At 54.0% G+C, this 60,948-nt stretch overlaps 1 protein-coding gene and 1 long non-coding RNA gene across 2 annotated transcripts; both read left to right on the top strand.

Annotated features, from left to right (window-relative positions):
• The first annotated feature begins 217 nt into the window (after positions 1–217).
• LOC119508925 (zinc finger protein 135-like) lies at positions 218–51,845 on the top strand. The gene is made up of 12 exons (XM_037802632.1): positions 218–325; positions 3,799–3,835; positions 5,516–5,759; positions 5,841–6,026; positions 6,251–6,539; positions 6,682–6,808; positions 9,483–9,560; positions 11,286–11,447; positions 17,539–17,661; positions 25,086–25,890; positions 45,173–45,185; positions 50,303–51,845. The coding sequence occupies exons 1-12, from the start codon at positions 218–220 to the stop codon at positions 51,047–51,049; spliced, it is 2,919 nt and encodes a 972-aa protein (XP_037658560.1). The 3' UTR covers positions 51,050–51,845.
• On the top strand, positions 36,265–43,368 carry LOC119509386. The gene is made up of 3 exons (XR_005211686.1): positions 36,265–37,376; positions 39,199–39,316; positions 40,733–43,368. It is a non-coding gene; the product is annotated as an uncharacterized LOC119509386 (long non-coding RNA).
• Positions 51,846–60,948: the final 9,103 nt, after the last annotated feature.

The raw sequence follows: 60,948 nt of genomic DNA, 5'->3' as shown, positions 1-60,948 counted from the left end.
CGAAGGAAAGCAAAGGCTTTGAAAGTCAAGAAGGCAGTACTGAAAGGTGTCCTCCATGGCCACAGATAATAGAGAGGATCCACCCTTCACCCACATTTTGGTGGCCCAAGATGCTGTGTCTCAGAAGGTAGCCCATATATCCTTGGGAGAGCACTTCCAGGAGAAAGAAGCTTGACCACTGTGCTATACCAAGTTCCCCCTGACCACTGAGTCAGCCATGAAGACTAAAGACAGCAACACATCTGTGTTCACTGTGGATGTCAAGGCCAACAAGCACCGGACCAGAGAGGCTGTGAAGATGCTCCATGACATTGACAAGGCCAAGGTCAGCACTGTATCAGTCCTGATGGAGACAAGAAGGAATATGCTTGACTGGCTCCTGACGATGATGCTTTGGGTGTTACCAACAAAATTGGGATCATCTAAACAAGTCCAGCTGGCAAATTCTAAGTTTTTGACCATTAAAAAAAAAAAACACACACAACAAAACAAACACCAACAACTAAGTGGCATTCCTTTGGTTTACTAACCTGAGATACACACTATTTTTCCATCCCAATCTGGTTGAAATGTGCATGTAAAACACCATTGCTTACAATATAGATGAACCTTGGAAACATTGTGTTAAGTGAAAGAAACCAGACACAAAAAGCCACACATCGTATAATTCTAACTACAACAAATAGAAGCCAACAGTGAAAGAATAAATCAAATGTAGGGAAGGCCCATGTCCACTAGGTGTCACCAAGTTTCTAAAAGAAAAAAGGAATTTTACAGTAACCAATCAAATATTTTTGTTTTAAGTTTCTGCAGTCACCCTATGTAACCTTCCTCTCTTCTTTGTCTTGAGGGAGCTTCTTTTTCAGGTGCGGTTTGGATGCTGCTCTGATTCATGAATCATAAACTGCTCAAATAAACTCCCATAAATAATACCTTGTCTAATATTAAAAAAAATAGAATATGACTTAATTAAAGTTACTCTAAACAAGGGCTATAAATTCTCTGTAACTGAGACAAGGGGGAGCTCTCTGATCTCATGTCCAGCTGCGTCTGGAGGAGTGGGGGTTCCCAGGCTTGCTAGTGTATCAATGATGTTTACATTGTAAACTTGTTCCTTTTACCTTAAGTGCTCCTTTAGTAACAATGTGTTGAAGTTGAATTCTTGTCTCCAGGGTTCTTTACTTTTAAACTACTGTCTGTCCCTATACTCTTAATTGAGTGGGAAGTCACTTGATGAAGCACAAACCCACTGAATTGCAGCATGATAAGGCTCAGGCATTTTCTAACGGAGATCACAGTCTTGAAGAGTTAAGAGAGGAACCAGTGACACTCGCCTGTGCGGCTGCTGCAGCAGCTCACCCATTTCTCCACTGCTCTCTGGCTCTCCTCTGAAGCCAGACTCCCCATCGCAGCAGAGCTGATCTTAAACGCATACTAGATCTCCTCACCCCCTTGCTCAGGACCGTAAGTGGCTCCCATTCCACCTACAGGGAAATCCAGGCTCCCGGTCATGGCTTCAAGGCTGTTTGGCCCAACGGATCAAACCCATCTTGTTCCTTTCTCCCCTTCCCTCCCACACTCCGGCTTGCCTGGTCTTCTTTCCAGTTCTCAGTGACACTCTTTCATGCCTCAGGAAATTTGTAGATTTTTTGGGACTTTCTAAATATAGAATCATGTCTTCTACAAATAAAGTTTCACCTCTTCCTTTCCAATCTGATGTCTTTTATTAATTAATTAATTGTTTTATTTTGCCTAATTGCTCTAGCTAGAACTTCTAGCACAATGTTAAATAGCAATGGCGACAGCGGCCATCCTTGTCTTGTTCCAGATTTTAGAGGGAGAAGCTTTCAGTCTTTCACCATTGCGGATGATATTAGCTGTGAAGTTTTCATACATGCCCTTTATCATGTTGAGGAAGTTTCCTTCTATTCCTAGCTTTTGAAGTATTTTTCTCAAGAAGGGGTGCTGGATTTTGTCAAATGCCTTTTCTGCATCAATTGAGATGAACATGTGGTATTCCCCTTGGATTTGTTAATGCGGTGTGTTACATTAATTGATTTACTTGTGTTGAACCACCTTTGCATACCTGAAATAAAACTTACTTGGTCATGGTGTATAATTCTTTTAAAGGGCTGTTAGATTTGTTTTGCTAGTATTTTGTTGAGGATTTTTATATCTATATTCATTAGAGAGATTGGTTTGTCATTTTCTTCTCTTGTAGTATCTTTGTCTGACCTTGGCATTAGGGTGATGTTGGCTTCATTGAATGAATTCAGTAGTATTCCCTCCTATTCAGTTTTTTGGAAGAGTTTGAGCAGGATTGGTGTTAATTCTTCTTGGAATAATTGGTAGAATTCATCTGTGAAGCCATCTGGTCCTGGGCTTCTCTTTTTGGGAGGTTTTTGGTGCCTGACTCAATCTCTTTTCCTGTGATTGGTTGGTTGAGGCCTCAGGACCTTGCACGTCCGTCTTCCTTCTGTTTGGAATGCTCTTGCTCCCAGATTGCTTTCTTTCTCTCTCTCTCTCTTCCTCTTAGAGAGGTCTTCTTGGACCACCCTGTGTAGTTATCCTCCCTTTTTTCTTTCTCCCACCCTTGTTTGTTCTCTCTCTCCACACAGTGGAACATGAGCTCGTCTTGTCCCGCAGCTCGTGGCAGAAGACCTGGCCCCTGTGGCTGCTCTGTGGACATGTGCTGCATATGGATGAGCATGTAGATGGGCAGGGGGGAGGAGGGACGAATTCTCACAGAGCGAACAGCGTGTTCTCTCAATCTCTGGCAGGAACTGTCAGGAAACCACGGCCTAGAAAGGGGGAGTTTATGTAGCCAAAATCACACAATGGGACGGGCCAGCGCTGGGACTTGAACCCAGGTCTTTCAGACACCACAGCTGTGCCCTTTACCGCCATGCCACCCTCTGTAGGATGGAGCCTTGGCCCTTCTTATCAAGTAACTCTCCCCCTTTATGTTTTTAAACTTTCCTATTTGGGCAACTAGAGCTCGATTCACCCTTGTCCACAACCCAAGTCCTTGGTTCAAGGTGTGGGTGGGGACTGCTCTGGGATTGCTCTTTCAGCCAACATCATATTCCTCTGTTTCTCTTCATTTGAAAGTTTGGTTTCTCCCATTTAGATCATTAAACCTTCTGGAGTTCTTGTCGATATGTGGTGTGACGTAGGGAGCTAACTTAATTTTTTTTCCATAAGGAAAGTCAATTGTCCCACATGATTTATTGACTGGTCTGTCTTTTCCCCACCAATTCGTACCGACCACCAAGCTTCCACACAGGCAGGTGGACCTTAGTCCTGGGCCTTTGATCTGCTGGTCTGTTCCCCATGAGTCCTATGTGGTTTAAAACTGAAGTGCCTTAACATTTTGTAGGACAGGTCTATCCTTTTATTTTTTTCCTCCCTCAACAAAAATTGTATTCCTGTAGATTTGTCGCTCCATGTGAAGGTCATAATTAGCATAATACATTTTGTAAGAACTCCTGCTGGGATTTTGATTTGCATTACATTAAATGTAAACATTGATTTGGGGGAAAATCAGCCTTGTTACCATATTGAATGCTATCAGTTTATGCTACTTAATGTATTTATGTCTTTGTAGTCTTCAATGACGATTTGTACTTTTTTCCATAAAAACCTTGCTTGCACTTTTTTTAAGGTTTTATTTTGAGGTTCATAATAGATTTTCATTAGATTCTTTTTCTAATATCTCCCAGTTGGTTATCAACAGCAAAGTGTTCTCTTCCCAATATTTGTGTCTTTATCTCTAATTTCTCTTTCTTGTCTTCATAGACTAGTGAGACCCTCTACTATGATGTTGGAAAGGGCTGTGAGCTCATATTGTTCCACATTTTGCACTTTCCCATCTTCATTTATTCAGTAACTATTTATTGAGCATCTAATATGTTCCAGGCCCTATGCTAGGAACTAACAGGGAGAAAGGGAGTGAAGCAGGAAGATGGAGAGAGAGAGAACACTTCTTGCAAAATACAAGATTTAAAAGTGTTTTAAATCCTATCCTGGCATCTCTAATGATAAGGGTGACATATAAGGTGATGATATTTCTTGAATTCTTCTTATACACCAGGTACTTTACATACAGTAGTTCATTTAATTCCTAAAACAATCTTCAGCAGTAATATCTTTATTCCCATCTATAGATGAGGGCAGGGACTAGAATTTGAATCCAGGGCTCTTTTGCTTCAACAGACCAGGCTTGTTGCTGGCACAACAATGATATATTTAGTTGCATACATTAAATCAGCATACCTTGTATTTCCTCAAAACCCCTTCCATGCCACTGTTCCAGCCCCCTTTGTGGGTTTCTTCCCCTTTTGTGACACCCATTGCCCTTTGCCCTGGACTTCTATATACCAGCTGGAGTTAAGAATACATCCCAAACTTTCTCAGACCTGTTGGCCTTCCTTCTCCTGGGGATGATGGGTGGTTGCCAGGTGTTCCTGGAGTGGGCAGATGTGCCTATAAAGGGACAGAACCGAGGCATTCCTTTCTGGTGACAGAACAGTTCTGTATTTTGTTACAAGAATCTGTACATGTGACAGAATGCCATATGCCTTTATTCAAAGGCATATGCCCCACCACCTCCACCCCCCAAAAAACCACCAAACCTGAGTTCCTGCAAACCCTGTGAAATCTGACTACAGTCTGCAAAACCACCAATATTTTCCTAGTGATGTTTCCAGCTTGGGGCTATTGCAAATAAAGCTGCTATGAACATTTGTGCACAGGTTTTTGCATGAACATTTGTTTTTATTTCTCTGGGATAAATGTCAAGAGTGCAATTGCTGGATTGTATTGTACCTGTATGTTCAAGTTTTTAAGAAGCTGCCGGCTATTTTCCAGAGTGGCTGCATGATCTTACATTCCCAGTTGCTCCACATCCTTGCCAACACTTGGGGTTTGTTAGTCTATTTTATTTTAGCCATTTTAACAGGTGTGTTGTGACATCTCGCTGTGATCTTAATTTGCGTTTCCCTAGTGACATCGAACAACTTTCCATGTTCTTAATTGTCGTCCATGCGTCCTCTTTGGTTAATTGCTTGTTCAGGTCTTTTGCCAATTTTCTACCTGAATTGTTCGTTCTTGTACTGTTCAGTTCAGAGTTTTTAAAATATATTTTGGACACGAGTCGTTTGATATTTAGTCTGCAAATATTTTCCCCCAAAACCTTCCAATCCGTAAATGTTGGCAAACGATTCAAGTTTTTATTGAACAAAACAAAACACCGTGAGGCAAATAAACTATGTCTGAGCTGCACAGACTTCCAGGTCGTCTTCTTGGGGGGTAAGGGGTGGGCTTTGGTCTGGATTAACTTTAGAATCATTGTGTGAATTTCCAAGAAAGATACTGGGTTTCTTTAAATTTTATGCATATTTCGGTTAAACGTCTGAGTCCTGTGCAGAAACTTTCCACAGAACCCCGTTGACGGTTCCCAGGCTGATATTTAAACCCTCGCTGATCGGCCTCTGCCTCCCCGCGGCAAACGCAGGCTGGCCCCGCCCCTGCCCGCGCCCCGCCCCGCCCACCGGGCCGACCACGCCCCTGCCCGCGCCCCGCTCCGCCCACCGGGCTGACCACGCCCCTGCCCGCGCCCCGCCCCCCCCACCCGGCTGGCCCCGCCCCGGCTACCTTCTGCCTTCCCGCTTCACTGGTCCCGGGCTGTCAGGTCGGCAGAGGCCGCTCGAACCCCGCAGTAGAGAGCCCTTCCGCAGCCCGGGGACGCGGGCCCTGCCGTGCCCCCAGCCGCTGCCCCTCCCGGAGGCCCGCGGGTCTTCCCTGGAGGGCTGGCCGGGGTGACAGGCGCCGTCCTCCAGCTCACAGGGGAGACGCTGTCCCCGAGGCAAGGGACACGTGTCCTTCCAGGAGCTGCCGGCCTTGGAGGGCGTGGCCGTGCGCGGAGGGATGAGTTGTGTCCCCAAAAAGGACACGTTCATCCCGATCCCTGGCCCTGTGGATGTGACCTTGCTTGGAGACGGGTCTCCACAGCTGTACCTGGTTCGGTGAGGTCACACCCCGTGGGGGCCCTCGTGCCCTATTGCTCGTGTCCTTATAGGGAGGACATTTGAACCCAGAAACAGACCCGGGGCAGACGGCCTTGGAAGGCAGAGGCAGAGGCTGGAGTGCCCGGCCACCAGACGCCGGAGGAGGCCGGGGAGGAGCCGGGAAGGGGCCTCCCAAGGGAGCCGGCCCTGTCGAGGCCAGGACTCAACCTCCCGGCCTCCAGAACCGCAGAGAACAAGTTTTGCGGTGCTGTCTTGCAGCAGCCCTGCAGAACTAGGATGCTCTGTGCCCTGGAGGGAGAATCGGGGTGCTTGGCCCCTGCTCGGAGAGGCATTGCTGAGCTGCAGGAGCCCGGCCCCCCTGGGGTGGGAAGACCCCCTTCCTGGTGCTCCGGAGCCGGCCAGGGTGGTCAGGAGCCCGCTCAAGCAGACATGCCAAGGCTACGCAGGGACCCCCGGGAGACAGACATGACGGGGCCACAGCAGAGCCGTGAACCCAGGTCCGGGCCTCTGGTTTGGTGCCCTCACCCGGCAGGTGTACGTGGAAGCCGGCCGTTTGCTGGCACTGAGGCCACGGCCGGGCTCCTCCCAGCCTGGATGCACGTGTTCCATTTTCTTCCCCTCAAGGAGGATATGCCGACTCTAAACTCGGCAGAATCGCCCCGCTGGAGCAAGTGCAGGCCTCACTGGTCGTGAATACGCCGGCCCGGAGATCGAGGAGTGCCCCAGAGAGGCCGTCAAGGTGAATGGCGGCCAGGGCCACCCAAGGAAGGGCCAACTGTGTGAGGACTTGGGGTTCAGCAGGGCCGCCGCGGGAGGCAGGGATGCGGGAGCAAGCTCTGGGCCGAGGGCCACAGCCCACCCTGCTGCACATCAGTGTGGGCCCCACAGAAGGACTGTACGTTGCTCCACTCTTCCTGGGGGCCTGAAAACTCTTTTTCACCAGGACCTAACTGGTCCTGGGTGGCCCTGAATTTCAGAGGAGCTTTGGGCCTCCCTTCCCTTTGCTCTCTCCAGGCACCTTTTCTTGGCTGCTGGACTTGCTCCACCTCCTTTCCCAGCTCCTGTCCTGGCCGCCCCCTCAGCCTCTGGTCACCCACAAGGCTGGTCCCGCACCCTGGATCCCTCTCTCTGACACTGGATTGCCCTCTCGGGGTGTCTGTCCTCTTCCCACTCAGCCATGATTGGCTGGCTTCTCTCTCCTGCCTCAGCTCTCCCTGCCCTGCAACCAGACATCTTCTCCTCCTTGAGAAGATTCTCTGGCTCTCTGGGTCCCTCCTTCCCTGTCTCAAGCTCTCCAGTGGGGGTCCCCAGGCTGCAGCTCCTGTCTTGCCATTTCTTGCCTCCCTGCCTCCCCAGGCTTGGGGGTCCTTGCAGGCAGGCATTCATCCCTGCTTGATGGGCTCAGAGAATTCTTCTCCAGTGGTTTGTCTCTCCTCGACAAGGAGTGACAATTTTCTCTTTCTCAGGTCATAAAAACAGGACTGAGGAAGAAGCTCTGGATGAACATCAGGACATTCAGGAAGAAGGATACTTCTTACAGCAGATAAGGCCCTAAAGTTTGGGGATGTTTGGATGACAGGGCAGTTTAGAGGGGCATTTGAGACATCCCAAAGAAGGAAAACAGAGAATCCACTTTCTAGCAAGTTCCCCAGCAAGTGTTGCCATCCATAAGAAAACATCCAGAGGAAAGAACACCATGTTCAGGATAATTTTGGTAGAACTTTTAAATGGAATTTAAAACCCATCATAAGAAGAGAATTCCAAGAGGTAAAAAAGAAACTTGCTGTGATCTATGCAACTAGAGATCTGCCCAGCATTTAGCCCTTACTGTGCACTGAGGAATCCATGCTGGAGAAAAGGCCTATAAGTGTACCAAGCAGGGGAAAACCTTTTGTAGAAAATCATGTCACAAAGCATCAGAGAGTTCACACTGGGGAAAAACCCTGTGAACACAATACATGTGGAAAGGCCTTAGTTGCAGTTCAGACACAATCAAACACTGCGGAGTTCATACTGGAGGGAAGCCCTGTGAATGTAAGGAATGTGGGAAACTCTTCAGCCACAGTTCACACTTTATTCAACACCAGAGAGTTCACACTGGAGAGAAGCCCTGTGAAGTGGAAGACTTCAGTCAGAACTCCATTTGCCATGGACACTGGAGAGTTCACACCAAAGAGCAAGAAGCCCTGAGGACCGTGGGGAGCACTCTTGTCACTGAGCATTAGAAGTTACACTGAGAAACCCTCTGATTGTCCTGACTGTGGGAAAACCTTCAGCTACATCCCAGGTTTTCCTCAGCATCAGACGGTTTACACAGGAGAGAGGCCTTCACTGTGAATGTAGTGAGTGTGGGCTGGGGGGCCTTCAGACGCCCTCTGTCCTCCTCCAGAATCTGAGTACTCACCCTGGAGAGTCACTCTTGGGAGAAAGGGCCTTTAACTGGTGCTTCCCCCTCACCCACCATCAGAAGGCCCGTGCAGGAGAGAAGCCCGGCCAGGCAGCATCTCCTGCCAGTCACCCCTCACCAGCACTGTCCCCACCTCGGTGTTTAAAGGGGATGGCTGCTGGGAAAGGAGAACTCTGTGGACGCCCTTAGCCTGTTTGGAACGGTCCCTCACTCCAGCACATGTAAATTCTTGAGGAGTTGGTTCTCTGCATCTATATGGTGTCTAGCTCAGTGTCACGATGCACAGGGGGTCAGGTGTCCTGTTGATCCAAAGATTAAACAGATGGTCAGAAATCCTTGAGGATGGTGACTTCCATTTCAGCATGATGAATGGGCCCCTCTCCAGCAGCCCCAGGCTAACGAAAGTTTCACATCTCTCGCTACCCCTGGGAGAGGACGGCTTGTTGGCTGGGGTCACAGAAAGGCGGGTGTGAGCGGGGTTCACCTGCAGGCCAGGAGCAGAAGCTGGAGGGCCGGGTACACACTCCTTGAGCTCTCCTAAGGCCCCGTGGCTGGTGCTGCTCCTTCAGTGTCCATCCCCAAAAAGGACCTGATCAACTTCACCCTCTAAACTCACTCCTTATTAAAGAAATAACTCTGACAGGTGACTGGATCCAGGGAGACCAGGGGTGGTGGCTGCTTTCCACCACGGCCCCGCTGACTCTGGTCACCTCCCTTTCGAGCCCTGGGTACTGTCAGCCTCCCTGCTCTGGCCCTGAAGCTGGCGGTCGCCCCAGCCTCAGGCACGGCCGGGATTAAGGAAAGGGGGTGAGGTCCCGGAGCTCACGGGGCTGGCGGGCTGCAGGAGGGGGCCCTGCGCGCCCAGGGGCAGTGGGGAAGGAGAGGCAGGGGCGGGCAGGGCGCGGGGATCGGAGGCGGGGTCCGGGTAAGGGCCTCGGGATGGCAGAGCCCGGGGCGCCAGGCTTGGCGGGGGGGGAGACCTTCCGCCGCAGCCACCGAGCGGCGCGGTCCTCCGAGCGCCTAGAGCGTCCCGGAAGCGCTCGCAGGGGCGGGGTCGGGGTCGGGCGGGGCGCGGCGCTCACTTCCGGCCGGCGCGCGCGGGCGGCCGCCTCCGGGCGCGGAAGGTGAGTGGGCGCGGGGCCCGGCGGCGGGGGCGGCATTCTCGGGCGCCCGAGGCTTCCCGGCTCGCGGTCGTGAGGGCTTTCCCGCGAAAGCGGCCTGTGCAGCCGCGCGGCCCGGAGCCGCTCCGACCCCTGCGGAGCCGCCCCCCGCTCTGACCTTGGTCTCGGGCGCTGGGCGCAGGCGAGGGGTGCTGGGGGCGCGGCAGCAGGAGGGGCCGCCAAGCCCTGGCTCTGGGGGGTCGAGGGGTTTCCGTTTGCGGGGCGCCTTGGCCGGCCTGCGCCTCCCCCCACTCGCCCAGAGTCCCCGTGACGGCAGCTTGTTGCTGTCCCCGCCTTGCAGAAGGGAAACTGAGGCCCGGAGAAGCCCCTGGCCTGAGGTCTCCCGGCGGAGGGGTGAGCTGCGCCCTGCGCCCGAGCTGTCCGAGATGCCGCCCTTTCCCGCGGGGCGACCCCCACCTCCGCCAGCCAGTGCACTGGCTTTTCCCAGACCGGGCCCCCCGTGCATTAACTGTGCCTTAAGATGTCACTGATTGAGGCTGTACTCTTTCTTATCCCAAGTCTTTGCAATGCCAATATAAGGGAGATCTCGCCAGCATGAAATATTACTCACTCAAATCTCTTGGCTAAGGTGATTTTGTATTTGTTAATGGTTCTTCAAAGCAGCTTCATAAGAATGTTAAGATACCTGTAAATTTGCAGTGGAAAAAGTTGTGAACTTTTTTATTCACAATAAAACCTCACAGGACTAGTAAGAAATCCCTGTGAAAAGCCATTGATAGTGGCTAGGATTGGATGGTACAGCTTCTGGTAAAAACACAAATGTAGTATTTCGTCTCCATGTAGTAAAAAATATACTTGTACAATGTTTCATACTTGTATTTCACGGTATTAAAACAATGAAGTTTAAAAAAAAAAAAAAGATGTTGCTGAGGTGGTAGGGGGCCCAAATGTCACGCCTGCACCACCCCCCCCCCATGCATCCACCTTACCAGGCTGGCCTTGACCCTCCCCACCTGCGGGAATGAGGTCTGCCGGGGTGGACACCCTCCCCCCTTTCTTGGAGCAGTTCCCTTTGCAGCCCTTGCCGAATGTCCTTCTTGCCACCTTTCTCTTTACACTCCAGAATGGAATTCTTACTTTATCACAGTATGGAAGGAAAATTTAAAAACCTCTTTCCACATTGGACTCAGGCCATCCCTGCAAACCGAATAAGGAAAAGTGTCTTTGACCCCGAGTGAGTCTGCCGCCCGAGTGGGATGCCTGCGGCGGGAGCCTGGGGGCTCGCCGGGTAGAGGAAGTTCTTTCTCCAGAAATGTCTCCCTCTGCCCTCCAGGAAAAGCCTCCCTCAGGTTCAATCCAGAGCCTTTCTGGCTGAGGCAGCCCTGTTTCAGGTTTCCTCCCTCCCAGGGCCAGCGGCCCTCGGCTGTGGTGCAGGAAGTTCTTCTGGAGGAGCCAGGGTGCTTTTCTTGGTGGCTGGGGCCATAGCCGGGAGGACGCTCCGGGTCACTCGCTGTGCTCGGTACACAGCCCAAAATGCCCCTCACCGAGGGGACAGACCGGTCCTGGCCACCTGTGGCCCAGACCCCACGCACCCCAAGGCTTCACTGCCTTCCCCCTGGCGGGCCTCGACTCCCCAGCTGCGTGGATGAGCCCCTTCCCGCCTGCGCTGCTTGGAGCCGGCCGGCTGCCCCACTGCCTTCATCCTGCCCTGGTTCTCATTTTCCCCAGGTCCCAGGTGCGCACACCTCCAGGAGGCCTCAGGGAAGATGGCGGCCCTGGGGGACGACCAGGAGCCCCCTCCTGCAGTGTCCCCTGTCAGTGTTTCGTCACCAGGGATGCCTCCTGGAGCCCACCACGAGGCCCTGCTCCACCTCCACGATCGTCCACATGGTACTGCCCCTGAGGCTCGTGCCCCCTCCCAGACTCCCCACCGCTGCCCCCTGCACCCCACCATGTGCCTTCCTCACACCCCTGGCCACCAGAGGGGCCACCAAATGCTGCTCCCCAGGATGCGGGTCCTGCACCCTCAGGCCAGGCCCCAGGAGGGGCAGGGTGGGTGCACGCTGACCCTCAGGCCTCCGCCGCTGCTCTTCCTTCTGGGCTGGGGGTGGGGGCGGGAAGGGAAGTATGACCCAAGTGAGTGGCCTCCCCTCTCTGAGCCTTTGTTTCTGAGCCAGGAAAACAGGAAGTTCCCAGAGCTCCTGCCAGCCTGCTTTGGGCTGTGGTCCCGAGGGACCTCGGGGAGGAAGCCGTGGCCTCTCCACCCTGCCTTGGTCTCCTGTCGGGCTGGGAGGTGGTGCAAGCGAGGGCGTTGGGAGCCAGGGGTTTCCATCCCGCAGCAGGCCTGGCCTTGCCGCCTCACGGCCGAGCTGGGGGCAGCAGGGTGAGGACCCCAGCGCCATGCACTGCAGCCAGCGCCAGGCCCAGGAGCAGGAGGCCGTGCTGCAGGGCTTCTGCCCCCAGGGGGTCTCACTCGGGGGCGAGTGCCGTGCTGAGCCCTGAGAAGCAGCCACGCTGCACCACGGCCTGAGTGGCCTTGTCATGTTGGCTCTTGGTGGCAGCCCTGTTGGGCGACAGTCACCCAGTCACGGAGGAGGCAGGTGAGACCCAGGCAGCTTACGGAGCTTGCACCGGGTCACACAGCTGGGAGTGAATGGGTCCCTCCGGATCAGTTCCTGTGCCTTGCCCGGCTCCAGGGACTTGCCTCCACACTGGCGCCAGCGCCTGCACAGCGCTGTCTGTGGGCCCTAGCACACAGGGTGGACTGCGGCTCAGACTAGATGTGCTGTGGGGAGGGCGTGTGGGTGGAGCTGGCACTGCTTGGAGGGGCCCAGGCGTCCCCAGGCACCTACTCTGTGCCAGGGGCTGCAGGAGGAGGAGCAGCTGGGCCCTGCCCTGGGGCAGCCGCCCCTCCTTCCCTACCAGCTGCCACCCCAGGCCCTTTGCTCAGTGGGAATTGCCAAGCAGGCCATGGCTGTACCTCAGTTTCTCACGTGACCCTTCCCGAGGGGGCCCTGGAGGTCTGGGAGGAGCACGTGGAGGCAGCGGAATCAAGGCCAGGCCCAGCGGACCTGAGCTGCGCCCTTGACCTCCTCCGGCGGACAGAGCCTGGCTCCTAGGGAAGGGGCATCGTCTTGGGGCAGCGTGGGGAACCGCGTGGAGCAGCACAGGGGGCACAGGTTCCCCGCGATGGCCATGCACCCCGCCTGGGCCCCAGGCTCCCGGCAGGCAGGCTCGGGTCAGGTCCCGGGACCAGTCTGCGTGTGTGCCCCCGGCTGTCCGGAACCGCCTACGTGCCAGCTCTGCCTGGGGTGGGGGCTGCCTTCAGGGAGGCAGGCTGCTGATGGGGGCGGGGGGTGGCCTCCTTTTCCTTGCCCAGCTGGGGGCCCCATCACACAAAGTCAGTTTGGGGGTGGGGGCACCTGCCTCAATGCCCAAGCAGCCCATGAGAGCAAAGACCACCCTCTGGTGTCTCAACCTCTCTTCTCTGCCAAGGCCTCGGCAGTGCTCTGGGGTCTGCTGGTCTGTAGTAGGAGAGACCCCAGCTTTGGGAACCATGTCCAGGGCCCTCCAGCAAGCTAGGGGCTGAGGCAGCCTCCCCAGAGCCCCCAGCTCCCAGGCCTGGATCCCGGGGACTTCCTGGCTCCACCTCACAGGTGGGCGTTCTAGGGTGCAGTTTCCCAGCCTCTGGCTGGGCCTGGAGCTGGATGCCAGGGCTGTGGGGCTGTGGGGGAGCAGGCAAGCCCTTGGAGGATGGGGAGAGGCAGGGAGACGCGTGAGCGGGTGGCATGGCGAAGTGGGGAATCGGGCTGTGCAGCTCGGGCTCAAAGGCCACCGCCTGCCCCGGGCAGCTCTGTCCTGGGTGGGGGTATGGGGTGACCCTTTTCTTCTGTTCTGGGACCTCTCTGCCTCTCCCAGAGATGCCGATCAGGAGCCCATGCTGAGATTGGGGCATTTGTGGGGCCCCAGCTGCCTGGGGGACTCTTGTGCCCCAAGGCTGCCCCCCAGAGCTGGTGCCTCTGGAGAGTCCCGGAAGGTTTGTTGTGCTCTGTGGGTGGTGGTCTGTGGGCAAGTGGGGGTGGGGAGGGCTGGAACACCCCAGGCCGGCAGGGATCCACCCAGCATCTTCCCGGATGGGTTGTCCAGCCCTGGCACCTGAGCCCTGACCTCCAGGTGCCCCTGGCCGTCCCCTCCCAGGCCCGTGGCTCGCTCCTCCTCCCCACAGTCCAGGCCCAGGCCCAGCACCTTCCAGGCTGTCTCCCAGATGAGGGAGGCCCCTTCCAGCCAGGCAAGTGCCTGCCACTCTCCCATCCCCACTTACCTGCTCAGCCTCCTTGCCCTCCACATGTATGCCCAGCAGCTGGGCACCCCTGCTGCTTCTCCTGCCACCCCGGAGCCTCTGGCCTGGGGCCCTCCACAACCACCTGGGGAACTCCCGGTGTGGTGGGGGGGCTGGCCCTCTGTGGAAGCAGGGACACCCGAGCAGTGGGGGGCGCTTCAGGGCAGAGTGGGGTGGAGGGTCATCACACTGAGGCTAGAGCAGGCTCTTCCCCCCGGGTGGACCCCCGCCCTGGGGCCTGGCCACCCTGCAGGGCTTTAGCAGGGGCGGAGGCAGCCGGGACCCGCACTCCAGGGCATTGCCCTAGCGGCCTGGAGACCACCCCTGATGCCCAAGCCCCGTTGGCCTCTGACTGGCATCTGGGGTGCACCTGCCGCCCGCACCCCACCCGGAACAGGGCTTTGGTGCGTGTTGCGTCCCTGGCTGTGCTGTGGTCCGTGTGAAGGCGCAGACCTGGGAATGAGGAGGGGGTCGGGGCTCAGGGCCCTCCCCCCACTGCTCCCCCTCCTGGCCCTGCATTTGAGCACCCACCGAACGTGTCAGGTCCTGGGTGGCCACATGGCTCTCACATGGGCCGTTCCAGTGACGTGGGGTCCCCAGAGGACTGCAGGCGACCTGGGGTCACAGCCCAGAGAGCTCCAGCTGCACCCCACATGGGGGAGGGGTGTCCCACAGCATGTGCGCCTCCTGAATGTCCCAGTCCTTCCCTGTCCCCAGCAGAATTGGCCCTACAAAGCCCCACACCCCACAGGCCTTGAGCTCCTGGATGCTCATGCTGTGTCCCCTGCTCAGGGCAGCCAGCCGGGGGGGGCGCAGAGGGGGCGGAGTGGGTGCCTGGCCTCACAACACACGGGCTGGGTGGCCCAGCAGGGGCAGAGGTTGCCAGGCAGGTCCCTGCCCACCCTGGGCACGGGGCCAGCACCTGACCTCCCGAGGCCGTTTCCTCATTCGGGGAGAGTCCCACAGAGGGGCTGCAGGTGTCAGTGGGGGCAGGCCCAGAACCCCCAGTGCGGCCCCCAGGAGAGTGCCTGGAGCTCTCCCCCCAGCCCGCCCTGCCTGCCTGAGCCCACCTCCCCATCCGCACCCCACAGCAGGGGTGGGTGCAGACACGGCTCTGCCCAGAGCCCGGAGCCTCCCCAGCCGGCGAAGGGTGCATTTACCCTGCCCCAGAGGCACCGAGACCCTGGGCTGGGCTGGGTGCTCCCACCCCTGTCCCGCTGTGGCCAGAGAGCAGATAAAAGGAGGACAGCCTGGCGGGAGGCTGTGCGCCTTGGAGTGGCCTTGAAGGAGCAGGAGCCGGCAGCCGGGGCGGGCGGCTGTGAGGTGTGCATGGGTATTAGGTGTGCACAGCTGCGCTCGGCTCAGGAGGGGCGGCTCGTGGGGTTCGGCACCCGGTTTCCCAGGCCTGAGGGAGTACTGAGGAAATAGGTCCTAGAAGGCTGGGTATCCTGTCCCAGGAAGGCATGCTGGTCTTGGTCTCACCAGCAGCCACCTCGGGGCAGGTGCAAGGGCCCCTAGCGCCTTCGAATGCACGGCGTTCTTGTGCCCTCCACGTTGTTCTCCTCTATATGTGTACCCCAGCTCCCCCCAACTTAACATCTACGTGATGCTGGGCCTCTGCACCATCTCCCTTCCCCCGGGTGTCCCGACAGTGTCCCCCTTCCAGGAGTGGTGAGTGGATGCCCAGGGCCACCCAGCGGCCAGCTCAGAGCTCTCCCACCAAAGGCAGCTTCTTGGTGGAAGTTTAGCTGAGCATGGCCTCCAAGGAGGACGAGCTGCCCTCCAGTGTCAGTGTTCGTCTCTTTACTCCTCAAACCTGTGATCCCCGTTAGAAGAGGCCTGAGCCTCATCAGGTCTGATTCAGTGGGTTTGTGCTTCATCAAGTGACCTCCCACTCAATCACGAGTCTAGGGACAGACAATAGTTTAAAAGCAAGGAGCACTCAAGACAAGAATTCACCTTTAACACATTGTTACTAAAGGAGCACTTAAGGTAAAAGGAACAAGTTTACAATGTAAAAATTAATTGATTCATTACCAAGCCTGGGAGCCCCCACTCCTCCAGACGCAGCTGGACATGAGATCAGAGAGCTCCCCCTTGTCTCAGGTACAGAGAATTTGTAGACCTTGATTTAGATAAATTTTAAGTCATATTTTTACATTAAATGATGCTTCATGAACACGAATGTCTCTCAAAGTGAAGCATCAAAATCCATGAGTGGTTCAAGATCAGAGAAGGGTATCCACATTATCAGAGACTTAGCCTTGAATGCCCGTAAAACTCTAGTGATATTTTTACTAATTTAGCTATGATTTCTGTAAGAGCAACGTAACATACTTTTACTTGTATAAAGAACTAAAAATTAGAAAAGAGATTACTATTACTTGTCTGTAACTTGTTAATATAGTTTTTTTTAAATTTTATTCTACTGATTAGTTTTGCCATTACATCATATTGATAAACATACATTTGATTGGACTGTATTCAACCTTGCTCCATTATTTACAACTTCTTTATGACTGAAGTAACAGCTGCAGCCATCCTGTTCTCACAGAGGATCAGGTGATTGCATGTTATCTGTATCTAAGAAGGGTAAGACTTTCTGCTTTCTTTGTTTTTAACTGTTTAGCTTCTCCTTCAGTATAATCTTCTAATATGGGACTTGAAGGATATGACTCATCTGTCCCAGTTATTACAATGAGGCCTTTCCACCTTTTATCATTTGGAAATTGTAAAGTCCCGTTAAATGTGCTTCTGTGTCAGAAGGAATAACTGGTTCTTCTCCATCAGAACAGAAAGCACCAGGTGGTCTGTGAGAGCAGCGTGGAGAGAAGGCAGTGTCCTCACTGTCAGGTTCCTCAGTAGAGATGTTACCCTGCGATTACAGCCCCGAGTTGTGCACACCCCAGGGTGGGCCCACAGCGGGCCTCGGGGGGCTTTGGGGCACAGGCTGCTGGGGAGCTGGCTGCCAAGTTGGCAATGGCCAGTGGTGGCGGAGGCTCACCCCTCTGCGGGCATGCCTGGGTCTCCGTGGTGGGGCCTGGGGCCGAGTCACAGCGGGAGCCTGGAGGGGCTGGGACAGGGAAGGCCCCCCAGGTCCTCAGGGCCCCAGGGCACGGTGTGTGTGGGGGGTGGTGGCTGTGGCTGAGGGGCAGGGTCACGGTTCCAGGGCGGTGTTAATAGTTTGGGGGGGGGGGGGCTGGAAGCCAAATAGGGAGCTAAGGGGGGTCCAGAGGGAGAATGACCCGGGCTTGGCAGTGGGACCGGAGCAGGGCACTGACAGGGCAGAGCTGGGAGCACGGGCCAGGGAAAGGGGCCGATCCTTGGCCACCCTGAGTTTTTGTCCCTGCCTAATGGGCTGAAGGAGGTGAGCACCCAGAGCTGGGCCTTTGGGAAGGCTTCCTGGAGGAGGTGGCTCCTGAGCTGCTGGGGAGGAAAGTGAGGGGCGCCCCTGCAGGGAGCCCTAGGCAGCCACACCGAGGTGGGGCCCCGTGCCGGCTGGGGCAGGGGCCACCTGGCTGGCTGCAGAGGGCCAGGGCTGGAGGGTGAGGGGTTTGCCGAGGGGCAGGCAGTCTGCTTTGGGGGGGATGGAGGAGCAGAGGTGGGCAACAGGAGATGATCCACAATCCCCCATCCCCCCAGGCTCCCCCAGCTCCAGCCCCAGCCCTGAGGGCTTGTCCCAGCCGCAGAGGGAAGAGGAGCTCCCGGACCTGGGTCTCCAGGACGTCCGGGAGGTGGAGATTGGGAGGGACACGTGCTGGCCCGGTGAGTGGAGGGGACCTGGGGGGCTGGAGGACCTGCTGGGCCGGGGGGCTGGGGCCTGGCACACACACACCTCTACCTGGAGTGGCTGGGAGCCCGCTGTGTACCCAGCCTCCGGGCACCCCCTCTGCCAGGACCCCTTCTCTGTCCCCCAATCTGAACTCACTCCCCCTCCCTGTCCCCGTTTCCATCCCAGTGTCATCTCAGACAGGTCCTGGGCTGTGACTGCAGCCCAGTGGGACCCCCCTGGGCCCCAGACCCCCCAGCCCCCACCCCCACGGCTCCTGCAGCCCCTTCACTGGACGGTCCCAGCGGGAACTCGCCTCCCCCTCCTGGCTGGGGTCTCTGACTGATGGCAGCCCCACCCCCACCCCCTTCCTCCACTGCCTGGCTGGGGGCCTTAGTCCCAGCCCTCGCCCCCCTGCCCCTGCCTCTGACTCGACGCCCTCGGGATGTGTGCCCAGGTCAGCTCTCAGCCAGTTCTGGGAGGGTTTCACCATGCTGAGCTCCCCAGCTGCGCTTGGAGACCCCGGGGGCGGGTCGGAGGTTGTGCCGGGAGGTTCCTGGTGCTCTCGGGGCAGCACCCGTAGGGAGGGAAGTGGGGGGCGCAGAGTTCTGGAACTGGCATGGCCCGCAGAGCTGTCCCCTCCCAGGCGCTCCCACGCCATCGGGTGCACGGCTCCTGGGGAGGGGTGGCTCCAAGCAAGGCTGTCCCTTCCTAAGAGGTTTCTCCACAGCACTGTTGGCGCTTTCAGTTGCACAGTCCCTCCTGGTGGGGGCTGCCTGCGTGTCGTGGGATGTTTAGCAGCCCTCACCGCCCCCACTGGGTGCTGTAGTGACCCCTCCCCACTTGTCTCCAGCCAGTGCCAAGAGTCTCCTGGGGGCCAACTCCCCTCCCTCCTCCACCTCTGAGCCTGTGGCCTGGAGCAGTGGAGCAGTGCCCGGGAGAGGCTGGAGGGAGCCGGGCACCCCCACGGCACCCGCTATAGCCCGCTTCCTGGCCCTGGCCGCTCAGCCCCACTAGGATTCTGTGTGGTCTCTTTTCTCTGGCAACGTGTGAGAGGAAGGCCAGTGGGTAGACCGCAGACCTCAGTGTTTCCCTCCAGCACCCCTCCTGGGCTCCCCCCAGCACAACTGCCAAGCCAGGTGGCTAATCTGGTTGCCCCAAGACTCTCAGCCCTGAGCCCCTACCTCCGTGCCCTCGTGCCCTTCCCAGGCAGAGCTCCTTGGCCATTTGCCCACAGAGTCGGTCACGGCACAGGAGATGCCCGCCTTGGTCTCCTGGTGCCAGCAAGCACCTTCCTGCTGGTCAAGCCGGCAGCTCTGCCAGCCTGGCAGCCCCCCCTCCCCTGCTGCTCCTGGCATAAGGCAGCCGTGGCTTAAGCTCAGTGGTTGTCTTGCTGTGTCCCTGGTGGACGCGCCCCACAGGAGCAGGCCCACTAGGTGTGCAGGCGCAAAGCTTGTCTTCCCCATTGCCACTGCGCTGGGAGAGACGGCACACAGGCCACTTCTCTCCCCGGGTCCCAGATCCGTGCTTCCTGGGGACACAGCAGCAGACAGTCATACAGTGTTTGTTGATTTGGGGGTGCACGCTGTGTCCCAGATGGGGGCGCATGCACCCACCACTGCCCCGCCTTTGCCATCACCCGGGTCCCTGGGTCTAATGGAATTTCACACGGGGTCCCCTGTTGCATCTCAAACCCCTGCAGGCCCCGGGCTGCTGCAGCCTGAGGAAGTGCAGGAAGGGGCCCTCCGCCAGGTGCAGTCACCTTGCTGCCACATGTTCGTGGTCTCTATGAAGGACGGTGCTAGTAGGGGTCCCTGTCAGCTGTGTAGCAGCAGCCAGACGAGCCTGGGGAGTGGGCTGTGCTGTGGCACCCATGCGCACCTCCATCCCCACCCCACCGTGCTCCCTCCATGCCACCTGGCATCGTCAGGGCCACAGGATGCGGTGAAGGGGCACCTGGCCATGTGGGGGAGTGGGTGTGGTGATAGCCACCTGGTGTCATCAGAGGCACAGGCACAGTGACAGGCCACCTTGGGATCATCAGGGCCACGGGATGCGGTGAAGGGTCACTTGGCGACCTGGGGGAGTGGGTGTGGTGACAGGCCACTTGGCATCGTCAGGGCCATGGGATGTGGTGACGAGTCACTTTGTGACTAGTTAGTGGGTGTGGTGATGGGCCACCTGGTGTCATGGGGGTGGGCAGGGTTACAGCCACTGTACTGGGGTGCTTGGTGCCTCTTCCAGGATGGACAGCGTCACACTTCATGCCACCCCCCACAGGTCCACACGCACCCCTGCCCTTCCCTCCTTTCCCTCATTTTCAGTCTTTCTTTTTCCAGACCCCTGCCCTCACCACTAAGCCATTTGCACTTTCCCCTGGTCTTGTGCATGTTCTTTTTTTTAACTTCTGTATTTTGAAATAATTTGAAACTTAAGAGATAGTTGCAAAACTAATTCAGACCCCACACAGTGAACGCCAATATCCCACCCCAGGTACTCAGATCCACCAATTTAACATTTTGCTGCCTTGTGTCTTTTTCTTTTCCTTCCTTCCCCCTCCCTCCCTCCCTTCCTTCCATCTATCATCTGAATATTTGGGAGCAGGTTACACATGCCACACCCCTTGGACACAGTACTTCTTGCAGATTTCCTACAGACAAGCATGCTCACTTATGTAATCACCTTAAGTGCAGTTATCAAGTTCAGCAGATTAAACGCTGACATAAAGCTTACAGTCTATATTCCAATTTTGTCTTATGTCCCAGTTATGTCCTTTGGGGCCTTTCCTCCTGCATTCTTGGATCCCATCCAGTATCATGTACTGCATTTAATTGTCTTTATCTCTTTACTGTCTCTTCTTTTGTTTTTCTTTGTGGAAACATAGAGAACATAAAATCAACCCCTTCCAAGCATACTACTCAGCACGACTAATCACATTCACGTGTGTGGCGGGACCCTCACCACCGTCCATTCACCCCAAACAAACCCTACGCTCATTTGCATGAACTCCCCACTGTCCCCGCCTCCCACCCTGGTACCCTGTACTCTGTCTGGATGAGTTTGCATGTTCTCTGATATTCTGTGGTTACCACAGGGCTTAAATTTAACATCCAGTCTATAACAATCTCATTCGCTTTGATATCAACTTACTGTCAATACTATTCACAAGCTATGTTTCTATACCCCTCTGTCCCGCCCCCTTTATGTAGTTCTTGTCACAGAGTACATATTAATACATTGAGTCACAAACCACTGACTTACTACGTTTTAAGCATTTGCCTTTTAGATCCTTTAGACAGTAAAAAGTGGAGTTACAAATCAAAAATATACTAGTACTGGCATTTATATTTACCCACATCATTACCCTCACTGGAGATTTTTATTTCTTCATGTGGCTTCGATCTATTATCTAGTGTCCTTTCCTTTCAACCTACAGAACTCCCTGTAGCATTTCTTGTATGGCCAGCCTAGTGGTGACCAAGTCCCTCAGCTTTTGTTTGTCTGGGGATGTCTTAATCTATCCCTCATTTTTGAAAGACAGTTTGCTGGATATAGAATTCTTGGTTGGCAATTTTGGGCCACTTTAAATATGTCTTCCTTCTGCCTTTTTGCCTCTGTGGTTTCTGATGAGAAATTGGCACTTAATCTTACTGAGACTCCCTTGCACGTGACGTGCTGCTTCTCTCTCGCGACTTTCAGAATTCTCGCTTATAATCAGACTTTTGACAGTTTGATTATGACATGTTGAGATGTAAATCTATTTGGGTTTATCCTCTTTGGAGCTCATTGAGATCTTGGATGTGTATAGTCATGTCTGGCTAAATTGGGGGAGATTTCAGCTCTCATTTCTTTGAATATTCTCTCTGTCCTTCTTTCTTCTCCTTCGGGGCTCCCACTGTGCATATATTGGTGTGCTTGATGGTGTCCCACACGTTCCTCAGGCTCTGTTCACTTTTCTTCATTCTTTCCTCTTTCTGCTTCTCAGACTGGGTGATTGCAATTGTCTTATCTTCAAGTTCACTGATTATTTCTTCTGCCAGCTCCAATGTGCTGTTGAAGCCCTATAGGGAATTTTAAATTTCTCTCACTATAATCTTTGGCCCTTTTTGGTTCCTTTTCATAATTTTCATCTGTCTATTGGTATTGTCTTTGTGTTCACCTGTCATTTTCCTCATTTCCTTTAGTTCTTTGTCCATATTTTCTTTTAGCTCTTTTAAAGTCTTTGTCTGGAATGTCCCAGGTCTGATCCTCTTCACTGATGGTTTCTAACACTTTAATCTTCTCTTTTGCCTGGGCCATCACTTCCTGTTTCTTTGTATGTTTTGTCATTCTGTTGAAACCTGGGCATTTTGATATTTTAACATGTTATCACTGGAATTTGGACTCCGGGACATCTGTTCCTTAAGCTTGAATCCAGCTGGCGTTATCCAGGAGCTAACAGGAAAAAAAGAAAAGAAAACACCATTCCCAACTTTTACAGATTGACCTGTGGGAGCAGGCTTACCCATACAGTGAGTTTAGAGAATAGCCAAAACGTTGGGGCCTTCTCGTCCTTTCTACGCGTGCACGTATGGCCTGGTGGTAGGGAATTCCCCCATTTGCACTGATTCTCGAATTTCCCTCTTCTCTGTGAAACAGTTTCCTCATGGTCCTGGGTCTCCAGGGTCAGCACTCTCTTGCCCCAGGCAGCACGACTCGACTGCTGTCCCACAGTGTTCTGTAGGAGAGCTCTGTGAGTCACCTACACACAGGCCAAGTTCTGGAACAGCAACTCCTTTAGGCCACCACCAGACAGACTGGGCCAGACGTACCTGCTCCCAGTGTGTGCTCAGGCTCACTCTGCTCCCTCCAAACCTGAGACCAGGGATGCGTGGGGGAAGGGTGGGGGCGGGACCATCTGGGGCTCAGGGAGACTCGCCCACTTTTCTGCCCTGCCTGGCCTGGGGCTCCTCGGTGTAGTTGGCCCACGCACCCAGACCACTGACATGCGGCCCCCAGCCTTCATGTACCCTCGTTCCTGCCCTGCGAGCCTGAGTCTTAGCCTCCAACGCACTTCCTGCTTCTTGCTGTCAATAGAGGACCAATGGGATGTTCTACGGAAGGGTATGGATGGCCGAGCTCCCTGTGGGGCTGTATTAGACTGAGGCTTGGAGGGTTCACAAGGTCTGATCATGAGAGTCAGACCCTGTGCTGCTCCTTCTGGTCGGGAGGGAGAAGGAACGCCTTGCCCACTCGGGGACCACCGGCCCTGTGCCCAGCACCATCCAGCCCACAGAACAAGGAGCCCCCACGGAGCTCCTCATGGCGCCAAGCCTCTCTCCAGCCCCATGGATCTTCCAGCCTTAACAGCACGTCCACACCCACATCCCCCAAGTCTTTGGCCTCGCCTCCACCGTCTGCCCCAGCCACCTGGCATTTCTGCTTTATGCAGTGGCCGGGTTAGCACCTTTCTCTCGGGAAATAAGTTCTTATCCTTACCTGCTTGCCCTTGGATTCCACACCTTCAGGGGCCCTCCCATGAGTCCCCTCCCAGCCCCTGGGAGGACAGCTGGGCAGGCCCATGGGGCCCTCTGGGCAGCCCCTCTCTCCCTCACTGACACCACTTCCCTGACCAGCTCGTGTGTGATTTGCTCTGGGTCCTTGGTCCAGTGTCCAGGAGGGACTGGGGGGGCCAAACCTCTACATCTCTTCCAACAAGGGGCATTGGTTATTAGTGGGTTGTGCTCAGGACAGTCCAGAAGGCTCAGGGCTCAGCTCAGTGTCCCCAGCTCGCAGCCAGGGTCTCAGCCTGCAGTTGGGGCCTCATCAATGGCCCAAAAAACTGCTGGGCTCTGGAACCCCTCCACGGCACAGCTCTGCAGCCTCACAATGAAGCCCCAAGCCTTCTGGGGCTCCGCCAGGGGCACCTGTGGCTTCCTCACTTGGCCTTTTGCTGTGGGCACTAACGTGTGGTGGCTCTCAGTGGCTCCCTTGTGGCCACTGCTCCCTGAAGGAACACCATCACAGTGTGTCCCGGCCACCAGATGCCCGAGGCAGCCTGTGGGGCCCCCATGATGGCCTGCATGCCCTGGACACCTGCTGGCCAGGGTCCCATGTGTGCTCTCAGCACAACTCCTTGAAGGGGGCAGCAGGGGTGGGGGCAGGGAGCAGTGGGTTGCAATGCAAATGCCACAGGTCTCAGCTGCCTCCCCAGGGAGCTCTGGAGCTGGCATGGCCTGCAGGGCTGTCCCCATTGAGGCACAGGCCAGCCTTGAACTCCAGCCGTTGGATGTGCTTGCGTGGGAGGGGCCCAGCCTCTGGCGAGGTGGCCTCCAACAGCCAGCCCTGCTGGAAAGGAACAAGCATCTCCCTCCTGAAGGAGCCCTGCGGCCCCCGGGGCATCCTCTGGAGCAGGAGGAAGTCACCCATCTGTTATGTGGACGAGCGGGGTCTGCTCTGCCCCTGGGCAGGCCGGCCACCTGCTGCTCGCTGCCCCCTCAGCCTGTGTTGAGCTCTAAGGTTCCAGCTTCTCCTCAGCCCTCAGTGTCAACCCTGCAGTCCTGGAGGGCAATGGCCACACAGGCCTCGTTGGCACCGCATCTCCAGAGCCCATCACAGGGTCCGGCACATGGGCGTGGGATATACCCACAGGTGCAGGGCCGCTGTGACTGCTGCAGGCACATCCAGCAGTTCAGACTCTGTCCTGTACACAGTCCTTCCAGAGACCCCACGTCCCTCAGCCACTGCTCATTTCTCCCTTTGCAGCCAGCATCCGGCTGAGCCACCCACCCCACCTGCTCTCATCCTGGTCACCAAGGGCCTTGCAGCGAGTTGGGATCTCAGCCCTCACCTGGCTCGGATGCGGTGACAGTGACCCTCGCTGCTTTCTGGAACCCGCTCCTTCCTTGATTTCTGGGTTCCTGTGCTCCAGCCCTGGACTGCCACCCCTCATGTGCATGTGACTGCCATTTCCAAGTCTCCACTGGGGTTTGTGGGCACTTGTGGCTCTGCCGGTCCTGGTGCCCCCACACCTGCCCCCCCCCCATGCGGGTAGCAGTTCTGTACTTGCAGGGGCTCAGGCCTCAACCTCTGTTCCCCTGATACCCACAGCCGAACCACAGGGTGGCCCAGGCCTTCTCCTTGGGGGTGCACTGCATCAGTCTTCCCCACCTCTGCCTCTGTGTGCTGGGACATGGCGGCAGCCTCTCCCGGGTCCTCCCCACTGCCTGCCCAGGCCCACATGCAGGCCCCAGGGGCTCCCTCCGCTCTAGACCCGGGTCTCTGGGTTCCCAGAGAGGACCCCTGCCCCCAGGGGTGCTTCCCTTTCTCCCTCTACGCGGGTCAGCCGGGGACGGAGGCTCTGGGGCCCTGCCGCCTGGAGGGCGCCCGCGGGTGCCTTTTGACGGGGAGGGGGCTGCTAGCGGCCTCTCTCTCCTCCCAGCAGGTTCCGAGTCTGAGCCCGAGTCAGCGCCGTCGTCCCCGCACCCGGACGCGCCTGAGGACGGGGAGGCGCTGAGAAGCCTCCTGCGGGACATTCCCCGGAGACCGCAGCGCGGGGACAGCCTCGGGCCGGAGGCCGGCTTGGCGCCCGGGGCCGCAGCCCGAGCCCCGCGGCGGGGCGGCTGGCGCGTGGGGAGCGCGGGCAGCCCGCGGGGAGCCAAGCCCCACCGCTGCGAGGCCTGCGGCAAGAGCTTCAAGTACAACTCGCTGCTGCTGAAGCACCAGCGCATCCACACGGGCGAGAAGCCCTACGCCTGCCACGAGTGCGGCAAGGCCTTCCGCGGCTGGTCCGGCTTCATCCAGCACCGGCGCGCGCACACCGGCGAGCGGCCCTACGAGTGCGGCGAGTGCGGCCGCGCCTTCAGCCACAGCTCGCACTTCACGCAGCACCTGCGCACGCACAACGGCGAGAAGCCCTACAAGTGCGGCGAGTGCGGCCAGGCCTTCAGCCAGAGCTCCAACCTGGTGCGCCACCAGCGGCTGCACACGGGCGAGCGGCCCTACACCTGCAGCCAGTGCGGCAAGGCCTTCATCTGGAGCTCCGTGCTCATCGAGCACCAGCGCATCCACACCGGCGAGAAGCCCTACGAGTGCGCCCAGTGCGGCAAGGCCTTCCGCGGCCGCTCCCACTTCTTCCGGCATCTGCGGACCCACACGGGCGAGAAGCCCTTCGCCTGCGGCGCCTGCGGCAAGGCCTTTGGCCAGAGCTCCCAGCTCATCCAGCACCAGCGCATCCACTACCGGGAGTAGCCGGCCTGGGCTCGGCCCAGTACCACGCGGAGGATTCCGGAGGTTAGGGCCCCTGCCTCCCGACCACCGCCCTGCACTGCATGCCGAGTGTCCCCAATAAATCCTCTTGATGGAAGGAAGTGGGTGCTGGCTCCCGCCTGCGCAGCCCCCTTCCACCCCGAGGGCCTGCTCCGGGAGAGGAGAGACCCTGCTCCTCCATTAGGACCCGCCATGCCGGAGCCACGTGCAACCCCCCACCCCAAGGCAGGTCCTCGGGAGCAGCTGGAAGGGGATGAGGCTTGGGGGTGTCCCGACGCACCTAGAGCCTTACTGGGGAGTGGTCGGCCTGCCTGACAGACTTGGTAAGGCCTGTGCCTTACTGTTGCCCACCTCTTCCTGTTGCCCAGTGCAGGCCTGGGCAGGCTGCCCGCCCTACTCTGGCAAGTGCTCCCTCGCAATACAGTTCTCAGATATGTGGAAGGCCCCTGTTTTAGTCCGTTCCGCTTTCACCAGCTCTTTCCCACACCTAGATCTCACGTCTGCCATGTGTGCCTTGTGCCTGCTTGCGTCTCTGCGGGTCCTGTGGCTGCCCTGAGGGCATCAGGCTGAATGGGAGGCGCCACCTGCTCAGTGAAGGTTGGGGGTGGGTTCCTTATGTCTTGACAGGTGGGACTGCAGCAGGGGCAGCTGCATCATGGTTTTGGCGAGCTGCAGGCGCGCTGTGGCTGCCTGTCAGTGGTGCAGTCCAGCTGAACCTCTGCCAGTAGCTGCCTGACTCCCCACCTAGGGGATGCTGGGCTGGGTGGGGATGGCCCTGAGTGAGATGTGCCAGCAGGGGGGCCAGGGAGACCATGACTGGGGCCTTCTCCCTGGCCACCTGTGCCCTGTCTCCTCCTGCCTGGGCAGCTCTGGGACACACGTGTGCCAGGGAAGTGCAGTCCTGCACAGCAGAGCTCCAGGCAGGGAGGCCCAACCTGGTGGCCACCAGGGGCTTCAGGGAAGGCCCCCGAGGGAAATGATGCCTGAGCCGACGTCCAAGATGACTAGGAGTTTGCAGAGAGGGTGGGAACTGTTTCCTCAGCCACAGAAACTGTGTCTGCTCAAAGAATTGAAGGTTCAAAAGGAGCCCCCAGGGGGGCGGGAGTAGCTGATGGGGCAGGTGGTGGTTGCAGAAGCTGAAGGCCATGCTCCACCAGACCGCTGCATGCCTGACATCTCCTTTGAGCCCTGGCAGCCGTGAGGGGTGCAGGGAGGGGTGGGGCGGATCCGGGTCCTCTGCACCAAGGGAGGGATGGACCCCTGAGGCCCGGGCCCGGCGGACCGCGACCCCTCACCCTGGACCGCGGAGTTGCCCGCCGAGGGTGGGGAAGCTGCCTGGGGCCTCCGGCTGCTCACTCTTCTCTGCCTGGGGCTCCTTGTACCCCAGGCTTGGGGTCTGCCACTCCTGATTCCAGCCCTGGCCCCACGGGCAAGGCACCCTCCCTGGCGGAGCCCGGGCCCAGGACCTCCAGTTCCAGCCACTCAGAGGTCGAGATAATGACCCAGAGAGGCCTTTGCTCGCTGCCAGGCACACAGCAGAGCCCGTAAAGGGGTCTCCAGGCAGAGATGTCTACCGGTCAGGACAGCTGAAGTGGACAGCTTAGCAGAGGGCTGCCTGGGGGCGGGGCGGTCCCTTTGAGCTTGAGGTGCGGCGTGGGAAGCCTGTTAGCTGCAGGGTCAGAGCCCGGGAAGTGATTCCTGGTGTCAGGATCTGTTGGGGACAGCATCTGGTTTGGGCCCCAGAAGGAAATGAAGGCCCTAGAGTGGTTTTGAGCCCTAAATGGTGGGGTCATCAGAGGCTGCTTCCGGGAGCCACGGTTCAAGGAAAGGGCCGAGGGGGCTGACTCAGTCGTGGTCTCAGGCTTTGTGTGGTGCTGAGCCAGTTGCAGGTGCCTGTGGATTCGCAAATAAAGGACAAAAACACTCCTTGAGAGTCACAGAAACTGCATCAAGAGAAGCCCTAGGGCAGTGACCGTGGCAAAGAACTTATGCCCTCAAACACCAGAGCTCCCACTCAGGGAGGAAGCAGGAAGGTGCCACCACTCTTCTGTGATGCTGGCTCCAGAATGAGGTCAGGAGATCACCAAAGCCACTGCTGAGGGTTCACCCCAAAGCAGGCCTATGGGAGAAGGAGGATTCTGCCAGCCAGAGGATTTGCTTGGGGCCATGGGCTCAGAAAGCTGGTATGTTTGTTTGGGCTGTTTCCTAAAACAACTTCTGAGGCCTTGTGTGTAGAGAGGTAATGAAACAGTGCAGTGTCACAACAGATCTCAACATGCAATCTGTATGTATGCAGATCTGCTGGGGGGAATGGCTTCTGGTGGTAGAGAATGAGAACAGAGGCCCTTTCAGCCTCCATTCCTAAAAGGTTTGAATGAGACCCATCTCCTGTAGGAGACCCCACCAAGAAGTCCAATAGAGATTTCCGCCGCAGGGTCTTCTAAGACCCCAGATACTTTTCTGTCCATTTTTCACAGCCACAGTCCTCCCTGTTAGAAATTTCAGTGCACAGTCACAGAGAGCACAGAGACCAGTTAACTTTAGACAGGAAAGTTTATTCAATCATCACCATGGTGGAGATCGGAAGGAAAGCTTCAGCCCTCCTGTGGGAGAGGGAGAGCTGGATTTATACTTTGCTTTCAGGGGCAGTCAGTTGGTAAAGATGGATGGGTTTAGCTGATGAGTCAAGTGGTGATTGGCCTCAAGGGTTGATCTTGGTGAGTATTGAGAAGGAATATCACTGAGCCAATGGAAAAGTGAGTTGTGGTTTTTTTGTCCTTCTAAGGATTGGAATGTATATAACTGGGGAAGGAGGTTTAACAGGATACAGTGTCTGCAGTGTGTTACTCTGGCCACCAGGAAGTTTTGCACAAAACGGCTTGTCCGTGAAGGCCCATATTTGGAGTGGAATTTTCCAGCACTCCCCTTTGCTCGTGCTGTCTCTCTTAGTTGAAAAGGCCTCTCTTGAGGCCTCTCTGCCTTTTGTTTACCACGATCTTGTTTCATAGGATCTTATTTTATGGGAGTCAAGAAATCTATGCTCAGGAAAGCTCACAAGGGACGTCCCGGTTACGTCACTGGGGGATCTTGCTGAAAAACAGATTCCCAGGCCCCATCCCAGGAGATACAGATTCCGACGGCCTAGAATAGAGCCAGGAATTTGGATTTCACTCAAGCACCCCAAGTGATGATAATAGGTTTTGGAATCTCTGGTCTCATCCAACCCCTCAAAGCAGGAGCTTCTGCGTAGCCTCCTTCACATGTGGCTGTCCAGGCCCTACTCAGAGGCAGCTTGAACTGTTGGAGAGCCTCTGCCCTTCACCTCCAAGTACCCAGTCCCAGCTCAGCCGTCAGAAGGGCCTTTGGCTACCTCGAAGGCAGTGGTCATGCCCGATGTCCATCTCCCATGCCCCGCTCCTTCAGCTGTTCAGCGGTCCTGGACTTATCTTGGTGTTGGATGGTGATGTTCTCACCCCAGTCCAAGCCACCATCTGCCATCTCTCCTAGACTGCTCCAGCAGCCCCACAACTAAGACACCCCATTTCCTCTTCCCACCCGTAGTGTGATTCCACGCCAATAACCAGAGACATCTTTTACAAACATAAATTGGATCATGTCATTCTCTGGCTTAAATCCCTCCGATGGCTTCCCAAGGCCTTCAGGGCCCCATACGCCTGGTCCCCCTCGCTGGTTCTCATCAGTTTCTGCCGCACCCTGAGCTGGGAGGGGCGTCCCTTGTCCCATCCAACCCAGCACCTCGGACAGCGCCAGGCCTGCGAGTCGGTCCTCCCGGCTTCCTAGAGCGCCCGGAAGTGCCCGCGGCGCGGGCGGTGCGCTTCCGGCCCCGGCTAGGTCTGCGGCGGGTGGGTGGCCCGGGCCGGGCTGGTGGTGCGGTGCTGCGGGCCGGGTGGCCCGGACTGCGACCCCCGGCCCCGTTTCCGACCCGCTCCCCGGCCCTGGCGCCCCTCCTGCTGCCCTCTGGCCTCTCCCCCGGGGTAACCCCCGTCGGACGTCGGATCCAGCGGGGCGGCGCGGCCTCCAAGAGCCTGTGTCCCGGCCCCTCGGGGCGCCCCGCCTCCCCCCAGCGCCAGTCTCCACCGGGACCTGCATCCCGGAGCCGCTGGGTGGCCGGCGCGCTCCGGTGCTCAGGGTCAGGCCTTCTGTCTCCAGGCGGTCAGCTGAAGGACGGAAACCGAGACAGGGCTGAGCGTCCCTGTGTGAGGGGCACATCCCGCGATGCCGGGACAGGCCTTGTAAGTCCGAACCATGACGACGTTTGTCTTCTCCCGGCACCGCTGAGAGCTGCTGGGAGGTTGGCCAGAGTTTTGGTTGTTGCGACCAGAAAGCGAAATACCTTCCAGACGTTGCCTGGACCCTGTTCCATTTATCTGTCAGTTACCTGCTTGCCCCCTGGACCGGTGGGCCCCGGGGAGAACACCTGGGCTCTAACCACCGCTCCATCCCCACCTAGCTGCGATTGCGGTTTCTTCAGGACGAGTCCACGGATCACTGAGAAGCGTTCACCCCAAGCCCTGGCAGCCCTGGCACCTGCTCTGACCTCACCCTCTTCTTCTGCCGAGGGCACATGGTCAGGCTCTCTTCTTCGGGAGTCCGGGAGCCAAGGACCCGGTGCTCCTGCAAGCTCTGTTCTTGGCCCCTCCGGCCACAGCCAACTTCTCCCATTGCCCACTGTCAACTCCCGGTCCCCTCACTGGCGGGCGCGGGGCAGTCAAGGGCCTGGACCTCAGGGAAGGGGGTTGAGGTCACGTTCCTACGGAAAACAGGCTTTTAAGAGATTTCTTTTTCTTAAATAGTATTTGGGAGTTTTTTTTCATTACAAGTCATTGGTTCTTTTAAAAATTTTTTTGAAGGTGTAGGAAAAATAGAAGAAACAAAAGATGCCTCATTGGCAATGACAGTGAACCTTTGCATGTTTTCGGCCACTCCTTTAGTCTCTGTGTGGCGATTTACTGTTTGTTGTTGCCTTATAAGCAGATTGATCTGATGCTTTACTTCTCCCCTAAAATAATTCCCTTGTCCTGAACACCCCAGACCTGAGGGAGCAGTGCTAAGCCCCACACACCTTCCTTCATTCCTCCCCGTGTGGGGGGACACCAGCATCCCGAGTTACAGGCGGAAGCCAAGGCTCAGAGAGGACCCACCCACGGCCACAAATTGAACCCAGATCACTCTGGTTCAGAAACCGCGCTCTCCCACCAATACTGCCCTCCCCACCTACCCCACCCCGCAGCGTGCTGTGACCGCCCAGGTGGGGCTCGGAGGAGCAAAGCGGTTTGCAGAGCCTTCCGGACTCTGTTCCACATTCGTGGAGTGCCCTGATGAGCTCTTTTACTCCCTCTGGAGAAGCCATCACATCTGTCCCCACCGTGGCCCAAGGGGAGTGTGGCCCGTTGGTCCATGCTCAGTTAGCTGGCTCCGGGAGTCGCTGCCAGGAGCGCACATGGCACAGACCAGCACAGTTGTTCTCTGCAGAGGGCCTTGCAGAGCGTCAGGACCAGGCTGGCGGGCTCGGCAGCTGCACCCACCCCTGTGTTTCATAAATTCTCTAATTCAGTCCCCAGGTGTGTGGGGTGTCTCTGTCCTGGGTGAGCCAACAGTGACGCACAGTGTTGGGAGCCTGGAGGGGACGGTTGTCAGAGCTCACGGGCTGCTCCCCTCCTGCCAGGAGCTTGAGTGATTCCTTGGTTCTCAGGCAGGTGAAGTCCTTTTCCAAACTACACAGCGAGCAATGCCCGTGCCGGCCCCTGACCCTGGTGGCCTGTCCGGGCTCGGGCCTCCCCTCTGCCTCGCCGTGTCCGTGTGTGCAGGGCTCCTGCGCGGCTGCTGACATGGGCCTTCACGGCAGCCCAGCGGGAAGAGGTGACCAGCGTCTGGGTGAAGGGAAAGTGGGCAGCGTGCGGCCTGTAGAGGGAGGGGCAGACTGCGTCCTGGACCCAGTGGGACCCTGGGTCAGCCCCTGCCCGGGGAAAGGGCTGCCACGGTGACAGAGGGGCATGCTGCGTTTAAGTTCCTGCGAGCTCTGGAACTCTCCATTGCCCGTACACTCGAAGGACAGCTCAGGCAGATGTAAGAGTCTTGGGGCGTGTTTTGGTTTGGGGGTTTTCTCCTTGCAGAGCTTCACTGAGCCTACCTCGGGGTCACCCAGCACTGACTCGCCGCGGAGAAGCCCACAGCCTCTCCCCAAAATGTGCCTTTCAGTCCGGAGCCCTCATCACTCTTTCCTCGTCCCTGAGCTTGAGTAGCTTCACAGAGATACGTGCTGGTGCTGATCATTTTATATTGTTTTTTTCTGGGATATGGTGTTTTTATTTTTGTTTTCTTATTAGGACATAACAGCTCCATCTGCTCTTTGTCTTCATCTTACATCCTCACTGGAGTTTGACAAGTAAGAAAAGGGAACCCTACTCGCTTATCTTGGACCCAAAGTCCTGACTTCTTTTCAGGAAAAGTGAGTTGATTCCAGACATTAAGGCTATGGCTTAGTGGCATCAGCACAGTGAGGGTGCGAGAGACAGACCCAGAGGCCCCGCTATAGGACCTGTTTTCTTCTCCTTATTTCAAGTTGTGATAATATCTGTGCCACATAACATTCCCATTTCAACCACTTTCCAGGATACTATTCAGGGTGATGCTTACATTCAGTGTTGTGCCATCAGCTCCGGGACGTCTTTTCTAACACTTGGGCAGATGCCCACCGGTGCCCCGGGTGTGAGCTGACCCGCCCGGGGGCTCGCCTCGGCCACGGCCCTGGGAACAGGCCACATGTCCTCCGGCTTCATGTAGTCGCTTCTCTCCGTCTTCCTCTCCCGTGCATTCAGGAAACTGGAGCCCTCCTCACCCGCATCTTGGCCTCCTTCCTCCAGTCCCGTCACCCCTGCTGGGGCAGCCGTGCAGGGACCAGCCCTTCCTGCTCTTCCTTAAGCTTCTCAGTCCAGGGACTGGAGACGGAGGTTAAAAAGGGTCCACTTGCAGTGTCGGAGGCGGGGGGCTGGGTTTCCCGGTCCGAGCTCCCCCCGCTGCCCCTTCCAGACCTTGTCACCCTCCCTTTGACCCGTCACTGCGTCCCTGTGGCTCCCCCGGGCCCTGCCTGTGGTCCTGCCAGCCGCCTCGCCTCTGGCCTGCCCTGTCCCCCACACACTCTGACCCCTGCATCGCTGCCCAGCCCCCTTCCGCCCAGCACCCTGGACAGCGGGTCTCGTCTCCTCTTTTCCTGCCCTCCCCGAGCCGGGTTCTCTGGTCCAGCCTGGCCATGGCTGCCTCCTCCCCCTCTGCTTTCAGACCTGCAGGATGGAGCTGGGAGAGGAGCTGGTTCCCGAGCAGGAGACCCTGGAAGAGGCAGACCCCAGACAGCCGCAAGGGAAACGCCTCCCAGGCCGGGGCGGGGGACCAGGGACCATCATGTCCTGCAGAGGGGACCCGTGGCCACGGGGCTGACTGGGCCGGGAGGCCTCGGCCAGGGACTCCGGGGAGGGATGGAGCGGGGTGCCGGAGCCCAGAGGCGCAGCCCGGCCACCCCGAGCCTAGAGGCCCAGCAAATGTCACCCAGGCAGGGGGCGTCAGAAACCCCTTTGGCAAGAAAGCCGGCGGGTGTGACCCGAACGCAGAAGCCTTCCCCGCGCTCCGCCGGCTGCAGCCCTGGTGGCTTCCGGCGGGAAAGATACGGGCGCGGGCGGCGGGTGGGAGAGCCTTGGGCGGGAGGGCAGACGCCGGGAAGCACCGGAGGATCCCCCCGGGCGAGGAGCCCTCCGCGGGCGGCGCCTTCCGGGCGCTCTCCGGTTCCTTCGGCCCCGGGGCGCCCACGGCGGGGCTGAGCCTCTCCCTGCGCCGAGTGCGGGGCTCCTTCCGCCTCGGCCCGCGCCTCCTCCGCCACCCGCGCGCCCCCGCCGTGGCCGGGCCCGGGGCACCGCCGGGGAGTCGCGCCTTTGCCGCTGCTGCCGAAGCCGGCCCGAGCCCACGGCCGGGGGCAGCTGGCGGGCGCGGCGGCGGGACGAGAAGCTGCGGGGAGGCCAGCGCACTGGCGCCCAGCGGACCGGCTCTCCCGCCTGAACGTGGCTCACGGCCTCGGCGCCCCACACTCTGCACCCCCAAACCTCCCATCGGTGGGTCCCGGTTAAAGTGGCTGCCCCGCCTTTCGGGGTCGCCCGCTCCCAGCCCGGTCCAGCCCTCCTGCCGCTCTGAAGGCCTCGGGGTTCCCACGGGCAGACAGAATTACAGCCGAGATGCACCCCGGGAGGATGGGTCGGGGTCCGTGGGGTGGGGGGAGGGACCCCAAAGGCGGAGCCACCACTCGCTTTCCAGACCGATGCCCTTGGCGGGAAGGTAGACTCGGAAAGTCCCCCGCAGTTCCATCCTCCCCCGAAAGTAGCTTCCTGCTGCAAACCCCGGCGCGGGCGTCAGGCTCCCGGGCAGCTGCGGGGAGGGCCGCAGGCTGGGGCGGTTCCCCGCCGACAGGTTTGTCTGGGGGTGGGTGTGCGCCCCGCAGGGACCTGACCCATTTTTCTTGACCCCCCCCCCCGCCCCCCCCCCCGCCGAAACGGCTCCCTCCCTAACTAGGTTGCAAAAGTTTCCATTTCTCTTTCCTCTGAAATCCCCACTTACACACCCCGTAGATAAACGCTTATTCACAACAGCTCCAGGCAGCGCAGCCGTAATCGGCTCTAACCGAAAGATGTGCAGTCACAAGACAAGAAAGTTAACCTTGGAGAAAACTTTGCCTAAGTATAATAGTAAAAATTACATTCCCTGAAACTGGCAGGTGCTAACCCACTCGGATAGGTGCTCTCTTAGGAACTTGTTAAAACGTTCACTTCCCTCTTTTAGGAATCTCGAGGGACTTATCTAACCCCAGGACAAGCTCCTGCTTTCTTCTTTCCCCACAGAACTGAGAACAGACCCGAATTTAGGATGACCCCGGGCGGAACATGAAATACCCTCCGAGCACAGTCAAAGCCGGCAAAGCAACAGGAAAGAGGAACATCGGACCTGAAGGAAAGCAAAAGTTCCGACGGTCATGAATTCCAGCAACATCACAAGCCCCTCCTCAACATAACAGATCTCATCAGCCAATAAGAGGAACCACTCGCAACCAAGACAATAACCAACTTGCAGTCATCAATCTAAATGTTTCCTAACCAATCCCAGTGGGCGAATGGCCCTAATACTCCTAACCCCACCTCCTTCCGTTTAATCCGATGAATGTCCCTCGCCTTTCCAGCTTGGGAAGACAGAACCGAGGAAAATACTCGCCTCCTGTCTTCCCGAGGCCAGCCTTAGCTAAATCAACTTTTTCTCTTTTCAGAATCCCGGTGTCTGCTGATTGGGTCTGTGCGCGTCGGGCGAGGACTTGCTCTTGAGCCGCAAGCCCTGCAGGGCCTCCCTCTACAAGGGGGGCCGCGGCCGCCGCCGCCTGGCAGCCGGCCTTGGGGCGCGGGGTCCTCGGTCTCTCTGAGAGGCCCCGGGAGCAGCCCCCGCCCCGAGCGAGTCTGGGGGCTCCGGTGGCCGAGCTGGGGCGTCGCCGAGGCCCGGCCCTCCCTCCTGGCCCTCCGCTCCCCGGCCTGGAAAGCTCCCGGGGGTGGCCGCCGCCCCGCGCCGACCCCGGGTGGAGGCTAGACACCGGGTGGGCGGCTGCGGGCAGAGGCGCGGGGCGCGGAGGCTCCCTGGAGCTCCTGGGCGCGGCCTGGAGAGGAGACCCGGAGTCCCCGGCCACGGTGGGCGCGTGGTGGGAGAGCGCGGGCGGCAGGCGCAGGCACCGCAGCGGAGACGACCCCGTGGTGGCAGCCGGCGGCCGCCGAGCAGGGGCGGCGCGCGGGGGCGGAGGCCGGGCGGAGAGGCGGGTTGGGGCGCTCCCAGCCTGAGGAGTCCGGGCTCCTGGTGCGAGGCCGCCGAGGGGGCGGCCCGGGAGGGGCCCGATCCGATCGCGTCTTCGGACTCCGGCTTGCGGTGCGGACCAGCCGCGGTTTCCGACGCGTTCCCGGGCAGCGCAGGGTCACAGCCTGTGTGTTTCTACTTCGCCTCTTTTAAATGTTTTATTTATATATTTTTTAATTATCTATAACTTGCTACGAGTAAATATGTAGTATGGGGGGGTGTCCTCAAAAGTTTTGATGCAGCGTGCGGTGAAAAGTCTTCAGGATGCAGGCTGGGAGGGGGAGCTGCGGGGGCAAAAGGCCGCGGGGGGCGCGGCTCGGAGGGCAGGGCGGGGGCGGGGGGCGGGGGTTGGGGCCTGCGCGGCCGCGGGGCGGGGCGAGGGGCGGGCAGGACGGTCCGGGCGGGCGAGGCGGACCCTGGGAGGGGCCCGGAGGCGGCAGGTCCCTGCAGGTCACGGCCCTCTGCGCGCGGCCCGGCGCCCTGCCCCGAGGGGGTGGCCTGGTCGGCGCCGCCCTGTGGCCTTTCAGGGGTCTGGCTGAGCCCTCCGCGCTGGCCCAAGTTATTTCAGGGCCTGGAGAGGAAAGTGCTCCCCCGAGGAGACCCTCAGACGGCTGCGAGCCCTCCCCTCTGTGCGCGCCCCTGCCTTAGGCGGAGGGGCGGCTGGAAGCCTGCTCCCTGCGACGTTCCCGCATGTCCCGCCCCCACCCTCCGTGGCACAACTGCCCGCAGAGCTGAGAGAGAATAAACTTCTCGATTAAAAAAAAATGTTTTTTTAAAAACATGGCTATTAGGCGCTCTCGGTTTTATTGAGCGATTCGTGACCCCGCAGCTGCCCATCTAGAAAGGAGAGGGGGGCCCCTCCGCGGTTTATCTTCAAGAAAGTCGCCGTCACGGCTTGGAAAGGAGCTGCCCCGGCCTCTCCCAGCACAGGCGGCCGTTTTCTCTTTATTTAACATTCTGTAGGTGCTTTGTTCCCGCGCCCCAGGGCCCAGGAGTGCTGTTAGCCCCTAAGGAAGAGACCCCAAGTGGAGCCAAACTCCAGCCCCTTCCCAGGCACCCCCGAACCGGCTGGGCGGGAAAGGCCAGCAGAGGTTCAACCCGGCATCCAGTAGCCGTTTCCCCCCTTAATTAAACATTTCCCTTCAGTGGCCTGAGTGTCAAAGCGTCATATTTGCAGGATGGGAAGCTGGGAAATGTGGGAAGTTTGGAGAAGAGAATAATTTGCTTTCTTAGCAGGCAGGGACAGTCGCTGCTGGACTTTGCCGGCACATCTCCAAGAGCAATTTATAATCTGGTTTTTTGGTTTAAAAATGGAAGAGCCTTTCCTCATAGTTTCCAGAATTATAGTGGTCTTATTTTACTTCCATTTGTTAGGATTTCCCTTTTGATGTTGTCCTCTGCTCATAGCAGCACCCGAAGCGCCACAAGAGCCCCGGGGGGGTTGGTGTCCCTCTGCCTTCCTGATCCACGTTACAGATGGGGAAACGGAGGCACGATTCTCAAAGAGCAGGTCGCACGGGGAGTTCGAGGTCGGCGCTGGAGTTTGAATGCGAAAGGACTCCTGGTTCCCACCCGGGTGAGTCAGTTCTCTCTTCCCACCCCAAGGGGAGGAGCACAAGAGTTTCAAACGTCCTTTTGCTGAAGCCCCCGCAGACCACAGATGTCTTTTCACCAATCTGCAGAGCTGGGAGGCTGAAGCCAGGTTCCCTCACAGCCCCTTTCTCGGGGGTAAGAGCCTGGCGCCCTAACGTGGGATGCCCCGCACCCATGCTCAGTGGGCTCGGTCATGAAAGAAACGAGGCGTCTCCTCCAGGCAGCAACTTGCCCTCAGACAGCCACAGGACCGGCGGCGCTGCCCTGGGACGGGGGACCCCAGAGGGCTCGGAAGAGGCTGGAGTCCCGGCCCAAGAGCCCCGGAGCCTCGAAAGGACGCAGCGGTGGCAGGGGGGGGGAGGGCAGCAACCTTCCAGCTGCCGCGTGTGTCGGGCTCAGGCCTGGTGGCTGCAGCCTGTGCAAGGTGGGGACTCAGGATGCGCCTGTCCCCGTGAGTCCCAGCAGCCATCCTGGCTACGGCGTCTGCTGCTCCCTCTGGACGGTCCTTTGCCTTCCTGGCTGGTTGTCACCCACAGCAGGTGCATCACCGCGCCATAGTCGCTGTCCCAGGGCTTCGCCAGGGTGGAGGAAATGGGGGAAAGTGTGGCTCCGATTTCAGAGCGTCCCCTTTGAACATCGCCCCTGCTGCGTTATTGGCACAGGGGCCTCGGTTTCCCTGAGGATGGGTGGTCTGCACGTGCTCAGCCCAGCCTTCAGCCTCCAGGCAGGGTCTCCCACCCCAGGATGCTGAACCTGGACACGAGGGCAGCCGCCTGACAGCCATCGCTGCAGGAGAGAGGCACGGCGGCCACACCCGTCGTGGTGGGTAACGATGGCCGTCGGGGGTGTCGTGGAGCTGGTAGCACGTTGGTGAATGTTTTACTCATGAGCTCCTGGAACCCCCATTTGGCAAGTGTCCCGGCAGGGCTGAGCCACCACCGGGAGGCCAGTCCCCAGGGCAGCACTGACCCAGCAGCAGGAGGAAGCAGAGCCCAGACCAGCCCTGGGGGGCAGCTGCAGCCCTGGGAGGTCTCATGGGTTCTGCCTGGCGGGTTCCGGGAACCCCACTCCTCTGCTGAGGATATTTTTGTCTCCACTCCTTTCTGGCAAAAGTAGAAACTGTCGGCAAGCTCAGACTCGGGACTGTTTGATGACTCCCACCTCCACGAGTTTCCTTGGCCTCTTCCTCCAGTGAAGTGGGGTCTCCAGCCACAGTCCAGGGGTCTAAGCTAGTAAGGGTGACGGTTCTCCTTGGTCCTCTCCCCATTCTCACGTAGCCCATGCCAAGACTCATAACAAAGTTTTCACGTAGAACTTTTGGAAACCAAAGAAGACCCTGAGAACAGCTGGGACTGTGGTGGAAACGAGGAGGCGTGAAGAGGACAGCGGGGTAGAGGCCCGGGACTTTGGCCATCGGGCTGTGGAGAAGGCAGCCAGGCCAGGGCCCCCCCCCCCCCCGAACAAATCCTGGCCCTCAAATGGCCCCTCCGGCAGCAACACCAGGGAGAGAGGCCGGCCCACCAAGGGAGACACACATTCCAAAGTGTGATCCTTTGACTGCCTGGACAGGAAGGGTGGGAGTGGAACAGTAGAAAAGGGCACGAAAGGCAGCCCGAAAATGCCAGGCTCCCCAGGACAGAGGGGCCTGGAGATGAAGGAGGCGGGTAACCTCCAGTAGAAGCCGAGCCCGGCCGAGCGCCGTGACCGTGAGCTGCGAGGGGCTCTGCTCCACCCGCCTCTCGCGGCTTCCAGGGTTTTGCTCTCCTTCCCGCTCAACAGCATTTAGCAGACAATCTGTCCGGCAGATCCACCATTGCCAGAAGGACCAGGACGAGTTCAAGGCGGTGCCAGAAGGATCCTGAAAGTTCCTGCAGAGGAGCGTGGCTGCTGGCACTCCCCATGGAAGGCTACTGAACTTAAGAGGTGGAAATTAAATAATTATTTTACTTAAAATTCCTCCATAAGCTGAACATTGTGTCCACTGTAGAGGGTTCCTCTCTGGGCCCACTCCTCCTCTGGACAGGCTCCTAAGCTACCCTAACTGCTTCCAGGACCCTCCGCCCTGGGGAGCACGGCCCTCCCAGCAGGACGCAGGCACTGGCAGGGAGCACTTGCGGGGAGCACAGCTCCAGGCCGCCTGTCCTCGGTCTCCCCTGGACGCTCCTCTACCGGGCCCCCGCCCCCAGCAGTGACCATGTTCTCAGCAAGGAGCTGCTCACGTGCTGCCAAGCCACCGCGAAGCCCCGGGCTCCAATCCAGGGTGTACACTTTTTGATAACACTTGATGAAACCTTTTTTCCCTATTGCATGAACAGGGTATGTTGCAGACAACTTGGAATATAGAGAAGAAAGAAGTCACCCTAGGTCAGACGGCATAGCAGAAATGCACTCTTAATTTCTGTATATCCATATAAATTATCTTTTTTCTGAGCCTTTTGAGAAAGGGTTGCGTGTATCATGTCCCTTTATCCTGTGGTATTTTGTGCGTAATCCCTGCGCTCAAAGGCCCTCACAAAACCACAGTGCGGTTACCAAATTCAGGGCGTTTAACAGTGATCTGGGGCTGGAAGCTGCAGCCCCCCTTCCAGCTCAGTCCCCCGCGGCGTCTCCCCGCAGTCCTGGCCGTGCCTTGCCATGGCCTCCCCGTCTCCTTAGGACTGTGAACTGCAGGTCACCCCTCAGCCTCTCTGTTCTCTGCAGAGGCCACTTCTTAGTTACAAGGGGAAGAAGGTCCAGCATGCGGTGGAAAAGCTCTGCGCACCCTCGCCGATGAAGGGCAGGGGCCCCGTGTGTCTCTAAAATGTGGCGGACGAGCCACTTCAGCATTGGACATGTGGGCCTGCACCCATCACCCAGCGACGAGGAAGGGGGCTCGTGGGAGGCGCAGGTGGAGCCTCCCAGGCAGGGGCTCAGAGCGAGGCAGGAGAGAGCTGGTGTGTTCAAGAATGACCACTGCTCCCACAGATGGGGTTGGGGAAGTGGGGAGCCTGGAGGGCTGGGTGGAGGCGAGGGGATGGTGCAGCGCTGAGCTGGCAGAGGTAAGCAGTGGGTGCACCAGGCCCAGCGTGAGGACCACGGTCAGGGCAGATGTCCGGACTCCTGAAGAGTCTCCTCCTCCGTGGCCCCCACTGTGGCACCAGGGGCTGCTCGCCATCTCGGCTGCTGTGCTCCAGATGGAGAGTGGGCTGAGAACCCAGGGCACACCAGGGCAGGGGACGGGTTGAAGGAGAGCTTTGCAGGGGGCATTGTCTGAGCTTTCCTGAGGACCCTCTGGGCTCCCAGTGTTTCTGGAAGCATGTGTGGGTGAGAAGGCTGAGGGGACACTTGGTTTCCTCACAGGCACCAGTCACTGCTGAGAAAATGCCAGAACATGGAGGCCACACAGAGAGGTGCCTTGGAGATGACGCTGTTCACAGCCCAAGCCCTGTGACACATCATTGGGGATGGAGACTTTAAAGGTTCATCAGCCATGAGCCACCTTGGGGCACCATGCTGCAGAGAACCTACAGACACCTGCACCCACAGCTCACACAGCGTAAGACGCCAGAAAGTCCAGGACGCTGAGCTCTGCCAACAGCCACGGGAGCTCCCCCGTCGAGCCTTCAGATGAGACCTCGTCCTGGCTGCCTCTGAGAGCCCCTAAGCAGGGGAACCAGCTAAGCTGCTCCCACAGTCCTGACCCACAGAACTTTGAGATCCTCTGTGTGTTGTTTTCGGCTCCTAAGCTTGCGGCGATCTGTTATGTAGCAGTGGATGATAAAGCAGGTTTGGGTGCCTGGAGGTGGGGTTCTGCTGTGAGAAAGACCTAAAATGGGGGAGAGGCTTTGGACCAGGCAGTTGATAGAGGCTGGGAGGATTTTGAGGAGCCTAAATTGCCTTGAATAACTGTTAGTAGAAGTCTGCGCAGCGAGGCTGCTGCATGGCAGGGAACCTGCTGTTAGAAGCTGGAGGACTCTTGTTGTGTCACCACAGAAAGCTCAGCGACACTGGCGCCTGCAGCTGTGTGGCCGGCAAAAGGTTCTTAAGCACAGTTGTTGAAGGTGCTGCCTGATTTCTCCTGGCTACTTATGGTAAAAATACAAGACTATGATAAATTGAGGGATGAACTGTTAAACAAAAAGGAACCAGCACTGGTGCTCTAAGTTTTACCAGGCTTTCTGGATGGTAAAAGACACTAAAATTAAGAAGTGTCCTCTGAGTCTCATCAGGAAAACCTGGCACAGATGAAACCTGGTCTAGGGAAAAATCCCAGAGGCAACTGTACAGCCTTTCCTTTAAAACTCAGAAGAATCAAAGGATCAGAGTAGCATTCAGCCAGACAAACAGCCCTTTACGAAGTTTAGGGTGGTGCCTCGGAACCTAACAGTAGAGCTGCTAGGAAGCTTAAAAACCATCCCCTCAGCAGGAGCCCACAGTAGGGCAGGGCTTATCTCAAAGACATTTGTGAGTGTGTTTTGCCCAATGGCGTATATGCCCAATGAGATTCACAAAGGGCCCACAACTTTATGAGAAAATATCACCGAAAACACTGTCAGTGTGGGCTGGAAGGGACAGAGAGAGGAGAAAAGGAGGAGACTGTTGGACACACACCCCCCACCTCAAATTCCGCTGGCAGGAAACAGGCTGAGGAAACCACTCGGCTGCAGACACATGGAACCTCTGATGCAAAAGCAGGAGGACTCAGAGAGTAGAACCAATGGTCCAGAGGGCAGAGCTGAAGGCCTTGGAGCATCGGTCCCAGCCCCTGAAAGCTGATCGACGGCTCCCACATGCTTGTCTGCCTGGATTTCAGAATCCCTGTGGGCCAGGGGCTCCTTTATTCTTCACTCCCCTGAACCCCATTGCAACAGGACTGCCTGTAGCTCTACCCTTTGCCCATCGCAGCATGTATTATGGGTGTGTGGGGTGGGGGTGGGGGTAGGTAATTTGTCTCTAGTTTCATGAGTCCATCAGTGGAGAGGACTTGTGTGCCAGGAGCTGCACTCAACAGAGCACACCTGAGGAGCCTCTTCTGTGCCTGCACATGATTTGGAGGAGACTCTGGACTTTGAACTGGTCCTCCGCTAGGAAGAGACTTTGGGGGACCTTGGGAGGGGGCGAGTATATTTTGCAAGTGGAAAGGACACGACTCACAGGGAACCACAGGGTGGAGTAGACTCTGATGATTCCCTTCTGGGATTCCTTCCCCTGGAGTTACCGGCTTCTGACAAGTCACTGGGGAATGTCCCTTAGGACACAAGAAGCCTTGACTGTGGTCTTGCCAGCAGCTCTGCCAGCAGCCAGCAGGGAACCGGGTCCCCAGTCCCCCTGCCCCAGGGAACTGGGTTCTGCCAACAACGACATGAGCCTGGAAGTGGATCCTTCCCGGGTCCAGCCTCCAGGTCCGCCCCAGCCCTGCAAATTCCTCGACTGCAGCCTGTGAGAGACCCTCAAGGAGAGGATCCACCTGTGCTGGGCCAAGACCCTTGACCCAAAGAAACTGTGAGCTAGTAAGTGTGTTGTTTTGTGCTGTTACACATGTGGCCTTTGTTATACAGCAACAGGGAACCCACACAGAGAAACCAGGGCACTGGTGGGGTCCCTGCGGCTGAGAGGAGAAAATGCGTGGGGAGGGCAGGGTCAAACGCTTGGGAGAAAAGGACTTCTGAGTGGCCTTCGGTCTTGTGGGCAGTGAAAGAGCTGAGGACCGGCCAGCTGTGAGGCCGTAGCCCAGGGCAGTGGTAAATTCCAGACCCCAGGCCCTTGAAGATTTTCTCTAGCTCGTCCTCCTGGAGGAGACTGACTGACGTTTCCTTCCCCTGAGCTCTGGTCTCCCAGTTGCACCCTGGGTTCTGCTTGCCTCCTCCCCCAAAGGCCCCAGCACTCGCCCCATTCATTCATTCCCCAGTACCAGGATCACCAAACCCAGAATGTGTGCCCCACCACCCACCTCCCCGACCTAACCCTGGGTGTGGCTTCAGGCATTGGAGCCCAGATGGAGGACGAGGGAGGGCGGGAAGGGCTTGAGCAAGGGGGCGTCAGGAGAAGGGTCTCAAAGGAAGGGGGCTTTCTGAATGTGGAGTACAGCACGTGGATGCTGCAGAGACCAAAAGAGCCTCATGGCTCTGGGGAGGCCATGCATCAGGAAGAAGTGTGAGAATTAGATTAAGTTTAGCTTTCACACAGTGTGGGGGCAGCTTGGGGGGATGGTAGAGGGTCAAGAAGCCAATCTATAATCGGCGGCTGGTCCTCCTGTTTATCCGCCCACTGTCCTTGCAAGGTGGAGACTGGCGTGGGGGGGTGGGTAGAGGTTCCTAAAATAGCTCCATAAATTGTTACCAAACTAGCTCAGACTGGCTCTGCAGTTAAAGAACAAAGGAAAAAGGGTTGGAGACTTGTTTCAAATGTTTCCAATTTGGGGGGCTGCATGTTTCAAATTTGCCTGGGCTAGTTAGGCTTGTCAGTAGAATGTAACCTCTGGAGTATCCAGCCATTGGAGAAACAGGGGAGGGACTTGCGGTTAGGCGTAGGGAATAAACACTGCTGGGTCTACTGTTCTGCGCCCCAACCCCCACAGTTTGGTTGGGCCCGTTCTCGCAAGACCGTGAATAAATTCTTTTCTTCTCCACAATCTAGTGAGCGTTTATTCCTTTTTAGGAATAGTGCTTGTTTCTCACAGAAAGGAGGAAAGGAAATCGAATATGACGATGCCTAGGGACAGCAGGGAAGGGCCTCGCAAGTAGCCGGGGAAGCAGGCAGCGATCCAGCGGGCCGCGCCTCCCACCCACCCCGGGCGCCCTCCCGGGCCTCCTCCGGAGCCTCCGGGGCAGCCGGGCGTGGAGTCCTCCCGCGGCCTAGAGCGCCGCCGGAAGTGCCCTGGCGGCGGGGGCGGAGCTTCCGGCGCAGGGCAGGGCCGGCAGGTGAGTGGCTGGGGCGGGCAGCGGTCGCGGGTCTCGGGTGTCCTCGCATGTGGCCGCGCCTCGGCCGCCTTTGAAACGGGTTTCCCCTGGGTTTGCTCTGGTTGCAGAAGACACGGGGTCGGTTCCGGAGGGCGTGGGAAGCCCCGAGAAGCCAGCCAGGAAACAGGCGCGAGCGCGGCCCACCCCGCCGACGCGCGCGGAGTGGGGACGGGCTTCTCCCCGCGGGGCCCCCGTTTCTCCGGGCTTTCTGCCCACAGCGGGCGGCAGCCGCCGTGTCGTGCGTTCGGCCCGCTGTGGTGCTTAAGTCGTTCCCTTCTTTACTTGCAGTGAGGTTTCCCCGGGTTTCTTCCACGAGCAGCTTGCGGACGCCAGAGCCTCGTGGGTAACCCCTGCGGCCGTCCGCGCGCTCCTCCCCGGAGGGTTCCTGGGCGAAGTCGCAGTGTTCGTTTTTCGGCCCCGTCAAATTACCCTCCAGCCAAAGAGCATTTATTCTCTCTCCAGCTGTTAGGAAGGTGCCTTTTTCTCGAATCCTTGCTGGTGGACCTAGTATTACCATTTTTTAAATCTTTGCTCACTTCAGAGCGAAAAACAAAACAAAACGGTATTTTAAATTGTTTTTCTTAATTGCACAAGAAATTGAACTTTAAATTTACATCATCCACTTGTTTTTCTTTTGCGAGTTACCTGTTCATAATCTTTGCCAATTTTTAATCTTTTTAAAATGATTGGTAGAGATCTTGATCTAATTTTTTTTTATTTTTCTTATTTTTTTTATATTCAAATCATTATAATTATCAAGAAAATTTTTAAACCCCGAGAAATTTCTCTAGACATTTGAGAACTGATTGAAGGTGTTGTGCATGTGCTGTGCGGAGGGAAGAAAGCCATGGAAGGTGGTCGGTGCCAGGCCACGTGTGCTCTGCCCGCCTGCTGGGGAGCAGGGTGGAGGGCAGGCAGCGTCCTTTAGGATGCTCACTGAGGCAGTGCATCCTAAACCAGCGCCCCCAGAAGGTCCCCACAGAATGCCAGTTTCTGGGGGTGTTTGTTTAGTCAGGACCTTCCTGCTTTCTGGTGGCAGAAATTTGTCTCAGTTTGAACTAAACAAACAAACAAAAGAGGAATTTGATTGGGCTTAGATGAGGCATCAGGAGAGGGTGCGTGTTCTCAGCTTTGCTTGTCCGCATGGTCGATTTCCTTGCAGACAGACTCATCTCCTTCCAGCTCAGCAATCCCTGTGAAGGAGGGTTTCTCCTTTCCGGTAGTTGCTGCGGAAGTCCTTGGGTTTGACTGGTTTGACTCGCACGCCCATCCCGGATCGAATCACTGTGGCCAGAGAATTAAACTCACTCTTTAAGAAAGGGTTAAGTTTAGCTTTCACATGAAGGCAGCGTGAAATAGGGAAAATGGCACTCGCTTAAACAGGCTCCGTGGTAAAGGGAAGAGAGAGCCATGACGTAAGCCTAGAATCAGCTCCAGCTCCTTATGTGGGAAAAATAGCCAGGGTTACTGGAATGTAAAGGGATATGGGGTATAATCAGAGGCGGGAACTCCCAGCAGGAAATTTAAACAGCTCTCTCGGATAGGCTGTGCAATTTAAAATCCCAAAGGCGGGTTAGTTAGCTCTCTTGGATAGACTGTACCCTCTGGAGTATCCAGCCAATGGAGAGACGGGAGAGACTTGCATTAGCCTGGAATATAAATTTTCACTGTGTTCTGTTGCACGCCATGCCTGCCATGTGTCTGGCTGTGCGTCTGTTCTTGCAAGATCGTAAATGAATTCTTTTCTCCTCTACAACTGGGTGAGTGTTTTTAAGGTATAATGCTTGTTTCTAACAATTCTTATTGGCCAGACCTGGGTCTCGTATCTACTGAAGCAGCTGGGGAGCTGGGGGTGGGGCAGGGAATCCCAGGCAGACCCCTAAGGGAGATCAGAGGGCTGGAGCCAGAAGGGGGACAGGCCACTGGGCAGCTCTCCACAGCTGTGCCTTCCAACCACAGTCCTGTGCTTACAGGGTGTCTTAGTCTGCCAGGGCTGCTGTGACAAATACCACACAGGGGGTGGGCTTAAACAACAAGCGTTTGTTGTCTCACGGTTTATGGCGATCTTTCCTGCATCTTCTGACTTCTAGCTTCAGCTGTGTGACCTTGTCCCAGTTGCCTCTCTTCCTAAGTCTTCTAGACATGGAGCTGAAGACCCACCTTGCTCAGTTTGGCCTCACCTTAACTAGTAATCACATCTTCCACAGATCCTATTTATATGTGGGTGTACACCTACAGGAATGCAGATTAAGATTTGAACTTGTCTTTTGTGAGGGACACAATTCGGTCCCCAACATGTGACTGGGATGATGCTGGGTTAGGAGAGATTGATTTGCTTCGAAGTTTCTGTAGGATGTTGTCTGCTAATGGACGTTGGGACGTCTCTGTGTGGCTAGTGCACCACACGGTTTCCATGCTCCTGGACTGCACCCTCTTTCTGTAGCCAGAAAGACTACACAAGGGCCTTTCAAATTCTAAAGCGGCTCCCTTGACTATGGGAGTTTTGGAATGAATAGAATCTTGGAGCTGGCAGAACTGCAAAGCAGGGTGTCCCAGTGCATTTCTGCAGCTCTGCCCTTCATCCCTCACCTGCGTGCCGGCTTTGTTCCACTGGCAGGTGGGACATGGCCAAGAAGCAACCCTGAGACAGGCTGCACCAGTCCCACCTGCGGGTCTGCAGGGTGGCCCCCTGCACAGAGATGAGGTCCCTTTCCAGACCTGCCCCTGCCACAAGGATCAGTCAGGGCCTGGTTCTGGAACAAGAAAGACTCTGCACTGAGCCCTCTGTAGTTGGGGCCCCCTCGGGGGCTGCTCTGACCTCACCCCACCCTCCCCCTGTACCCAGCCCTTACGGTCACTTTTTTCTTCTATTTTACTCAAGAGGAATTGTCCCCACTCCTGGGGTGTCTGCAAGGTGGAGCAAGGAGGAGAGCCCCTGGGCCTGGGACTCCAGAGCGCCAGGGGGAGGGACGCCCTGATGGACACACACGCAGGTGAGCTGGAAGCACCTGGTCCAGGGCAGTGGAGGGGGGGTGGGGGTGGTCCTGGGGCTTGGGTGTGGGACAGGCCAGGAGTTTGGGCTCCCGAGAGTCCCTCTGCTCAGCTGCCAAGAAGTAACCTAAGCTGGAGCCCCATGGCCTCCATTTTCCTTTCTAGACCCCCTCCACCCACACTCTGGCTCCCCTACCTGCCAGCCTGGATACTTCTGAGGGCAAGAATGTTTCAGTTTGCCTTTGTTTCTCTGGGGTGCAGCAGTGTCAAGCTGGCGTGGGCTCAGCAGTTGGTCAGGGAGAGTTTGACAGTAGACGTCCCGGCCACTCCCACCCTTGGCCGTCTGCCCTCTCAGCTCCTAGCTCCCTTGATTCTTAGGGGCCGTCAAAGCTGAGGGCTCACACTTCAGTTTGTTATCATAATACACGATCATATAATCAGGGCTGACAATAACCAGAAACACCATTTTATTTTGGCAAGAAAACATACAAGCTTTTTCACAACCATTTTTAGCTGGTGATTCTTGTTAACAGTGGGATTGTGGGCAGAATGCAATGACTGTGTCTTCCCAGAACAAGCACCTGCACTCATGCCTGTGCACACACACACACAGAGACCTATTCCTGTTTCTCCCGTGCATTCACGAAACCCCTGTCTCAGGTGACAGCCGCCCTGTATTCAACCATCGATGCTGATCCCACCAGGTGGGGGAAGAACGGCCTGGAAGCATCGTCAGGGAGTCGCTGTGCACGTCCAGGTGCCCAGGTCATGATGGTCCCTCCTTTGTTCAGTCTTAATCCAGCCACACCCTGTGCAGATGGGGCCCTTCATGATCCCACAGATTTGGACTAAATGATAATTTTAACAGATGCCAACATGCATGGAGTGGTGGAGGAAAAGCAGGCTACTCACAGCTGCTGTTGTGAAAAGCAAGAAGGGGAAGCACCATGTCTTGGTCGCTGGCGCAGAGCGTGTGCCACATCCTCTGAGGAGCACGGGAGGCTGGGACAAGCCAGCGGCCTGTTGGGTTGTGGGGTGTTGTCTGCCAACTCACATCTTTGCCAGTGGAGTGAGTTTCTTGGTTAGAGAATTGGGCAACCCCAGGCTCTGCCATCTGGAAGATTTCTCTCTGTTAGGGCTTTTCAACCTTGGAACTGTGGACAACTGTCACAGGGAAGGGTGGTTCTTTATGGGTGGGTGAGAGGCGTCCTGTGCCTGGAGGATGTTTAGCAGTGTCCCTGGCCGCTCCCTCTGAGATGCCAGGAGCACAGCTAATTGTGACAACCAGAACATCTCCAGACGTTGCCAGCGTCCCTTGGTGAAATTGCCCTAGTTGAGAATGACTGCTCTGTGTTTAGGGCCCTTCAGGACCCCCTACCCAGAAGTTGTCCCTGGGGAGAATTCCCCTACACAGTGGTGGCAGTGTGAGCTGCCAGCCACGGCATGATGTGACAAAGCAGGAGAGATCGTATGTGGCTCGCCTCTCATTTTAATTTTGAATAATGATTTTTCTTCATTACTAGTGCCTTTGAGTCCATCTCTTGAACTTCCAAATCTGCCAAACCACAATACCCAGAGTGAGCCTCCCCGAGGGCTTTGGGCCCAGGGCCTCTCCCCACTGCCTGATGCTCTCTTGAACAGCCTCTGTGATCATGAATAGGGGGCAACCAGTGGACCCTCCTGTAAGGCTGAGCACTTCCTGCTCTAACCCGTCCTGGAGCAGGCCTCTGCATTACACCCATAAAGTTCAGCTGCTTGAAAGGGTGCAAGTGGCGAATGTTACTGCTTCACTTCAGCTGTCTCAAATGATTGCCTGTAAGCAGGAAAGTTTTCCTGTAAGTTGGTTGATGCATTTGCCCTGCTGATGCCCATCCTTTTGCTGGGCCATCTTGTGATAAAGCTTTCCTGTCTCCCATCAAAGGCTGTAAGGCTTGACTCCCAGGTCCCAGAAGCTTATAGTCTGTCCCCATAAGTCAACTGGACCTAGTCTAACCAGCTGTAACAAGGACCCTCAGCCCAGCCGCTTCCTTAGTTCCTCAGAGGACTGTTCCTTACAGCACTGCCCCGGGTACTGCTTTCTGAGAGGAAGAAATCTTCCTTTCAAGTGACAAAAGTACTTTGGGTTTGAAGACAGGGAGGATCATCAAAGGTACAGTGTTGTCTCAGAGGATCCAAGGCTGGGTTCTCAGCCATTTCTGAGAAATAAATTAAAACTGTTTATTTCATTAAATGCATCAGGGTGCTCTTGTCCCTATACCTCTGGTACACCTGTCCTGCATTCAACCAATTTGCTTTGCTTCAAGGCTGTCTGCGGAAGGGGGAAGCCCACAGAGCCTGGGACTCTTCCATACCTGACTTGGATAGTCTGGGGTCAGAGGCATGGGTCCTTCTCCTGCCACAGGTGATGACTTCTGTTTAGCCCTTCTGCAGGAAGCCTTGTCCTTTCCTGTGGCCATGGATGTCAGAGAATAAGAGAAAATGAGGGTGGGAAACAGGCAAAATGACAGGAGCCTACTATGTCTGTCTTCTTATTTCTACCATTCCCATAGATTGTCAAGGCCATCTTAAATTCATGCCCAACTTCTTATCATTTAGTAAGTTTTCTTCTCTCTAAACTATACCTGGTACTTCTTTTCCAGCTGTGGAAGTGACTTTTCTAGCACAGGCATCCAGTGACAGTTGTGCTTCTGAGAGTGCTGTTGAGAAGGGGCCACAGAGCACGGGGGTGAAGCAGGAAACTTTGGAAGAAGGAGAGACTGCGTTAGGACCACATCGGGAGCCTCCACTGGCCCTGGGGCTTCCAGACTTCTGTGAGCATGAAGGAACTGTAGAGAGGCCCATAGCTTGCCCTGGTGGAACACTTACCGATGAGAAAAGTGTAAAACAGAGTGGCCACGAGGACAGTGTGTCCAGGCCAAGTGTCCCTCTGAACACAGGCCCTGGAACACATCAAGGCCATGGGAAAGGGCGGCCTTATCAGTGCAGCACCTGTGACAGGAGCTTCAAATGCTATTCTGATGTGGTGAAACATCAAAGCATTCATTCTGGGGAGAAGCCCTATGAGTGCAGCGACTGTGGGAAAGCCTTCATCCACAGCTCCCATGTAGTCAGGCATCAGAGAATTCACAACGGAGAGAAGCCTTACATTTGTAAGGAGTGTGGGAAAGCCTTCAGCCAGAGCTTCAACCTGATTAGACACCAGAGAATTCATACTGGTGAAAAACCTTATGAGTGTGCTGAGTGTGGCAAGTCCTTTAGTCAGAGATCAGATGCTCTAAAGCATCAGAGAATTCACACTGGAGAGAGACTGTATGAATGCAGTGAGTGTGGGAAAACCTTCATGCATGGTTCAAATGTCATTCGGCATCAGAGAATTCACCATGGAGAGAATCCCTATGAATGTAAGGAATGTGGAAAAGCCTTCAGCCAGAGTTCCAACCTTATCCAGCATCAGAGAGTGCACACTGGCGAAAAGCCCTATGAGTGCCATGAGTGTGGCCGCGCCTTCAGCCGCAGCTCCTTCCTCAGTGAGCACCAACGTATCCATACCGGTGAGAAGCCCTACGAGTGCAACGAATGCGGGAGGGCCTTCAGGGCACTCTCGGGCTTCTTCCGGCACCAGAGAATTCACACGGGAGAGAAGCCTTTCCACTGCACGGAGTGTGGGAAGGCCTTCCGCCTGAGCTTCCACCTTATCCAGCACCAGAGGATTCACAGCAGAGAGTAAACCTGCAGTGGAGTGAATATGGAACGGAAAAAATGTGTGGGCAAGATTGGAGGGGGTGGGTGTGACACCCATTAAAATTCTTCCCATACCTAGGGATATGTTTATTTCATTCCACATGCAGTGAGGAAATAATAAAGCTGTCTTTGTAGCTTAAACCCCGCCTATGCGAAAGCCTTCAGAAATGTCTGCTGCCACCTTGTTCAGGGGCAGTCAAAGAGGTGTCTTAGGACAGGCCAACGTTAGGTCAGGAGATGGGGGCGTCTGGACCAGGCTCTTCTGCCTGCTGTCCTCTGCTTACATGTCTCCTCTGCCAACATCCTGCTGTCCCCCCCACCCCAAATGCACTCTCTTCTGTGAAGCCTCCCAGCTCTCTCCCACTCCTCCAGCCTCATTCACCTGCAATTAAGTTCTTTCATTTTCATGGCACTTTGTTTTTATTTTTCCCTGAGATATAGTTTACATGTGGTGAAATGCACAGATCTCAAATGTTCAGTTTCATGAGTTTTAGCATATGTAACCTGATTTAACCTTTGTAACTACCACACTCTCAGGGTACAGACTATTTCCGTCATCCCAGAAAGTTCTCTATGCCCCTCCTCAAATCAACCCACCCCTTCTCCCAGAGGCAACCACTGATCTGGTTTCTGACACTATAATTAGTTTTGCTGGTTCTAGAATGTTATATAAATAGAACAACATAGTATATACTCTTTTTAATGCAATTTTATTGAGATATATTTACATACTATACAATCATCCCAAGGGTACAATCAGTTGTTCACAGCATCATCATATAGTTGTGTATTCATCACCACAAATTTTTGAACATTTTCATTACTCCAAAATATAAAAATAAAAGTAAAAAAGAACATGCGAAACATCCCATACCCATCCTCCCCACCTATTAATTTACTATTCTTTTTTACAATTCTTTTTTAATGCAATTTTATTGAAATATATTCACATACCATACAATCATCCAAAGTGTACAATCAATTGTTCACAATAACATCATCATTGTGCATTCATCACCACAAATTTTTGAACATTTTCGTTACTCCATGAAATAAAAACGCAAATAAGAATAAAATAAAAGTACAAAAGAACACCCTAAGCATCTCATACTCCTCCCTCTCCCATTATTCATTTACTTTTTGTTGACATTTTTCTATTCATCTGTCCATACACTGGATAAAGGGAATGTGGGTTACAAGGTTTTCAGTCACACGGTTATCCGTGTAAGCTACATAGTAATATGATTATATTCAAGAGTCAAGGTTACTGGGTTGCAGTTCAACAGTTCAGGCATTTCCTTCTAGCTATCCCAATACAAAGGGATATCTATATAGCGCATAAGGTGAATACCCTCCAGGTATGGATGACCTCTTGACTCCATTTGAAATCTCTCAGCCACTGAAACTCTATTTTGTTTCAGTTCTCTTCCCTCTTTTGGTGCAGAAGGCTTTCTCTATCTTATGATACTGGATCCAGGCTCATCCCCAGGAGTCATGTCCTACCTTGCCAGGGAGATATACACTTCTGGGAGTCATGCCCTATGTAGGGGGGAGGGCGGTGAGTTTACCTGCCGAGTTGGCTTAGAGAGAGAGAAGCCACATCTGAGCAACAAAAGGTTCTCTGGGGGTGACTCAGGCACAATTAGAAGTAGGCTTATCCTCTCCTTTGCAGTAACAGACTTCATAAGGGCATGCCCCAAGATCAAGGAGGGCTCAGCCTTCTAAATTGGTAGTCCCCAGTGTTTGCAAGAATATCAGGAATTTCCCAGATGGGGATATATACTTTTTTATGTCTGGCTTCTTTCCATCTGCTTAATGTTTTTGAGACTTATCCAGGTATCGGGTAGCATCACAGGCTTGTCTCTTTACACCTCAAACCTGTGATCTCTGTCAGAAAAGACCTGAGCCTTATCAGTTTGTGATTCAGTCAGTTTGGGCTTCATCAAGTAACCCCCCACTCAGTTAAGAGTATAGGGACAGAAAATAATTTAAAAGTAAAGAGCACTCAAGAATTTAAATTCAACACATTTATTAAAGGAGCATTTAATGTAAAAATTGATACATTACCAAGCCTTGGGACCTCTGTCCCTTCCAGATGGAGTTGGATAGGAGATTAGAAGATCCTTCCTGTCTAAGTTAGAGTATTTATAGAGCCTTTTGATTTAGAATGTGTTCAATTAAATCATATTCTGTTTTTATGTTTGACCCACAGGTGGTGAAACATGGGTGAATCAAAAACAAAGGAGGGTATTTACAGCATTATCAGAGACTTAACCTTGAATGTCTGCAAAAGTTTACTGAAAATATTTCTATTGAGTTATGACTTCTGTAAGAATAATGTAACACCTTTTACTTAAAAATTAGAAGAGAGATTCCTTATCTCTAACTTATTAGAATAGTTTTCTTATTTCATTCTATAATTAGTTTAGCCACTGCATCTTGTTGTTAAGCATATGTTTGATCAAAATTGTATTCAGTGTTGTTACATTACTTATTATTTATTTATGATTGAAGTAACAGCTACAGCCGTATTCTGTTTTCTTTTTACACAGAAGACAAGATGGTTATATGTTATGTGTATCTAAGAAAGTTGAGAAGGGCTTTTTGCCTTTCTGAACATATTCACAGTTTTTAACTGTTTACCTTCTCCTTTAGTTACAATTTTTTGCTCTAGGACTTAAAGGATATGAATCATCTGTCCCAGTTATTATGGTAAAGCCTTTCCACTTTTTATCATTTGGAAATTGTACTTGAGTGTTTTTTGGTAAAATTCTGTTAAATATATTTCTATATCAGAAGGAATAACTGCTTCTTCACTATCAGAACAGAAAGCATCAGGTGATATATGAGAGCAGTATAGAGAGGAGTCAGTGTCCTCATTATCGGGTTCCTCAGTAGCCACTTTTTTTAAAATGCAATTTTATTGAGATATATTCACACACAATATAATCCATCCAGAGAATATAATCAGTGGCTCACAGTGTAATCATATAGTTGTGCATTCATCACCACGATCAAGTTTAGAACATTTTCATTGCTCCAAAATATCCCATACCTCTTATCTCCCCCTATTATTTATGTATTTTTTGTCTTTATTTTATTACTCATTTATTACTCATTTGCCCATATACTGGATAAAGGGAGTGTAAGTCACATGGTTTTCAGAATCACACAATGCAAGCTATTTAGTTATACAGTCATCATCAAGAATCAAGTCTACTGGATTACAGTTTAACAGATTCAGGTTTTTCCCTCTAGCTATTTTAATACACTGGAAACTAAAAAGGAATATCTATATAATGCATGAGAAAATCTCTTAGCCATTGAACCAACTGATTTTTGAAAGGTAGCAAAGACTACTCAACTGGGAAAGAATAATATCTTCAACAAATTGTACTGGAAAAACTGAGTCTCCACTTGAAAAAAGAAAGAAGATACCTACCACATACAATATACAAAAGAAGGAAGACCCCTACCACATACAATATACAAAACTCAACTTAAAATGGATCAAAGGCCTAAATATAAGAGTTAGAGCTATCAAACTCCTAGAAGAAAATGTAGGGAAGCATCTTGTGGGTCTTGTGTTAGGCAATGGTGTCTTAGAATTTACACCGAAAGCACACTCAACAAAAGAAAATATAGATAAATGGGACCTCATCAAAATAAAAAACTTCTTTCTTAAAGGGCTTTGTCATGAAGGTAAAAAGGCATCCTATACAATGGGAGAAAATATTTGGAAACCACCTATCCAATAAAAGATTAATATCCAGTATATGTAAAGAAATCGTTTAACTTAAAAAAAGACAAACAACCCAATTTAAAAATGGGCAAAAGACTTGTACAGACATTTCTCCAAAGAAGATATACAAACGGCTAGAAAGCAAATGAAAAGATAAGATGCTCAACACCATTAGCCAGGCAAATGCAAATTAAAACCACAATGAGATACCATTTCACATCCATTAGAATGGGCTGCTATTTTAAAAATGGAAAATAACAAGTGTTGGTGAGAATGTGGGGAAATAGGAACAGTCATTCATTGCTGGTGGCAATGTAAAATGGTGCAGCCACTGTGGAAGGCAGTTTGATGGTTCCTCAGAAACTGAAGCATCAAACTCAGAAGCCACTTTTTACCTTGTATTAGAGCTATATGCTTATGTCTGTTTTTCTTCATCAAACTATGAGCTGCATGCCGGTTTGAATGTATTATGTCCGCCAAAATGCCATTATCTTTGATGTAATCTTGTGTGGGCAGACATATCAGTGTTTAGATTGTAATTCTTTGGGTGTTTCCGTGGAGCTCGCCCCACCCAGCTGTGGGTGATGACTCTGATTGGATAATTTCCATGGAGGTGTTACCCCGCCCATTTACTGGAGTTATTTAATGAGCTGACAAACAGAAGGAACTCAGTGCAGCTGAGAGTGACATTTTGAAGAGGAGCTGCAGCCAAGAGGGACACTTTGAAGAATGCACAGAAGCTGAGAGAGTAGCTGCAGATGAGACAGTTTGAAGATGGCCATTGAAAGCAGACTTTTGTTCTGGAGAAGCTAAGAGAGGACAAACACCCCAAGAGCAACCAAGAGTGACATTTTTTGAGGAACTGCAGTATAGAGAGGAATGTCATGGGAGAAAGCCATTTTGAAACCATAACTTGAAGCAGACACCAGCCACGTGCCTTCCCAGCTAACAGAGGTTTTCCGGACGCCATTGGCCATCCTCCAGTGAAGGTACCCGATTGTTGATGAGTTACCTTGGACACTTTATGGCCTTAAAACTGTAACTGTGTAACCAAATAACACCCCTTTAAACAACCAGTCCATTTCTGGTGTTTTGCATTCCAGCAGCTCTTTACTGCCAGGGAAAATTTTAGCACAGCCCTGGGCACAGAGGACACACTCCACAAAAGAGTGAGTAAAGGAAATATGTAGGGGAGTATTATGAAAGATAAGCATGGAAGACAGATCACAAGCCTTGGCCACAGGGGAGGCGGTAGTACTAGGTCACTTGTTTTTGCACCATTTCAGAATATGCAGCATGGAGAACTCTGCTCAGCCTCTTGTAGGTAGTACAAGAAGATGAGGTGCTAGATATCCGTACATTCAACCAATATTTCCCAAGTATTACCTGTCCAGGTTCTCTGCCACTGTTCTAGGGGAGGTGAATCCAGCATGTATTCCCTCCAAGACTTTGCAGGTTAAAGGGTAAGACAGGCAAGCCAAGTGTTCACTGCAACATGCTAAAAAAGACCTGATCATCAAAGCACTGCTGGAAACCACATGCTGGGAAGCATGTATTTGGTGCAAGGGAGGGATATTGGGAGGAGCTCCCAGGGAAAGTGATTCCTGAGCTGGCTTTTCAAGAAATTTAATCAACAGACATGAAATGTTGCTTAATGTATTAGGGTTCTCTAGGGAAACAATCAGTGGGAGATATCTATGAATATAAGATTTATAAAAGTGACTCACTCAACTAGGGGTATACATGAGTCCAAATTCCATAGGGCAGGCAGCAAACTGGCAACTCCAGTGAAAATGTTCAGTGAACTCCTCAGGAAATGAATTGGCGACTTCGACAAACAGCTCAGGAAATGCTTTGCTGTTCAGCTGAAGAAGAAGTGAAGGTCCTCCATCTGTCTCACTTAAAAGTCTTCAACTGATTGATTGGATTAAATCCAGCCAACTGCATTCTCTCATTGTGGAAGACACGCCCTCCGGTGAGTCATCAGTCACAGCTGCAGCCAGTTGACTGATGATTTCATAAACCAGCCTGTTTACTAACCAGCTACAAACGTTCTCTCAGCAAGGGTTAGGCCAGTGCTTGCTTGACCAGACAGCTGGCTACCATCACCTGGCCAAGTTGACACATGAACCTAACCATCATACATACAAAACAAAGGTCCAGGGACATTAAGGGGATGCAAAAGTATAAGAAATATGCCTCTGGCACCATTACCAATGTTATCTGTATTTGAAATTTTGATATTTTGTTCACCATGGACTTTTTGCATTACTTTTGATTTTTTAAAACCCTGCATTCAAATACTATTTCCTGAGTTTTTTGGTGCCCCTTAAATTTGGGGCCCAAGGTAAATGCCTCACTATCCTTCCCTGCTTTAAAACCTGAAGCACACTTTTTCACTTTAATTATTATTCTGGTTATTTTTGTGCGTGTGGTAATGAGGGTGTTGGGGATTGATTTTGGTGATGAATGTACAACTATGTAACAGTACTGTGAACAATCGAATGTATAATTTGTTTTATATGACTGTGTGGTATGTGAATATATCTCAATAAAATGAATATTAAAAAAAAAAAAAGAAATATGCCTCCCCTCAGAACTTTACAATATGCATTTGGGGAGGAAATACAAAAAGTCTAATGTAAAATAATGGTCTAATTGAACTCACTGTCCATTTAATGTTTCCACCTCAAAATGTGATAGTGTCATTATGCATATGCATAAAATGTTAATGCCAGATTTCCCATTAAGGAAGGGAGAGGTGTCTTGTTGGAGAATGTTTTGGTGCTCTTAGTAAAACTCTGCCATAATGAAATGGGCAAGGCTGCACTGAGAAGATACTGTAAGGATTAAGACCGCCTGAAGCAAGCATCCTGCGTCCTGCTGTATGACCCAAAACTGTTCTGGTCAGGTATGGTTCAGTATCACTTCATAGCAGTTCTGGCTCTGGCTTAACTATTGGTTGAGAATAGTTCTGGGCCCTCCAGCTGGCTGGGACTCCCAAGACAGTAGCATCAATTCTAGTGATCTTATTGGTTGGAACCCATTTCTAGGGGTTTGGGTTCAGGAAAATCGTGAGGATTTGTGGGCCATCTGAGAGGGGATTGCCAACTCTTCCTGCTCAGCCTTGTATTGTCCTTCAGTGCCTACCCACTTTGCATGTGCACAGGTTCTCACTCTACCCCATACCACCCCCAGGAGAGAAGAATTTTAGTTCCTTTGTTTGAAATCAGGATGGCTGGAGAACAGAAGCCAACTGTTGGTCATTTTTCCAAGTCCACATTATAGGGTGCAGTAATATGGGGTTTTACTGAATTTGAAATAAAGACTTTGGATTTCTAAATAATACGAGGTGTTTGAGGGTCTGTTCTGGACAGAACAACTACATTCTGCAAATCTTTGAAGCATTGTTAGTCCCACAAGAGGTAGGGGGGCGTTAAGGCCACCCACCCCCAAAAAAGTGAGTTTAGGCTACAGGGTTATGTAGGCTGTAGGAGCAGGGTTGTCCTCGGAGTGTGTTCTGTGGCACCATAGTTATTGGGCTGCTGACCCTTGGACCAGTGGTGAGATGGGAAGCTGAGCCTGTGACTCCCAGGCTGGGCCAGGATCCTCAGGTAGGTGGAAGGTCTTGGTGAGTGTTACCTCGTGGGTACTAGCTGAAGCCATAGCAAATGCTCTCTGGAGGAAATCTTCCTCCCTACTCAGGTCCTGTAGGATTCTTGCTAATATGATCAAGCCATGAGCTTGCAATCTAAGATCAGCAAGTACACAGGAAGATGAATCACAGTGAATGAGAGCTGCAGAAACAGCAAACAGCAGGTATAAACCCTGCCACAAAGACTCCACATAAAGATACCTCAAGAAAAGAAAATTATGGACCAATATCCCTTATGAATATAGATGCAAAAATCCTCAACAAGAACTGGCAAATTGAAGCCAACAGTAAATTAAAAGAATTATACACCATGATCAAATAGAATTTACCCCAAGAATACAGGGGTGGTTCAACACATGAAAATCAGTCAATATTATATGACAGATTTATAGAGCAAAGAAAAAAAATCACTTGATATGTCATTAGATTCAAGAAAGGAATTTGACAAACTCCTACACCCTTTCATGTCAAACACTCAGAAAAGTAGGAAAAGAAAGGAACTTCCTCAACACAATAAAGAGCATTTTAAAAAAATCACAGGAAACATCATACTCAATGGTGAAAGATTAACACTTTTCCCCTAAGACTAGGAACAAGACAAGGATGCCTGCTTTCACCACTGTTATTTAACGTTGTACTGGAAGTTCTAGTGAGGGTAATTAGGAAAGAAAAAGAAAAAAAAATGGCCTCCAAATTGAAAAGGAAGTAAAACTGTTTCCAGATGACATGATCCATTCTATATATTAACAAATCCCAAAGAATCCACAAGTAAGCTATCATAGCTGAAAAATGAATTAGCAAAGTGTAAGGGTACCAAATCAACATGTAAAAATAATTTGTTTCTATACACCAGTAATGAACAACCAGAAAAGGAAATTAAGGAAACATTTCCATATACAATAGCATCCAAAAGAATAACATACCTAGTGTTCCAGTTTGCTAATGCTGCCATTATGCAAAATACCAGAAATGGATTGGCTTTTATAAAGGGGATTTATTCAGTTACAAATCTACAGTTCTAAGGCCATAAAAGTTTCCCAACTAGGGCATCAACAAGAGGATACCTTCACCGAATAATAGCCGATGGAGTCCAGAACACCTTTGATAGCCAGGAAGGTACGTGGCTAGCATCTGCTGGTACTTTGCTCCTGAGCTGCATTGCTTGCAGCTTCTGATTCCAGTGGCTTTCTCCATAAGCATCTGTGGGTTCTCACTTAGCTTCTCTGGGGCAAACTCGGATTCATCTCTTAGCTTAGTATCTCCAAACATCCTTCTGTCCACATCTCCAAGCATCTCTAAGCATCAGCAAGCATCTGAGTCCGGGTTGGCTCTTAGCTTCTCTCTTAAATACTCCAGAGAACTAATCAAGATCCATCCTGAATGGGTGGGGCCATGCGTCCATGGAAATAATCTAATCAAAAGTATCACCCATGCTTGGGTGGGTCACATCACCATGGAAACACTCAATCAAAAGTTTCCACCCTAATTAAAAGACTAATAAATCTCCCCCCACAATATTGCATTGAAGAACATGGGCTTTTTAGGGAGATAGAATGAATCCAAACCAGCACACCTAGGAATAAATAAGAAAGGAGGCGAAAGCCTTTACACTTTGAACTACAAAACATTGCTGAAAGAAATTAAGGAAAATTTAAATAAATGATTGGAATATTGGAAGACATAATATTAAGATTGCAACAGTATTCAAGGCTACAGCATCAACACAATCTCTACCAGAATTCCAGCAGCCTTTTCTGCAAAAATAGAAAAGCCAATCCTAAATTCATGTGGAATCACAAGGGAACCCAAATAGCCAAAACAATCTTGAGAAAGAACAAAATTGGAGGACTCACACTTCCTGATTTCAAAACTTACTATGAAGCTGTAGTAATCAAAACAGTATGTATGGTACTATCCCAAAGTAATTTGGACAGAGAATAAAAAGGTATTTGCAGGGCCCCCGTGATGAACTGGGGAAAATGTGGAAATATTAAACTTCCCTACCTGGGGAATTCCTCGTATTTTCACAAGCATTGAGGACTACCAGTTTAGTAGGCCGAGCTCTTGATTTTGGGGCTTGCCCTTATGAAGCTTGTTACTGCTAAGGAGAGGCTAAGTGTTCTGGTTTGCTAATGCTGCCATCACCAGAAAAGGATTGGCTTTTATAAAGGGGGTTTATTTGGTTACAGAGTTACAGTCTTAAGGCACATGAAAACCTCTGTCAGCTGGGAAGGCACATGGCTGGCATCTGCATGCTCCAAGGTTGCATTTCAAAATGGCATTCTCCAAAATGCCAGTGTTAGCTTCCAATGGCCATCTTCAAAATGTGTCTCTCAGCTGCAGCTCCTCTGAGCTCCTGTCTGAGCTCTTATAGTGCTCAGTTAAACTAATCAAGACCCAGGCTGAATGCATGGGGCCACACTTCCATGGAAACATTCAATCAAGAGGTCATACCCTAATCAAAGGTGTCACTCACAGTTGAGTGGGT

Source organism: Choloepus didactylus, chromosome 14 (assembly GCF_015220235.1).
Source record: "Choloepus didactylus isolate mChoDid1 chromosome 14, mChoDid1.pri, whole genome shotgun sequence".
NCBI lineage: Eukaryota > Metazoa > Chordata > Mammalia > Pilosa > Megalonychidae > Choloepus > Choloepus didactylus.
Note: the sequence above shows the minus strand (reverse complement) of the source record. Positions and strands in the feature narration are given on the sequence as shown.

Bases quoted from the DNA above. Each gene is read 5' to 3' on its own strand.
- LOC119508925 (XM_037802632.1), top strand. From the start codon at position 218: ATGAAGACTAAAGACAGCAACACATCTGTGTTCACTGTGGATGTCAAG. The intron at 6,027-6,250 runs GTGAGGTCACAC...CCCGGCCTCCAG, and splicing joins CCACAGCTGTACCTGGTTCG to AACCGCAGAGAACAAGTTTT. The intron at 11,448-17,538 runs GTACTGCCCCTG...CCATCCCCCCAG, and splicing joins CCTCCACGATCGTCCACATG to GCTCCCCCAGCTCCAGCCCC.